Below are 60,948 nucleotides of genomic sequence, written 5' to 3' on the forward strand. Positions count from 1 at the left end.
AATCCAGCGCGCCTTATGTATGATTACTTGTTGTGCTTACTGACCGATTTTATGTGGTACAATGCGCTCAAAAATTTGTCGAAATGTGTAAGTACGACTTTGGTAAGCAACGAAGCCGCTCCACTCAATGGATATTCAGAGCATTACGGTACGCTGTGTCAGTACCTGATCGGCCTCATAACAGGACCCCTGAGCAGTCTACAAGACTGCCTCACTGTAATGTATAAAAAAGAAATGCATTCATGTAAGGCAGCCCGGGCCCGGAGTACACGCTAGCAACAATAAACCAATCAGAGAACAGTATTTAGTATGCTTACCCCCGCCACTTTTTATACGTAATACGTACTGTGCTTCAACATTATATTACAGTACATTTGTGTGTACGTAAAAGGACCCCCAAAATGGCACCTGTTAAGAGGCATGCTTACGAAGTGTGTTTCAAGCGGGTTGGAAGAGGAATGAATCAATAAGTGAGTGTATTTTTCTGTACCGGTATTTGTTGTTACAACTGAGTGGAATAAAGTTTGATTTACCAGACTGTGTTGTTTTGCTTAATGTGCCTTACAATCTGGCGCGCCTTATGTGTGAACATAGACACGTTAATTCACAGTGCGCCATATAATCCGGTGCGCCTTATCGCCCGAAAAATACGGTATTTAAAAAGCGTTCTGCATCTGAATTTGTACCACATAAAACTTGTAGTGTGCACTTGCTCTTATTCCGCCTCTTGTCTCTAGGCAACAGTCACCTCACAAATCTCTGCCTCACAGGCAAACAGGGAGGTAGACCTGAAAACAAGCAAACGAAAATTCTCAACATATAATAGGCTAATCCTAACTAGCTCGTGTTCATGGCGATTTTTTTAATTTACTGAAAGTGAAACAACAAGGATGGAGAAGTGGCTGACAGGTTCAGTTAGTATGCATCAGCACCATTCCTCCCATTAAGAAAAAAGAGTCAGTTTTGAGCAGAAGACAAGTAAGTGTAATCTGTTAAATCTAAAATTTGTTTTGTTCATTTCAGTTCATTCATGTTCCTCCTAATTTTGAACAATTTTGAACTATTGATATGAAATGTTCTGATTAACTGTTTGCTGAATTTTAAACCTCCATACTTTTGCCTTTAAAAGCCACAGAGGATATGGAATGGATAGGACTTTAATGTATTTAGTTAACCATAATTTTTTCAGCAAGAAATAGAGTTAACAAGCGTTTACTTGAAGAATGTTGAAAAAAAATAATTTGTCTTTCCAGTGGTGTTTATAAATCGGATACTTGGGTTTATCTTTATTTAACTATTAAGAAAAACGTCATAAATTATCATGAAATCACAATTTATTATGATACATTGGCTTGTATAAGTATTCATTGTCTTTGAACCTTTCCTCATTTTGTTGCACTGCAACCTGGAACTGAAATGGAATTGACATGAAACTACACAAAATATGATTCAATATTCATGTGCATCCTGTTTATGTTAAACAGTACCCTCTCTCTGAAGCTAAGGCTCAGGGAATTGATGGCATCCTACAGTCTCTTCTCGAGCAAGGCGTGGTGAGACCGTGTACCAGCTCGTACAATACACCTGTCAATCCAGTACCTAAACCTGATGGTACCTGGCATTTTATGCAGGATTTATGTAAGATTAATGAACTGATTGTACCTGTTGCACCCATTGTACCTGACGTTTCTTCTGTAATGTCACAGGTTCCTGCTCATCATTGCTGTTTTTCCGTTATTGATCTCTGTTCTGCCTTTTTCAGTGTTCCTGTTGAAGAGCAGATACAGCCTTTGTTTGCCTTCACGCACAGGGGGAGACAGTATACTTGGACACATTTGCCTCAAGGTTTCATTGACTCTCCTGCTGTTTTCTCAGCCTTAGTTCAGGACGCACTCCGTGACCTCTCCCTCCCCCAGGGTTCTGTGGTCCTGCAGTACGCAGACGATCTTCTGGTATCTGCTGAATCACCAGAAATCTGCCAAGACGCCTCCTTACGCCTGCTCCAACATCTGGCGCACAAGGGCTTTAAGGTTTCCAGGACCAAGCTGCAATATTGCATGGACACTGTTATGTATTTGGGGTTTGAACTTTCACAAGGATGTCATAAGCTGTCATCTGACCAGGTGCGGGTGATTCTAGACACAAAGCGCCCTGCAACTAAACATGCACTGATGGCTTTCCTAGGTCTTAAGATTATCCGTTCTGCAATCTCTCATCATGATCCACTGCAGCACCCTTTGACCTGGACTGCCGCTATGGTGGACGCTTACCACTTCCTCAAAAGTGCCCTTTGTTCAGCCCTGGCCCTAGGTCTACCCGACTACTCCAAGCCCTTCCACCTCTATGCCTGTGAACACCAAGGCACAGCCTCTGCAGTGTTGGCCCAGGAGCATGGGGGGGATGCATCCTTGTGCATTTTTATCCAAAACATTAGACACTGTTGCTCAAGGCTTACCTGCGTGTCTAAGGGCTGTCGCTGCATGTGCTCTGATGGTTTTAGACACGGAAAAATTGGTTTTGTCTCACCCACTGATCTTGCACTCATCACATCAAGTTAAACAGGTGTTGCAAAATTTACAGACCCAACATATGACTGCGCAGCGCCGCTCCGGATACGAAACCATGCTCTGTTCTATTAACAATCTCGAAATTCATGCCACATCCTCTTTCAATACTGTAGGTCACGCTCTCACATGCCTCCTTAATTCTCAGGATGACACTCTGGATGACATTGATTATGATTGTCTGTCTGAAATCGTACATACTACAAATTCTCTAAATGGGTAGAAGCCTTTCCCTGTTCTCAAGAGAACACAAAGGTAGTTACTCGTATTCTGGCAAAAGAAATAATACCTTGTTATGGGGTTCCAGATGCCATAGACTCAGACAAAGGTACCCCTTTTACCTCAAAAGTCACACAAAACCTTTGCAAGTATCTCTCACTAAACTGGCTTTTTCACATTCCGTACCACCCTCAATCCTCTGGTATCATAGAACGTACTAATTGGACATTGAAAGACAAACTAACTAAGGCCATGCAGGCCACAGGTTCGAAGAATTGGGTAGACTTATTGCCAGCCACTCTGGCTGAAATTCGTATGACACCAAGACCTAGCCTAGGGGGATACTCCCCCTATGAAATTATTTTTGGAAGACCTTTCCCTCTCCCCTGGAAGAAGGGAACTCCATCTCTGGGTACCTCTGATTTGAAAACACATATGGACGAGTATTCTGCAGCCCTTATAGATAAGTTGCATAAAATTTGTACCAAGGTCAATAGTACAATATCATCTCCACCAGCAGCACCCATACACCCCTTTTCACGTGGGAGACAAGGTGCTGGTGCAACTTTTTAAACGATTTGGGCAATTGGGAGAACCTAGATATAGTGGGCCTGCAGAAATAGTTGCCATTACTCTTACTGCTGTTCTAACTGATCTTTTTCCACAGTGGATCCATGCCACACGATTGAAGAAAGCCCCATAACAAAGCTGTGTTAGAATGATATGTTTGCCACTAACGTTTTCTCTGTGTCCCTCTCTAGTCTCTCTCCTCTCTAAACACTGTACAGGGACAAAGTAGGAGCTGAGGATCTTCAGATCACTTCCTGCAAGAAGCCGTGAACAAAGAGGGGAAGAAATCTCGCGCCCCGTCTGGGACCAATCACCCTCACTACAACCATGAAAGTCCTCATCACGAGCTTCGTGGCCACTCTACTGCTGCTTGGAGCAGGGTTACCCGCTTGAGCTGGACCTCGAGACAACATCTTTTGGCAATTCGCTAACTGGACTGCATGAGTGCACACGAATGAAAGTTGTTATGTCTGTCATCTGATGCCACCTTCTACTATTATTACATGTCCACCTTTGCCTCTATGCTCTGAAGCTCTGTATTATGCATTCTCGGAGAATCACAATCCAATTTTTACCGTTTAGGGCCCCTTCTGTAATTACTCTCCACACCCCTCTGTGGTAGCAATGTTAAACCAGACCTCTTCAGTCTCTAGCACAGAAACCCCTGCCATTGTCTTACAGGACTCTGTTCTCACTACTCTGCAGGTCGATATGCCCTCTAATTTCATTTTTCCTCACTGTTTTAGAACAAATTACTCTGAAGGAAGTAGCGTGTATTTGGGACAAATTCCTAATTCTCGATGTAATCACATATATGATCAGAATACTGGGGTGTGATACTAGTTGTAATCTAGTATCAAAGAGGGTAATTGTAAGGATTGTAAGGATTTATTAATTTATTTATTATTTATTATTATTATTAATTTATTATTTATTAATTTATTAATTGTAAGGATTTATTCTTGACCAAGAAGACATTAATCTATTTTGTGACCCTCTGTTCTTCTAGAAACAGTGTTTTGCTTGGAATTCCATTGCTATCATAAGAACATATTGCCCTGTGCTATCATATCATATCATCAGAACATTCTGCTTATTATTGATCAGAATTGTGTCTGAACATTTTGCTTATTATTGATGTAGATCAGTGGTCACCAACCTTTTTATGCCCGAGATCCCTAACCTCTGCCTAGATGGCAAGCAAGATCTACCCCTTGAAGCGTTGACAGAAAAAGAAATCCAGACTAGACTGTTTCAAGTTGAGGCTTTTTATTTGGCCTAATTTTAACTGAATAAGATTTAAGACCGTGATCCAACTTTTTAATTTCTTGTGAGAGCTGACGAAATTACTTAATTTCAGTACAACATACAATGGAAATTAACTATACACAAAAAATATATAGGCCTATATCTGTAGTGAGCAGAATGAATGAACCACCAATGACTCAGATTGTTATTAATATCAACTAATAATATTGTAATGAGAAAGCTGAACTGTTAAAATCAGTTGCACTGTCTTGTTTGTATTGTAACACTAAATTAATTAATTTCACAGCAACATAAAATGGAAATTGTCAACTGAAATTACAACACAACAGTGATGATATATCACAAATTGTAACTTAAGTGACAAAATGACAACTTCAATTCAACATGAACTGATTTTCTTTAACCATACCTACACAATAAAGACAAATATGAACTTACAGTGATGCTACTACCAATGACTGCTGTCATGCTATGAGGTTACAGTTCATCACGCAACTCAAGTCAATGTGATGGCTGTGACTGAACACGGTCAGTGAGTGCCTTATAGTTAGGTTCATATCACGTATCATATTACGGCAGGAACAAGCAGTAGGAACATCCATGACCTTACGCTTAAAGCTCGACAAAGGAAAAACTTGACAGCAAGCTAATTAGCATGTTAGCGGCTACAGTCGGTACTCGGCACGTTAAAAGTGGGTCAGCGTTGTAACGACATAACGTTACTGTACAAGCAATGCTTATTTAACGGTAACAAATTTAAGCCCTATATGTTGAAATTCCTCTCTTATTCGTTCGTTAATTTATCACACAGTCTTACCTCAGTCAACTTCTTCCCTCCTTCTGTGAAAATTCAACGTCTCAGACGCGGACACAAGTGGGCGGGGGATGCGTTTGATTAAGTCTCCTGATTGGCTGGTGATAGATTGGTGGGCGGGAGATGCGTTTGATTAAGTCTCCTTTATTGGCTGGTGATAGATTGGTGTCATTATAGCGCGTCGGAGCGGTTCATGCCAGGCTCGAGTCCGATCCACCACTCCGCGGAAACACTTCAAGAGCTACAGTAACACTGACAGCCAGGTTATATCCTCACAGTTTTATAGGCAATATCATGCTTCCTTTTGTAAAGGGGCGGCAGAAATTAAACTGGGGCGGGAATCACAGAAAGGGGGGTGGCCCGCACCTCTAAAACCCCTCGTGGAGAACCCTGTACTGTATTGCGAGGCTATCACCATGGTGACGACGCTCAGAGACGTAAGACGTAAGCAGCAGGAGTTAAAAAAAAAAGAACCCTGTGACACAGAGGGGGAAAGCTGTAGTGGGCCTATCGGAAGACATGTAATATGAACGCCAATCAGATATACTGCAGTGTATTTCTGTATAATTTTCCAATTTCTTTCCTCATCCCCCAAGATCGACTGGGAAAGCCTCCGAGATCGACCAGTTGATCGCGATCGACGGGTTGGTGACCTCTGATGTAGATAATTTGACCTGCCCAGACCAAGGTCTCCTCACTTGCATGTAGTCTTTCTTCCCCCCTCCCCCCCCACACACTCACTCACACACACACACACACACACACACACACACACACACACACACACACTCACTCACTCACTCACTCACACACACACACACACACACACACACACACATAAATTCTGCTGTAGTCTTTGTCTTTTTGGGGACCTGTAAATAAAGACTGTGAAACTATTGATAGTTCCTGTCTTTCTTTGTGATTCGCCCCAGAGCTCTGGGTGACACGAGGGGACCGATCTGCGAGAGGGTAATCGCTCCTGTTGGAGCAAGAGGAAGAGATGGTGAATCGCTGACCTAACAATAGAATAGAACAGAACACAATATGATAGAATAACTGATAAACAGAAATAGAATATAACATGAGAACAGAACACAATAAAATAGAACAGTGTCAGGTACAGTAAGTGATGGTAGATGAATGTAAGTGCAGGAAGAATGTGTTTATTATAAAACACCAGTCAGGCATACAAATCCGAATAGTCAGGTGTGGCAGCATGGGCATGGTCAAGCGTCGGTTTCCGAATTCAGGGTGGGGCCAGGGAAGGTGAATGGCAAAGTCATTACACCTGTTGTCAATTAATGTTGTGTGCATGTCTGTTGCAGTGATGACGGAGTAGAGAAAAGGAGGGAGAAAGTGAAGAGGCAAGGTCTCTCCCAACCAGAGCACATGCATGTGTGTATGTGTGTGTAAAAGCAAACAAATGAGTTTAGTGAAGCTGAAAAGCAAGAAAATAAAGTCTGTGTTGACTTCATCCTCTGACTGTCCATGCTTCAGTATTTAACCCACCCAGGGTCGTACCACAGTGGTGCCAAAAGCCGGGATACTGAAGGGAACCACCCATGGAGTCCTCCCCACTCAAGGACCTCATCCATGCCCTCACTGCTGCCCAACAGAGCCAGCACCAAGCTCTGATCACCCTCTGAAAGGAGCAAGAACAACATTTTGAAGCCTTGCTGCTGGCCTAGCAGGAAGATCGGCAGGCATTCTGGTACCTGCTCGCACTGGCGGGGTCCTTGACTGCCACCGCTGCGGACCCACCCCACGTTACACTCATAAAGATGGGGCTGCACAATGACCCAGAAGCCTTCATTGCGCTCTTTGAGCAAGTGTCTGAAGTAGAGGTCTGTGCGGGTCGGATTTTTCAGTCCCGCTCCCGCCTGCGCCCGCATTGTGCAGTCATGCTCCCGCCACGCCCGCAAAGAATCATGATTTTCAGTCCCGCTCCCGCCCGCGCCTGCCAAATTTTGTCCCGCTCCCGCCCACAAATCCCGCATGATGCAGACGTTCGCGTTATTTCTCCAGAAAGTTCTTGTCTTGACACAGCGTGATGGTGCCCCGCCCCCTACTTTGAGTGGATTTGAGTATAAATATCGAAAGCTCACGTTCACGTTTGTTATTATTTACCTTGTTTCTGAATTCAGCATGTAGTGTCTCTAATAATAATAATTAGTGCTGTCAAGCAATTAAAATATTTAATCGCGAATCGCACGTTTTCATCACATGAGAAACCATTGTAATTCCCTGATCAGCATAAAAAAGTGAATGGGCTTGCTTTGTACCAATGGTGTTTTTTTTTATTGCAAAGCAGAGCTAGCAAGAGGAGTGAACTTCACTCTTCTTCCACTTCACTCAGTGAAGTGATTTACTGCTTGAGTTAGTCTATAACTTTAATCAGAGAGACAGGTTACACAGTAATGGTAGGCTTGACATGCTTGATTATAATATAAAGTACACTATTATATTAACTTTAAGTTGTTCGTTGATAAATATTGCATTGAATCTGATCTTTACTGTTTCATCTCACTTAACACATTTCGTACTTTTACACTTTTTCTGCCTGTTGATGCGTTGCGCTGTCCAATCAGAGGTGGCCAAATTTGCATATTACAGGAAGGATTTCTGGGATAGCATTGAGTTTACAGACGCTGTCTTCTTAAAACTGAATAAATATTTAAAAAGAGCCAAATGAGCCAGTCTTTTGAATGGCTCTTTTCAAAGAACGGATCACAAAGCTGCGGATCCCATCAAAGAGCCATAAATCCCATCTCTACTAGTTTCAAAAGCTTATGAAAAACCTACATCATGTCACAGAGTGTTAATCTCGCAATAAAAAAAATTATCGCCGTTAAAATTGAGTCAAGTTAATGCAATAATAATGCGACATTTTTTACAGCACTAATAAAAATAATAATAATAATAATAATAATAATAATAATAATAATAATAATAATAATAAGACAGGCGAGCACGTAATTCCAAGTGGAAATTTGGTATATTTATTGTTCAGCCATACAAAACATTGGGCTAACCCAGTTTACATTTGTTAAGCATTTCTAACTAGAATATCCTATAGAATACCCTATAAGCATAGCATATATAAATGTTATAACAAAACACAGTCCTAGCCTACAACAACAAAAAATCGACAGTATAGGCTACTGTAGACATTATAGGGCTATGGTTGCACATTTCTAAAACTATTTGGGCTTGAGCCTCCGTGCAAGTGTTAAACTCAATATAACATAGCTGACCTTGTTTGAATATGAATAAGAAAAACGAGAAAATCAAACGCAGGTAAACGAAACAACTAAGCCTATTGCTTAGGATATCGGGTTCTTTGAACAGCTATGGAGAAACAGCAAATTGTTCACTGTTGAGGGCTTCAACATACTGCGCCTTTCCTCCAGTATGCGACCACATATGCTGAACGCGCGCTTGGATGGTGCGCTGGAACCTGGAATGGCCAGTACATGCCGTGCCAGTTTGGCAAGTGTGGGAAAGTCATAGCAGTTATTTTTCCACCACAGCAGGATATCTTTAGATTGGTGTGATTCGGATCCAATGAGTTTCACTTTCAGATAATCATCAATCTCTGAGTTTACAGACTTCGATTCAGCACCCGTAGCACCGACATCCTCCCATTCCTCAAACTCATGAAAAGTGACCTTTTTAGGTGGAGGTGGCTCCGCGCTTTCATCAGTTTGGACATCAAACCCCAACTCCTCGGTCATCTCTTTCACAGCTTCCGTCACGTATTGTCTTTCATTTGCATTGATCATCCTAAGATGATGCAGCTTTGGAGTAAGGAAAGTTGCTACTTTATACAGCATGTCAATTCCATTTGGGACAAGGTGACTTGGTGACAGCAGTGCGTCTAGGCGTTGCGCACACTCAGATGCGATGACAGGTCTGATGTACCTGATTTATGGCCGTTGTATGCAGGGGCGCAGATACGTTTTTTGAACTGGGGGGGACAAAAAACTGGGGGGGGGGGGGGGATAAAGCTGCCAGCAAACCAACCCCAACCCCGATATGCCTGTCAAACTTGTTGTGGGTTACCATAGCAACCAAGCTCGAGCTCGCAACCTGTGCAGTCTGCGCAGCTCAACCAACCGAGTATCAGTCTTTGTTTTATGTGAGTTGTTGCAACTATGTATACACTGCCGTGCACCTCAATAAACCGAATGGTAATTAGTCTTTTGATTTTTCCGTGAGGTTTGCAGAAAGACAGCATAGACGTTTTTTCCTCCCTATAAGTGGGGGGGGGACCGAACGAAGTGAATTTAAATCTGGGTGGGACGAATCCCCCCCGTCCCCCCCTCTATCTGCGCCCATGGTTGTATGTCAGAACCTTTTGGCACTTATCACAGCAAGCAAAGGGCAGCTGATTTCCATCCGCGTCGTACACGAGTGAGAATGACTTCCAAATGTCCGATTTCAGGACTCTTGACTTTTTAACGGTAAATGTACCTCTTTTTAAACCAGCACTTACTTTTGAAGCACTGTGAGATTCAATAAAGGATCTCTGCTCTTCTGCCATGATCGGAGATCTCAAACACGGAAGAGGAAAAGAATCGAGAAACGAACGAGAGATATTTATCCTCTCCTGAATCAGAATCAGAATCAGAATTCTGATGACCAGCTCATCTAAGGTGTCATTGAGGCATCATGTTAGTGTGGGTCACTGGAGGCTAGAGGTCTGCGCGGGTCGGATTTTTCAGTCCCGCTCCCGCCCGCAAAGAATTATGATTTTCAGTCCCGCCCGCGCCCACAAAAAAATTATGATTTTCAGTCCCGCTCCCGCCCCCGCCTGCAAATCCCGCATGATGCAGACGTTCGCGTTATTTCTCAGGAAAGTTCTTGTCTTGACACAGCGTGATGGTGCCCCGCCCCCTACTTTGAGTGGATTTCAGCATAAATACCTACAGCTCACATTGTTATTATTTACCTTGTTTGGGAATTCAGCATGTACTGTTTCTAATAATAATTAGTGCTGTCAAACAATTAAAATATTTAATCACAAATCACACATTTTTATCATATGAAAAGCCATTGTAATTCTCTGATCAGTATAAAAAAGTAAATGGCCTTGCTTTGTACCAATGGTGGTGGGTGTTTTTTTTTTTTTAACTGCAAAGCAGAGCTAGTAAGAGAAGTGAATTGATTTACTGCTTGAGTTAGTCTACAACTTTAGTCAGAGAGACATGTTACACAGTGACGGTAGGCTTGACTCAAATGGCCCTTTTCCACTACCCTTTTTCAGCTCACTTCAGCTCGCTTCAGCTCACTTCAGCCCGACACGGCTCGCGTTTTGACTACCAAAAACCAGCACTACTCAGCTCGCTTCAGCCCTGCTTAGCCCCTAAAACTCGCACCGTTTTGGAGTGGGGCTGAAGCGAGCCAAACCAAGCCGAGTGAGGCTGGGGGCGTGAGCAGACACTCCCCTGTGCACTGATTGGTGAGGAGGAGTGTCCTCACATGCCCACACACGCCCCGCGAGCGCGCTGGGGTCTGTAAACACTGCAAACCCGGAAGGAGAAGAATTACGAGAATTTCTGAAGCCTTATGCGCCTCGCCTCATCTATACGCTCTTGCCAGTATCTGTCCGCATTGTCGGTGACAACAAGCCACAGCACCAAGACCAGCAACACTAACGACTCCATGTCCTCCATGTTTATTGTTTACTATTCGGGTCGTGAGACTACCGCTTAAAAGCTCACTGATGTCACTGTTTGCACTGCTTAACGACATCACCTGACGTCCACCCACTTTCGCTAACTCCACCCAATGTGTCCACCCACTTCCAGCCAGCACGGTTCAGCGCGGTTGTAGTCGAAATGCAACTCCAACAGCCCCGCTCAGCCCGACTCAGCACGGCACGGCTCAGCCCGACTCAGCCACGTTTGTAGTGGAAAAGCGGCAAATGCTATCCCAGAAATCCTTCCTGTAATATGCAAATTTGGCCGCCTCTGATTGGACAGCCAAATTTGCATATTACAGGAAGGATTTCTGGGATAGCATTGAGTCAAGCTTACCGTCACTGTGTAACATGTCTCTCTGACTAAAGTTGTAGACTAACGCAAGCCGTGAATCACTTCACTCATGGTTCTCTTGCTAGCTGGGTGTGAGCTGCGAGTCATTAGAGTGATCAATGGCAACCTAACTCTCTCTGCAAATTTAGGTATCTTAAAATGTTTTTATTAATGCCAAATAAAATATCCAGCACAAATTATATATGATAGACATAAATTAATAATCTATACATTTTATTTCAAACACATTTTTAGTTAGTGGTACTGGTACTGCAGCTTATCCCCGCCCGCGCGCGCATATGTGCACTTCCGGTCCCGCCTGCGCCTGCAATGAGCTTTCAAAATTTGTCCCGTGCCGCACTGCTTTGCGGCGGGTCCCGCGAGTCCCGTGGGACTCCCGTGGGAGTGCAGGGCTCTACTGGAGGCTGGGTGTGAACGGCGAGTCATTAGAGTAATCAAAGGATTTCCTGTTAGGGTGATCAGTGGCAAATTTAAGATGCCATTCCTCACTCAATCTGGCAATCTGACTCTCTCTGCAAATTTAGGCATCTTAAAATGTTTTTATTAATGCCAAATAAAATATCCAGCACAAATTATATATGATAGACATAAATTAATAATTTATAAATTTTATTTCAAACACGTTTTTAGTTAGCGGGACTGCAGCTTATCACCGCTCCTGCCTGCGCCGCATATGTGCACTCCCGCTCCCGCCCGCGTGCGCATATGTGCACTTCCGGTCCCGCCCGCACCTGCAATGAGCTTTCAAAATTTGCCCCGCGCCGCACTGCTTTGCGGTGGGTCCCGCGAGTCCCGCGGGACTCCTGTGGGAGTGCAGAGCTCTAGTCTGAAGCATGGGGGTGGCTGGTCGAGCAATGTGCGGCTTGTCTACTACCTCTGCTGTCCGGAGAAGTCCAACTCACCATGTAACAGCTCCCCACTGACAGCCAGCTTGATTATGCTGACTTGAAGTGAGCCATCCTGCAGTGTGTCAGCCACTCCCCAGAACAACACTGTCAGCGCTTCCACATGCTGACACTGGAGGAAGTTGGCTGGCTTTTTGCTTTCGGTCAACAGGTCCAGGACGCCTGCCAGCAGTGACTGAGGGCAGAAGACCGCAACCCTGAGGGGATCATCATTAATGTAGTGGCGCTGGAGCAGTTCATCACGCGGCTGCCAGAGAGGGACAGCGGAGTGGGTTCAGTGCCACCACCCAGCGTCACTGGATTGAGCAGTTGAGTTGGTGGAGGACCATTTGGGGACAGTTCTAGCATCAGGTGGACATCCTGCCTCTTCTTTCTCTCTCTCCCTTTCTCCCTTTCCCCCTCTCACCTCTCCCTGTCCCCGCCCTGTTCCCCCACCATGGAATGGGGGCTGGCCCCCCTGCAGCTGGCGAGCTGTGCCCATGGTGTCCCCTTTCCTCCTGTCTCTTCTGTGTCTGTGTCTTCTCCCCTTCAGGTGAGTGATCCCCAAAACACTGGTGCAGAGGTGAAGCCTGGGCCAGTATGCTGGCGCTGCAGGGAACTTGGGCATCTCTGAGGCCAGTGCTCTGAAATGGAGGTAGGAGCTGTGGTCTGGATCCCTGACATGCCAGAGACTGCCCTTGATCGGGCCAGAGTGTATCACATACTGGTGAGTATTCAAGGGGATACATATCACATGTTGGTGGATTCCGGGTGTAATCAGACCTCAATCCACCAAAGCCTGGTTTAAGGTGATGCACTGGGGAGAGCACAAGTGGTGAAGGTTTTGTGTGTGAACGGGGATGTTCATGAATATCCACTAGTGTCCATCCACATTCTATTTCAGGAAAAAAAATAATCGTATAGAGGTGGCAGTTAGGCCACACCTCACCCACCCACTAATTCTGTGGACAGACTGGCCAGGGTTTAGAGCTTTAATGGAGCATGTAGTAGTGGGCGGCGCCTGCGGTAACACGCAATGTTGCCAGATACTGCTGACGTTTCCCAGCCCAAAATTTGTTCAAAACCCGCCAAAATGCACTTAAAATCGCCCAATTAGGCGGGAAACCACCCAATCTGGCAACACTGGTAACACGTCACAAGAAATATTCCAGTATGGCACTGGGGAAGCTGTCTCAGAGCCTTCCATGTCAGCACCACGTCAGGGCGATATGAGAAATGGGGAGTGGCCCACCCCTCCTCTCTCCCTCAGGGATTCCCTCGAGGATTTCCCTTTAGAACAAACATGAAACTAGACTCTGTGTCATGCTTTTGACCAAATGAGAGTAGTGGATGATCAGCCTCTCCAGCCCAATGCAACACCCTCCTTCCCGTACTTTGCAATCATTAAAGATAGATTATACTGAGTGACACAGGACATGCAAACCCGTGAGCAAATAACCCAACTGTTAATCCCAAAGAGCCATAGGGAACTCGTATTCCACATGGCTCATTTTAACCGGCTAGCCGGACACTTTGGTCAGGATAAGACACTAGCCCGGATAATGGCCTGGTTCTATTGGCCAGGAATTCACAGGGATGTCCAAAGGTAGTGTGTGGCATGCTGCAAATGCCAACTGTTGAATCCAGCGGCCACTCCAAAAGCGCCCTTGCACCCTCTCCCTCTGATCGAGACCCCCTTTGAAAGAATTGGTATGGATCTTGTCGGGCCATTAGATCAGTCAGCATGAGGATATGACTCTATTTTAGTCCTAGTGGACTATGCAGCACAATATCCAAAAGCAGTCCCTCTGTGTAACATTTCCATGTGCAATGTGGCAGAGGCATTGTTTAAAATGATCTCCCAAGTTAGGATTTGGGAATTGTGGTGGAAAAGCGTAATAATTCAACACCTCAAGACTGTTAGGAAAAAGCAGACAGAAATATGTGTTTATTATACTCTTGCAAAAGTAGGCTTCCCAGTGAATCACAAAGTGTTTCACCCAGAGAAGCACCTTCTGTTATCAATATGCTTTTTTATACAGTTTAGCATGACTGACATATCAGATGTTCCCCTGTTATCTCCTTTCACGGTCAGGGGCATCTTCTCTTCTATCTTTGCATATACTTATGATAACCTTGCAGGATAGAACTCTCTTCATCTCTTGATATGGCCATCAAGGTTGATGATGCCGACTCCATCTGGCATGCCGTCTTTCGTGTCTTGCCCTAGCTGCCTGAGCCAGGGTGATCACCACGATCGTTTTTCCATTATGGAGGAGGGCCCTCCAACCGCTTCTGTTCTGGGAGGATTTATACCAATCTTCTCCCATGTTGAACAGCTTTAGGTCCTCCTTGATACAATCCTTCCACCGTTTGTGAGGCCTGCCTCTCTTCCTTTTTCCCATGCTCAGTTCACTGAACAGCACCTGCTTGGGAAGCCTGTCCTCAGACATTCTACAAACATGGCCAAGCCAGCGCAGCCTGTTGCCTCAAATAAGGACCTCAGTAGGTTGAGACTTTGCCCTCACGTGCACGTCAACATTTGGGACTTTATCCCACCAGTGGATTCCCAACAGCTGGCGTAGGCAGCGCTGGTTGAAGTTCTTGAGCCTGCAGAGGTGCCTTACAAGAGTGGTCCATGTTTCGCTGCCATAAAGTAGAGTTGGAAGGATAACAGCATTATACACAAGGAGCTTTGTCTTGAGGGAAATTCCTCTGCGGTCCCAGATCTTAGGTTTAAGGGAGTAAAAAGTATGGCTGGCTTTGGTGAGCCTTTCCTCTATTTCCTTATCTAACTGGCAGTCATTGGACACAGTGCCACCGAGGTAGCAGAACTTTGAAGAGACAGTGAGTGTTTTATCCTCTAGCAAGGTAGGGGGTGGATCTAGTAACTGTTGATGGAAAACCTCAGTTTTCTCCTTGCTGATGGTCAGGCCCCACTGTCTGCAAGTGCTGTCCAGGTGGTTGATGAGGAGTTGGAGTGCTTTGTGCTCATGTCTGCAGAAGCCTGCATCGTCAGTGTACAGGAGTTCGCTGACTGTAGTTGTTTTTGCCAGCTTGATACGTGGACGTCTTAGGTTAAATAGATCACCATTTGTGCAGTGCCTGATGTTTACACCATCGTCAGGTGGCAGGGTCTCAGTAGCATGACGTATGATGAAGGTGAAGAACAGGACAAACAAGGATGGTGCCAGGATGCAACCTTGGTGTAGGCCTGTTGTGACTTGAAACTCATCGGTGGATTCACCACCAACCGACACTTTAACCTTCATGCCTTTGTGTACTCTCTGTATGATATTGGCCACTTTGGGAGGTAGACAAGGAGTCTCCACATGAGAGGTCTACTGACAGTGTCGAAGGCTTTGACAAGGTCAATGAACACAAGGTGCAGCTCTTGATTTTGCTCTCTGGATTTCTCCTGTAGTTATCTGAGCACAAACATCATATCCACTGTTGATCTGCCTGCACGGAAACTACATTGTGCTTCTGGTAAATAAGCTTCAACTGTAGGCCAGATGCGATTGAGGACCACCTTGGCAAATAGCTTTCCCACGATTGAGAGCAGTTGATGCTGCGATAGTTTCCGCAGTTGAACTTGTTCTTCCTTTTGTACAACTTCACTATGGTGCCATCCTTAAAATCTTGTAGAACTGTCTCAGAATCCCAGATTGTCAAGAAAAGTTTGTGGAGATTCAACAGGAAGGATGGACTGCCATGCTTCAGTACTTCAGCTGGGATGGCATCAGGCCCAGGGGCTTTACCTGAGGATAGCTGTTTCAGGGCCTGGTAGATCTCTTCAATGGTTGGATCTGCTTCGAGATCCTCTACTATGTCAGCCTGTGGAATGCTGTCAAGCACACTAAGATTGGCATTACTAAGCTGATTGAGGAGGGTGGAAAAGTGTTCCTTCCACCTGTTTAAGATATCCTCCTTTTGTGTTAATCGAACACCGTCAGCGGAATCAGTGGGGTCTAGGCCAGTTGACCTACGGCCAGAGACTAGTTTGATGTAATCAAACACCTTCCTGGTATTGTGTTGTTTGGCAGCTTCTTCAATTTCCAGGGCTCTGTCAGTCCACCAAGCATTTTTCAGTCGCCGTATGACACGCTGGCATTTGTTCCATGCCTGTCTGTAGCGTGCTCTGTTTGCTGGAGTCTCAACCTGCATGACGGCTTTAAAAGCAGTATACTTGTCTGTGAGGAGGGTCTGGATTAGTGTTGTTTTTGTTAACGATGACGATGATGAAATGATTTCGTTAACGCACCTTTTTTTCATGACTAAAATGAGACAGTGACGAGCTAAACATAACTCTTTGATCACGAAAATATGACGAGACATATCTGTTGTTTTCATTGACGAGACGAGACAAAAATGTTAGTGGGTTGGCTATAGGACTATCAAAATGCATGGTGTTTCCTCTAACGGCGCGTGTAACGGCGCGTGCGCAAGAAAGAGCGTGCACGCAAAACATTAATGTCTGCATCGCGCATTTGACGGAGTGCATGAGGGAGATCGAGAGTCTGCGTGTGTGCCTGTTCATGTAGCACATGCTAGACAAAGAGCATCCTGATTGGTTTACAGACATCCAAACTCATTTCAAGGTGTTGTGACGCATGACTTTTTTCCCATCAGCGAGGGGGTGTCACGACACCTCCCTGAAATGAGTTTGGATGTCTGTAAACCAATCAGGATGCTCTTTGTCTAGCATGCGCAACATGAACAGACACATGCGCAGACTCTCTTGCTCTCCCTCGCACACTCCGTCATATACGTGATGCAGACATTAAAGTGCCATTCCACCATTGGATGTATTCTTTGGCATAAAATACAATATATTTTATGACAACATGACTAGACAGAGAAATCTTTTAGCTTCAAAATGATATATCAAACATAATTTTTTGACAACAACAAGTATATTAATTTTGCGACCAAAGTCACCTACCCTTTTAATTTCCACGCGGTAGTGAAATGTGATGTCATCGGCAGGTTCCCCTTCTTGTGTACCACGTCACGTGTGACGTGGCACAGATTATCAGCAATGGCGGATAGAACGCAATTTCCACTTGTCGATTGCTGTGCCGATATTCACCATCGACCGTCTCCTTTGGGCATCACTTGCTATTTTCCTTCGCTTCTTTTCCGAAGCTGACAATCGCGTTCTATCCGCCATTGCTGATAATCTGTGCCACGTCACATGTGATGTGGTACACAAGAAGGGGAACCTGCCGATGACATCACGTTTCACTACCGTGCGGAAATTAAAAGGGTAGGTGACTTTGGTCGCAAAATTAATATACTTGTCATTGTCAAAAAATTATGTTTGATATATCATTTTGAAGCTAAAAGATTTCTCTGTCTAGTCATGTTGTCATAAAATATATTGTATTTTATGCCAAAAAAAATACATCCAATGGTGGAATGGCACTTTAATGTTTCGCGTGCACGCTCTTGCTTGCTTGCTCTAGATTCCGGGAGATATTCTCCAATTTGCGGGCATCAGGGAGCCACTATTAATATGCGGGAAACTCCCGGAACTTCCGGGAGACTTGGGATGTCTGCACTAGACAGTGTTTATGTAGAGAGCATGCGCACTGGACAGTGTTTATGTAGAGCGCATACACACTTCAATCAATCAATCAATCAATCAATCAATCAATCAATCAATCAATCAATCTTTTATTTCAATTACATATAAACATATAATAGACTACACAAGTCTGCAAATAGCGCACTGCTAATCAAAGCAGACTCATGTTTACAAAGAAAAAAATATTTTATATGAATTGATATAATACTTAAATATGTATGAAAAAGATAAAACATACTTGACAAATTAACAACTATTTGGTAACAAAAAGAAAAAGAGGAGACAATACTTGTTATTCGATATAAAGGTACAGTAATATATCATTCAATAACATTGAATATATATATATATATATATATATATATATATATATATATATATATATATATACAGAGAGAGAGAGAGAGAGAGAGAGAGGTATACTTGTCATACTGATAATAATAATTCATGCATGGTATTAAATAATATTTCAAGTTAAAACTAAGACAAATAAATAAATAAATAAATAAATAAATACATATAGCTCTTAATTATATATAGAAATAAAGTTATGTAGAAAGAAAGAGTTTGGAGATGTCAACATCATATCCATATCTACTTAAGTCAGAAAAAAGTGGTGTCTGACTTTTTTCTTGAACGACAATTTAGATGAAGATCTTATAGAAGTTGGAGTCTGGTTCCGTACCCTAACACCAACACAGGAAAATGAGTTCTTTTGTAGATTTGTACGAGAATACTGAGTATGTAAGTTCTTGGAGTAAGATGACCTAGTGTTATAAGAATGGATACTAGAAATAGAAGAAAATAATTTACAAATGTTTGAGGGTGCACTTTGATTAACAATGTCATACATTACTTTAGAAATACATTCATAGAAAAGATTTACTAGTAAAATATTGGTTTTAGAAAACAATGGAAAGGCACTTTCTCTATTATCAACAAAATGGATTAATCTTAAAGCTCGTTTTTGTAGGATTAATACTTTATTTATGAGTTTTACAAGCCTGTCCCCAAGAACTAAGACCATATGTTAAATAAGGTTGAATCAGAGAGCGATATAATGTCATAAGGGTATGTAGTGGAATAAAATGTCTAAGCTTGGCCAAAAGGCCGACAACCTTGCTTATTTTGTTGCAAATAAAATCAATATGAGGCTTCCAAGAAAGATTGTCATCGATTATTAAACCCAAATATTTGACATACTTTTTACGTTCAAGTGAAACAAGTTTGTTTTGAGACACTGTTTTGAGAGTATGTTATGCACAACCTGTCAACCTCGATTACAATTTCCTATCTCTGTATTGGCCTAATTTAATGTTTTAAAGTAATTATTTTTTCAACTAAAATGAATGACTAAAACTGGACTAAAACCCTTTTAGTTTTTGTCGACTAAAACTAGACCAAAACTATCAAGGATGGAATTGACTAAAATGTGACTAAAACTAATAAGCATTTCATCCAAAAGACTAAGACTAAAACTAAATCAAAAATGGCTGCCAAAAACAACACTGGTCTGGATCTCGTCATCATTTTCATCAAACCAGTCTCTGTGTTATATTTCCAAGATGGCGCCGTGGACGGTTGCCTCGGTACTTCGCTCTCTTGTACTTTCTATATTTTTGTGTATTTGTTGTGTTTCTTGCGTTTCTTCACTTGTCACATACTCTAGAGAAGAACTCATAAACGTTGGATTAACCACCAGTAAAGTTCTTTCATCGGCTTTCATCAATCCGGAAATTTTTTCAGAGTTACTTGTTGGAGGAGCAGCAGCTCTCTATGGATTACGCCGGGGACGCCGGACACACCGAGGGAAGTGAGCCGGCGCGCTCGTCAGACTGAGGCAGCGGGGTTTTTGCACTGCGCTTCCGTCTATTCACCTGGCTAACGTCCGCTCTTTGGCCAATAAGATGGACGAACTGCTGCTCCTCAACAAAATTAACACAGATTTTAACAGATCTGCTGCCTTGTGCTTCACCGAAACCTGGCTCGGTGAGCACATCCCGGACTCTTCTCTCCACCTGCCTGGATTTCACCTTCACCGAGCAGACCGTGAAACGGAGCTCACGGGGAAAACGAGGGGAGACAGAGTCTGTTTTTATATTAACGAAGGTTGGTGTCCTGATGTCACAGTTCTAAATAAATCATGCAGTCCTCACCTGGAGACATTATTCATAAACTGCAAACCGTTTTATGCTCTGCGAGAGTTTTCCTCATTTATTCTGGTTGGAGTTTACATCCCCCCTCAGGCGTGTGTTAATGAGGCGTTACAACACCTGGCTGACCAGATAAACAATGTGGAGAAAAAACACCCGGACTCTCTGCTCATTGTTTTGGGGGACTTTAACAGAGCAAACCTCAGCCACGAACTGCCAAAATATAAACAGCACATTAAGTGTCCCACCAGGGACACTAACACTCTGGACCACTGTTACGCTGTTTTAAAGGATGCATACCACTCTGTCCCCCGTGCAGCCTTGGGACTATCTGATCACTGTATGGTTCATCTTATCCCGTCCTACAGGCAGAAGCTGAAATCTGCTAAGCCTGCAGTTAAAGGAACAGTCCACCGTACTTCCATAATGAAATATGCTCTTATCTGAATTGAGACGAGCTGCTCCGTACCTCTGCGAGCTTTGCGCGACCTCCCAGTCAGTCAGACGCAGTCAGATGCGCTGTCACTCCTGTTAGCAATGTAGCTAGGCTCAGTATGGCCAATGGTATTTTTTGGGGCTGTAGTTAGATGCGACCAAACTCTTCCGCATTTTTCCTGTTTACATAGGTTTATATGACCAGTGATATGAAACAAGTTCAGTTACACAAATTGAAACGTAGCGATTTTCTATGCTATGGAAAGTCCGCACTATAATGACAGGCGTACTAACACCTTCTGCGCGCTTCAGCAGCACATTGATATCTGAGCTCCGTATCAATGCGCTGCCGAAGCGCGCAGAAGGTGTTAGTACGCCTGTCATTATAGTGCGGACTTTCCATAGCATAGAAAATCGCTACGTTTCAATTTGTGTAACTGAACTTGTTTCATATCACTGGTCATATAAACCTATGTAAACAGGAAAAACGCGGAAGAGTTTGGTCGCATCTAACTACAGCCCCAAAAAATACCATTGGCCATGCTGAGCCAAGCTACATTGCTAACAGGAGTGACAGCGCGTCTGACTGTGTCTGACTGACTGGGAGGTCGCGCAAAGCTCGGAGAGGTACGGAGCAGCTCGTCTCAATTCAGATAAGAGCATATTTCATTATGGAAGTACGGTGGACTGTTCCTTTAAGACAGTGAGGAGATGGTCTGATGAGGCCAAAGCAGAACTACAAGCCTGCTTTGACTGCACTGATTGGAGTGTTTTTGAGGCTGCAGCTTCAGACCTTCATGAACTGACTGATACTGTGACCTCTTACATCAGTTTTTGTGAGGATATGTGTGTGCCCACCAAGACCTTCCGCACATACAATAACAACAAACCCTGGTTCACCGCAAACTCAGACAGCTTCGCCAGGCCAAGGAGGAGGCCTACAGAAGTGGGGACAGAGTCCTGTACAAACAGGCCAGAAACACACTGACGAAAGAAGTGAAATCAGCTAAGAGGAGCTACGCTGAAAGGATTAAAAACAGCCTTTCAGCCAATGATCCAGCATCAGTGTGGACAGGCCTGAAGAATATCACTAACTACAGGAGACCATCCCCCTACACTACAATGAACCATCAACTGGCTGATGAGTTGAATGTGTTCTACTCCAGATTCGACAAATTCACACCTCTCCCCCCCTCAGACATTAAAGACCCATTTACACCCCCTGCTATTCTGCTTCCTCTCGCCTCTGACCCCACACCAGCACTCAAGATCTATGAAGAGGATGTTTGTCAGCTTTTTTGCAGACAGAAGATCAGGAAGGCACCTGGCCCAGATGGTATATCACCCTCCTGTCTGAAGGTCTGTGCTGATCAGCTGGCTCCCATCTTTACCCAGATCTTCAATAGATCCCTGGAGCTGTGTGAAGTCCCCTCATGCTTCAAACGCTCCACAATAATCCTGGTTCCCAAGAAAACCACCATCACAGGACTGAATTACTACAGGCCTGTAGCTCTCACATCTGTAGTCATGAAATCCTTCTAGAGACTGGTGTTGTCACACCTGAAGGACATCACAGACCCCCTGCAGTTTGCCTACCGGGCAAACAGGTCAGCGGATGATGCAATCAATATGGGACTGCACTACATCCTGCAACACCTTGACTCTGCAGGGACGTACGCCAGGATTCGGTTCGTGGACTTCAGTTCGGCATTCAACACCATTATTCCAGACATCCTCCACACCAAGCTCACCCTGCTCACTGTGCCCTCCTTCACCTGTCAGTGGATTACAAACTTCCTGACTGACAGGAAGCAGCAGGTGAGGATGGGGAGCTTCACATCCAGCACTCAGACTGTCAGCACTGGTGCCCCACAAGGGTGTGTGCTCTCCCCACTGCTCTTCTCCCTTTATACCAACGACTGCACCTCAAGAGACCCGTCCGTTAAACTCCTGAAATTTGCAGATGATACAACGGTCATCGGCCTCATCCGGGATGGTGACGAGTCTGCATACAGACGGGAGGTTGAACGGCTGGTCTGGTGGTGCAGTCAGAACAATCTGGAGCTGAACATGCTCAAAACTGTGGAGATGACAGTGGACTTTAGGAGGAGCCCCCCCACTCTGCTGCCCATCACCATCAACAACAACACAGTGACTGCTGTTGAAAGCTTCAGGTTTCTGGGTTCCACAATCTCTCAAGACTTGAAGTGGGAGACCAACACAGTCACTATCATCAAAAAGGCTCAGCAGAGGTTGTACTTTCTGCGCCAGCTCAGGAAGCTCAACCTGTCTAAGGTGCTGCTGACACAATTCTACTCTGCCATCATTCAGTCTGTTCTTTGCTCTTCCATCACTGTTTGGTTTGGATCGGTCACCAAACAGGAGAAGAACAGACTGCAACGGACAATAAGGTCTGCAGAGAAAATTATTGGTGTCAACCTGCCCTCCATTCAAGACTTATACTTGTCCAGAGTCAGGAAACGGGCAGGTAACATCTCTGCGGACCCATCACACCCTGGTCACAATCTGTTTAACCTTCTCCCCTCAGGGAAGCGATATAGATCTCTGTATGCAAAAACAACCAGACACAAGAACAGTTTCTTCCCTCAGGCTGTCTCTGTGATGAACTGCTAAAATACAGATTCATATATCAGTAATATCACTTGCAAAAGATCTGCACACTCATACTGTCATTCTGTGCTCACTGTTACTTATATTTATACTTATTTAAATTTACTATTCATCTTTGCACTATGCACCATATTGCACCAAAAGGGAAATCCTTTCTGTGATAAACAGCTAAAATCCAGATTCATATATCAGTAATATCACTTGTAAAATATCTGAACACTTATACCGTCATTCTGTGCACACTGTATACTTTATATTTATTTAACTATTCCATACTTGACTTACCAGGATTACTTTGCACTATGCACCTATTTTTGTTGTTGTTGTTTGCTTGTTTGTTTGATTTTGTGTCTACGCTTTTTTATCTGTTTTGTACTATGAGAGCTAAGTGAACCGGAGTCAAATTCCTCGTGTGTGTCCACATACCTGGCAATTAAAGTATTTAAAGTATTAAAGTATTACAGTTTTTCTCGATTGTTAACACACAATTTCTGGTACTTGTGACAAAATTTTGACAACATGTCACTCATGCACCAATACCCTGAACCAATTCAGCTGAACTACAAGCACAATTCTTGCTTTACACTCCAATTATAATTCTGAAACACACCTTTTTCTAAACTCTACACACAATTCTCTGCATTTGGCACAATTTTCATCAAGGAAAACCACTGTTTTCACATGTAACACTGTCATTCAAAATTCTAACCTCAACTGACATACAATGTGCACTTCCTCGTCACCTGGGAAAACTCCTTTCACACCTCTTTACAATTAGCAATCAGAACTATATAAGAAAGGGCAACAGGTGAGTTTTTCTGCTTTGTGAACATGGATGGAAACATTGGAGTTAGAGCCAGAGGTAGAGGAGTAAGAATGAGAGGAGGGCGAGGAGGACGAGGAGGACATGGAAGAGGACGAAAATGACAAAGGACTGTAATTTCTGATGAGATCAGAGCCACTGTGGTTGACCACGTAGTCAACCATGGCCTAACAATGAGAGAGGCTGGGCTACGTGTTCAACCTAATTTGAGTAGGTTCACTGTTGCAGCCATTGTTCAGACATTTCGGAATGACAATAGGTAAGAAATCTCAGATCCAGTAATGTCAGTACTGCAGTACATCATTACATATGGACTGTTACTGTATGTAGGACTGTAAAAATTCTGAGAGGAATGTTTGAAATATTTGGTAAACATATCTACTAGTGTATTCCCAGACACAATGTGTACACTATTTTTCTATTTATATTGCAGAACTGAAAGACTACCAGTGAGAGGTGGTCGGGAGCATCTCCTTTCTCCTGAACAGGAGACAGAAATTATCAATATGGTTCAACAAAATAATGCCATAACTCTAAAGCAGTTACAAAGGCACATCATTGCCAACAATGATGTGTTTCACAATGTTCAAACAGTGAGCCTATCAACAGTGGACAGGGTGTTGCGCAAAAACCTGATGACAATGAAACAGGTCTATAAGGTGTCATTCTCTCGCAACACAGAGAGAGTTAAGGACTTGAGACACGACTATGTGCAAGTAAGTGATGTACAATTCCACAATTTATGCATACTCTCAATAATGCAAAATATGGTCTGCTTACTTTACAGTATTTCATTACTGCATTGTATTGCCATCATAAGGATCATGTTTCATGATGTAACACATTTCTTACAGTATATTGTCATGTATGTTTCAGAGATTTCTTGAGCTAGAGGTGGCTGCACAGGAACACCGCTTCATTTTTATTGATGAGGCGGGTTTCAACCTTGCAAAACACCGCAGGAGAGGAAGAAACATCATCGGCCAGCGTGCCATTCTTGACATCCCAGGGCAGTGTGGTGGGAACATGACCATGTGTGCAGTCATCACTAGCAATGGCATCATCCATCACCATGCTACCCTGGGACCCTACAATACAGCACATCTAATTACATTTTTAGACACTTTGCACAACAGACTAATTCCACTTGATCAGGTAGATGGACCAGAACAGCCCAGGTATGTAGTCATTTGGGACAATGTAAGTTTTCACAGGGCTGCTCTGGTCCATAATTGGTTCACTGACCACCCTCATTTTCTAGTAGTCTACTTGCCTCCATATTCACCCTTCCTTGATCCCATAGAGGAATTTTTCTCCTCTTGGAGGTGGAAGGTGTATGAACGCCATCCACAGGCACGTGCTCCTCTCCTCCAAGCTATGGAGGAGGCATGTGGGGACATTGCCATTGATGCATACAATGGATGGATGCGCCATGCCAGGCGATATTTCCCACGCTGCCTGGCCAGAGAAAATATTGCATGCGATGTTGATGAGGTCCTGTGGCCAAATCATAATAGACAACAGGACGAAGTAGACTAGCTTTTGTTTTTTTTTTCTTGTTGTTGAATCAACATACTACAGTGTTTTGTTTTGTATACAGCTCTGATGAGGATTTTGTGTTGTTTCAGTTGTACAGTATGTACATTTCTTGTGGGAAAAATAAAGTGTACTTGTGACTGTTTGTGTATTCTGTGAATAAAAAATAAGCAAACATAATTATTGTACAACACAGCTTAGAGTACATATGTACTATTTGATGTGCCACACTGAAAAAGAAGGCCTACGCCATTCTCATCAATGGAGAAATGTGTTTTACCATATGCACAATGTGTTCAACTGGTTGTTATGAATGTTTATTCATGTGACTGTCTGTGTATGTCATTTGATAACAAAATAGCATTTTGAGAAGGAAGTGTATTATTTTGAGTGAAAAGTGTTATTTTGCAGGATAAGTGAGGGGTTTTGCCAATTGTGTGAGACTTTTTGGATTTATGTGAAGAGTTCTGAGAATGTGAGACATGTTTTCAGAAAATGTGTGCTAGCAATTGAGAAAAACTGTAAAGTGTGTTCTTTTCCTAGTGCCAAGCACAGCTTTGGCAATGTCGTAGACTGTTGACTTAATGGATGACCACTTCTGCTCAACGTTACCTTCAGGTGGTGTGAGGCTATCAGTCAGAGCTTGTGCTAGTTGTTGTTGAACAGCTTCTATGAGGAGGCTTGCCATGTTGAGTTGCTTCTGGGTGTTATGATGTCGCTTTTGATGGGAGGTATGTATTCTCAGATTCAGACAAGCGCACATCAGCTTGTGGTCTGTCCAACAGTCGGCACTTCTGCGTACTCACGAGTCGAGGACATCCGAGATGTGATGTTGGTTCACAATTGTGTAGTCGATCATGTGCCACTGCTTTGAACGAGGGTGCTGCCACGTGCCTTTGTGGATGTCTTTGTGCTGGAACAGGTTATTGGTGATAGTCAACCCAAATCTTGCATACAGCTGTAAGAGCAATAGGCCCTGCTCATTCTGAGCTCCAAAGCCATAGTTTCCAGGTGCTAGGGTCACTGCCAACTCGGGCATTAAAGTTGCCCACAAGTAGTACCCGGTCGCCACGGGGAACCTGGTCAAGTGTTTCAGCCAGCAGATCATAAAATTGGTTCTTTTCTTCTGATGGTCTCTTAAACGTGGGTACATAGACGCTGATGACAGTTGCGTGGCACTTATTTGTGAGGACAAGCCTTGCTGTCATAACACGAGAAGAGAGTCCCTTCCAACTGATAACACATGAATGCAGTAAGGATTTAATTGCGATAGCTACACCTTCAAGCTTAGGTTGATCTTGAAGGCGTCCAGAATGAATGAAAGTATAGTCACCATCAATGAAGTCGCCAGTGCTAGGGATCCTGCATTCACTGAGGCCAGTGATGTCAATGTTGAGATGCTTAAGTTCTTTTGCCACCAGTGCTGAATGTCTTTCTGGAGCTTGCCTGCTAGTGTTAGAATCTAAAAGTGTCCTTACATTCCAAGAGGCTAGCCTGATCTGTGAAAAGATATTCTTTGTCTGAGTGTGTCTAGACTTTTCAGGCCCAGGAGGTCTGGTTGGCTTTACTCAGGGGCCATCATGGATGTGGTGTCGCTGTCCGTTTACATGCCGGAAATGATGTAGTGTTTTATTCCTGGAGTCTTTAGCAGGATATAGATACCACGTGGTTCCAGGTTGCTGGCCTGGACACCAGTGGGCAAGCAGGCTGCCCACTTCCGTGCTTGCGTCCTAGGGCTGGACATGGTGAAGAGTGGACACACATAGTGACAAATCATCTCCACCAAAACCAGTACCAGCTGGTCAATTGATGACTGGTAGGGTCAGGGGCTGACCTTGACAAGGCTGACCCAGGCATACAGGCTGTTGAGATGTCAAACTGACATTCTCTTCCACCCCAGATGTGGTATGCCCATCACAAAATTGCCAGAACAGCTGCTGAATTGATGAACTGAGCTGCCATACCGGAAATGCCACCGAGTTGATGACATGACCGCCACCACCATAACCCTGGCAAGGGAGGCATGGGGTGAGCTAGCACTTGCCCAAGGTGCGCACCCAAGGCTAGTGGAGGGAAGGAGGCACCTTACTGCTCCATTCTAGACTGGCTCCAAACTCCAAGCAAAGTCTCGCCACTGCCCAGGCTAGAACAGTGTGACACAAAAACAACATTTTTCATCTTATATAAACATGAGACACAGTGTCTCTGACTTTCCCTTCTAAGGATCACTACTTTCTAAAAATCATAAATTCTCTAAAAATTATATTTTCCTCTACACATTCCCCCTTTTATCACTTCTTTGATAACTATAATAAAGCAAAAGACTTTCCCTAATACAGGGGTATCCAAACTGATCCATAAAGGGCCATATGGCTGCAGGTTTTCATTCCAGCCATGCAGCAGCACACCTGACTTGGCTCATTCAATCAACTGAACTGCCTTCACACAGTCAAATACTTGCAGCCACACCCACCCTTTAATCAAGGGTGGGTGTGGCTGCAAGTATTTGACTGTGTGAAGACAGTTCAGTTGATTGAATGAGCCAAGTCAGGTGTGCTGCTGCATGGCTGGAATGAAAACCTGCAGCCACACGGCCCTTTATGGATCAGTTTGGACACCCCTGCCCTAATACATCATCTTTGTCTCTGTCACTCCTATACAGGTTTTCAACAGGCACTTCATTAGCAGGGAAATGGAAACAATTATACTGCTGTTTTTTGTGAGACATAGGCATCTCTGCATAAATGGCAAATGAACAAATAGAAAAATATGCAGATTCACGTTATATGCATCAAACATAACTATTGTGTTATTTTCTTCAGCCAGCAATAAGCATAAGCAAAAATATCTATAGTTCTATATATAGCAAAAAATGTATCTATAGTTCATAATCATTCACATTTGAGAAAGGGGGGTTATAACGCTCATATAGTCCTCTGGATCCACCTTCACCATCTGCTAATTTTCCATGACAGCATGCATCATCTTCATCATCATATCTCTCAAGCATCATCAGATGGAGAAACACTGATAAGTGCTGCTAGGGGGTGACACCACCATTCTTGACATATTTTGGGGCTCCGAGTGCAGGCATACCCTTTCGCACTCTTCCCACCTCACTGAAACTCTGTGACACCCCACTAGCTTCACCTACTTACTGCTCTCTTTCTCCTTCATCTCTGATGGTTCCTCTTTGTCCTCCTCTGTTCCTCCTGGCAGTGGTGCGTGTTTGCAGTGTGAGGCTGAAAGTACATCCTTCACCTGTCTTTGAGTGATAGAGAGAGTGGAGAAGAGATCCATACAATAACGCAATATTTCATCTTCACACAACACAGTTAGGGTTTGTGGCTTAGGCCCTAAGCTCATGCCAGTATTGGGTGGCCTGCCAAACAGAATTTCAAAGGGGCCAAGATTTTTTTTGTTTGCCCTCATGTGTGTTCTCATATTAAACAGCACAATAGAGAAGGCTTTTACCCAATTCAGGCCCATATCTTCACAGTATTTGGCCAATTTGTTTTTCAATGTGCCATTCTATCTTTCTACTGCACCAGCACCTACCGGATGATAAGCACAGTGATGTCTTATTTTTTTCCACAAAATTTTTGTGAGAAAATTAAAAACCCCTTTGTGAACTAATACTTCGCCATAGAGCTCATCATTCCCCCTTTTGATACATAGTCCCACTCATGATGTCATGGTCCTACCTGTGGGCTTCTCTCTTCAGGTAACATCTCCACTCAGCATTACTGGCCACGCCCGCTCTCACTTCCTCTTATTAACTTTCAGTGACTGTCATTGGCTGTTGCCGATCACCTGCTTCCCCCTGTGTGTATTTAAGCTGCAGTTCTCCCAAGCCTCAGTGTCAGATCGTCTGCAACTTCCAGCGTGATAACCTGCTCTGTGTACCTACTACTCTGACTCCTGACGATATTCTGTTCTGTCTGACTCTGTCTGCTCTCCAGCCCCGGTAACCTGATCTGCCTTTTGTCCTGTCGACTCTGCCTCTTGCCTGCCTCTCCTGTACCTTCGCCTGATCTCCAGCTTGCCCAGTCCTGCTGCTCGCCTGCCTCTCCATCAGCCCGGTGTAAGCAGCCCTGCCTGGAGCCCTACTCTTCAGCCCCGGTAACCTGACCCTGCATTTCTGTCCCCTATCTTGCTATCTGATCTGTGACTCTGTGTTCCAGCCTGCTCACTAACTCCAGCCTGCTGAGGGACTACTGCTGGGAGATTGCCTGAAACCCTAGTGCTGTCAGCCTACAGCCACACCTCTCTGACAATGCCTGATCCCATCTGATCTCAGAAGCTAAGTAGGGTCAGGCCTGGTCAATACTTGGATGGGAGACATCAGACGTCACCACCATGCTCCCACCAGCCATCCCTGCCTCTCAGTCTTCCTGCCACTGAACTTCACACACACACATATTCTCCCAACTCCCTTTTCCCCTGTTATTATTAAACTGTGGTTTGAGTGCATTTGATCTCCTCTCCTGTCTGGTCCTTGACAGAACGATCTGACCAAGACATGGAGTCAGCGCCTGAACCCTCTGCCCTAGACCGGCTGCAGCGCACTGAAGGAGATGTCAGTCGGATGTCTGCCGACGTTGCAGCCCTGATCCAGCTTGGTCATCAGCAGCAGCAACAGCAACAATGACTGGACCAAGCACTCCAGCTGCTCACCGCCCTAGCACCCCCTGCTCCTCCGAGACAACCATCGCCGCCCCTCGTTGCATCAGTCCCTGTCATACCCGCCGCTGACTGGCCAGCTCTGGGAGGTGCTCCTGCTGCACTCGATGCCCCGGAACCCAAGGTCAGCAGTCCGGAGCATTTTGACAGTGACCCCTCTCAAGTCCGTGCTTTCCTGACCAGCTGCCAGTTGCTGTTCGACCTGCAGCCCAGAACCTTCGCGTCAGAGGCAGCAAAGGTGGCCTTCGTCATCACTCATCTGACTGGCCTGTGGGGGACTGCTGAGTATGAACGCCGGACACCGGCGTGTGCCTCCTTCTCCCTGTTTGCAGCGGAGATGATTAAGGTCTTCGACCTGGGCTCGTCGGCGGTAGAGGCATCCAGAGGACTGATGAGTATTCGCCAAGGCAGACGAACAGTGGCTGACTACTCAATCGATTTCCTGACCTTGGCCAGGTGCAGCAAGTGGAACATGCAGGCGCTGGTGGCTGCCTTTCTGCACAGCCTGGACGACTACATGAAGGACGAATTGGTCTCGTACGAACAACCGTCAACACTCGATGAGGCCATTGCCCTGGCCATCCGCATTGACCACCGGGTCCAGACCCATCGATGAGAGAGGGCCCGCCAGACTCAGTCAGTCATCAGAGCACGGAGAAGCCCAAGCTCACCGGACATAGGAGGGGCCCGGCTGAGCTCAATGATCATCCAATCCTCCACCAGCCAGAAACCTATGCTCCAAGTTTGCCTTCGTCTGTCGGATTCCACCCACACCCTGGCCGCCCTGGTTGACTCTGGCGCCGAGGCTAACATCATGGACACTGAGCTTGCGTGCCAGTTGGGTCTGCAAAGCCATCGTTTATCCTCTCCCGTTCCAGCCAGGGCGCTGGATGGCCATCTCCTTGGCACCGTCACCCGCCTCACTGCCCCTGTCCCAATGACTCTGTCAGGCAACCACCACGAAACCATCCAGTTTCACCTGCTCCGTTCCCCCGGCCAACCTCTCATCCTGGGCTATCCATGGCTCCGCCAGCACAGTCCTCACCTCGACTGGGCCACTGGAGTGATAAGAGAATGGGGCAAGGACTGCCACCAGACCTGCTTACGAGCCTCCACTCTAACCCCTCGTACTCCACCTGCCAGCTCTGCCCCCGACCTCACTAATGTCCCAGTGTGTTATCACAGCCTTCGGGAGGTATTCAGCAAAGCCAAGGCCACTTCCTTGCCTCCTCACCGGCCCTACGACTGCGCCATTGATCTCCTCCCAGGCACTGCACCACCCAAGGGCCGTCTCTACTCTCTGTCCACCCTGGAAAGGAAGGCGATGGAGGCCTACATCAGTGACTCTCTGGCTGCCGGCCTCATCCGTCCATCCTCTTCTCCCGCCGGCGCTGGGTTCTTCTTCGTGGGAAAGAAGGATGGATCCCTGCGCCCCTGCATCGATTACAAGGGTCTCAATGACATCACCGTCAAGAACCGATACCCTCTCCCACTGCTTACCTCCGCCTTCGAGCTGCTCTAGAGAGCCACGATCTTCACCAAACTCGATCTCCGGAATGCCTACCACCTGGTTCGGATAAGGGAGGGAGACGAGTGGAAGACCGCGTTCAACACCCCCACCGGTCACTATGAATACCGGGTGATGCTGTTTGGCCTTACCAACGCGCCAGCGGTATTCCAGGCTCTGGTGAATGATGTCCTGCAAGATATGTTGAACAAGTTCGTGTTCGTTTTCCTCAACGACATCCTGATCTTCTCAAAAACCCTGTCCGAACACACCCAGCATGTCCAGCAAGTGCTCCATCGTCTCCTTGAAAACTCCCTCTTCGTCAAGGCAGAGAAGTGTGAGTTTCACGCCAAGTCTGTGATGTTCCTGGGGTACATTGTGGCAGAGGGGAGCATCCAGATGGACCCTGCCAAAGTCTCAGCAGTGACTTCATGGCCAGTACCAGAGAACAGGAAGAAGCTTCAGCAGTTCCTGGGCTTTGCAAATTTCTACAGGAAATTCATTTGTAATTACAGCACTGTTGTGTCACCCCTCACCGCCTTGACCAGCACCAAACAGCCCTTCACCTGGACTCCAGCTGCCAACGAAGCCTTTGCCACCCTCAAGGCTAGGTTCACCACTGCTCCCATCCTCCAGATGCCAGATGTGGAGTAGCAATTCATCATTGAGGTGGATGCCTTGGATGTGGGAGTTGGGGCAGTGCTCTCACAGAGGTCAGCGGATGACAACAAACTCCACCCCTGTGCGTTCTTCTCCCGCCGGCTATCACCGGCCGAACGCAATTACGACATAGGCAATCGGGAACTGCTGGCGGTCAAGCTCACCCTGGAGGAATGGCTTCACTGGCTGGAGGGGTGCGTAGTCCCATTCCTGGTCTGGACAGACCATAAGAATCTGGAATACATCCGCACCGCCAAACGACTCAACCCCAGACAGGCCCTCTGGGCTCTCTTTTTCACCAGATTCAATTTCACCCTTTCATACCGGCCCGGATCTCGCAACACCAAGCCTGACACACTCTCCTGCTAGTTCCAGAAGGATGATGCCTCCTCCAAGGATCCGGCTCCCATCCTACCTGACCCCTGTATCATTGCTGCTCTGACCTGGGACATCGAAGAACGAGTGCGGGAAGCCCTCCATGACCAACCCAGCCCGAGTGTATGCCCTGCAAGTCGCCTCTTTGTTCCTGAAGACCTGCGATCCCAGGTTATACAATGGGGACACGACTCCCATCTAGCCTGCCACCCTGGTTCCACTCGCACCTACCACCTGCTCGCCCAACGGTTCTGGTGGCCGTTTATGAGCAGGGATGTGCAAGACTTCGTCCGAGCCTGCCCTACCTGTAATCAGAATAAATCCTCCAGCCGGCCTCCTGCCGGTTTGCTCCAGCCTCTGCCCGTGCCTGTGCGACCCTGGTCCCACATTTCCCTGGATTTTGTTATGGGTCTGCCCCCTTCTAACGGGATGACTGTCATACTCACCATCGTGGACCGTTTTAGCAAGATGGCACACTTTGTTCCCCTCCCAAAACTACCATCGGCCAAAGAGACCGCCCAGATCGTCCTGCAGCAGGTCTTCCGCATCCATGGGTTGCCCAGGGACATTGTTTCGGACCAGGGGCCTCAATTCACCTCCTCTTTCTGGAAGGAATTCTGTCACCTGCTCGGGGCCACCACCAGCCTCACCTCCGGATTCCGACCCCAGTCCAACGGCCAGTCTGAGCGGACTAACCAGGAGTTGGAGAAGGCACTTCGGTGCATGGCATCATGCAACCCTAGGGCCTGGTGTGAGCACCTGCTGTGGGTGGAATACTCTCACAACTCCCTCACCAGCTCAGCCACTGGACTGTCCCCATTCCACTGCATGTATGGCTACCAACCACCCCTGTTCCCCAGCCAGGAGGGAGAGGTCACCTGCCCATCTGCCCTCACCTATGCACGCCAATGCCGCCGCACCTGGTCTCAAGCCTGCGCTGCACTCCTCAAGTCAGTCACCAGCTACTCCATTGGAGCCAACCGACAGAGGACGCCTGCGCCCACCTACCGAGTGGGCCAGAAGGTGTGGTTGTCAGCCAAGGACCTGCCCCTCCAGGTGAAGTCTCGTAAGCTGGTACCTCAGTTCGTCGGACCATTTCCGATCCAGAGGATAATCAGCCAGTCTGCTGTCCGGCTCCGACTGCCCAAGTCTATGAGAGTGCACCCCACCTTCCACGTCTCAAAGATTAAGCCAGTGCATGAGAGCCCTCTGGTCCCAGCTGCACCTTCTCCTCCTCCTCCTCGTCTCATCGATGGTGGCCTGGTCTACTCCGTCCGGCGACTGCTGAAGTCACAGCGCAGGGGCAGGGGCCTCCAATACCTGATGGATTGGGAGGGCTATGGTCCTGAGGAGAGGATGTGGGTTCCTGCTGGGAGAATTTTAGACCATACCCTCATCAGCACCTTTCATCGCCTGCATCCGGACCAGCCGGCCAACCGGAGGGGTCAACCAAGGGGTCCTTGTCGGAATGACGATGCACCAACCGCTACTGTCCCCGAGTCCATTTCTGAACCAGATCCTGAGGCCTTGGACACTGACCGGTCAGAGGAGTTCTGACCCTCCACCGGTATTCCCCCTCCTCCCACCCGTCTTGGTGGATCTGTGGCTAGGGACTTCTGGAGCCGTCCCTTGAGGGGGGGTTCTGTCATGGTCCTACCTGTGGGCTTCTCTCTTCAGGTAACATCTCCACTCAGCATTACTGGCCACGCCCGCTCTCACTTCCTCTTATTAACTTTCAGTGACTGTCATTGGCTGTTGCCGATCACCTGCTTCCCCCCTGTGTGTATTTAAGCTGCAGTTCTCCCAAGCCTCAGTGTCAGATCGTCTGCAACTTCCAGCGTGATAACCTGCTCTGTGTTCCTACTACTCTGACTCCTGATGATATTCTGTTCTGTCTGACTCTGTCTGCTCTCCAGCCCCGGTAACCTGATCTGCCTTCTGTCCTGTCGACTCTGCCTCTTGCCTGCCTCTCCTGTACCTTCGCCTGATCTCCAGCTTGCCCAGTCCTGCTGCTCGCCTGCCTCTCCATCAGCCCGGTGTAAGCAGCCCTGCCTGGAGCCCTACTCTTCAGCCCCGGTAACCTGACCCTGTATTTCTGTCCCCTATCTTGCTATCTGATCTGTGACTCTGTGTTCCAGCCTGCTCACTAAATCCAGCCTGCTGAGGGACTACTGCTGGGAGACTGCCTGAAACCCTAGCACTGCCAGCCTACAGCCCCAACGCCTGATCCTGTCTGATCTCAGAAGCTAAGTAGGGTCGGGCCTGGTCAGTACTTGGATGGGAGACCTCAGATGCTCCCACCAGCCATCCCTGCCTCTCAGTCCTCCTGTCACTGAACTTCACACACACATTCTCCCAACTCTCTTTTCCCCTGTTATTATTAAACTGTGGTTTGAGTGCATTTGATCTCCTCTCCTGTCTGGTCCTTGACACATGAAGGAGGGAACTTTGAGCAGTAAAAACGAAATTCAATATGTTCTCAACCTGTGTGCAAAATTCCACACACTGAGTCACCTAACCCAGGAGAATCTGTGGCAGGCGCAAGAACGTCAGGCCCAGCTGTATAACAGGGTTGCATGCCTCTGGGAGATAAAGTGCTTGTATGATTATGTCAAGCTCAAAATTCCTCGGTAAGTGGAAAGGGCCCAGCAGCTGACAAGGGCCTTTCTGTGCAGAGTTTGCATGTTGTCCCCGTGTCTGCATGGGTTTCCTCCGGGTGCTCTGGTTTCCCCCACAGTCCATAGACATGCAGGTTAGGCTAATTGGTGGCTCTAAATTGACCGTAGGTGTGAATGTGAGTGTGAATGGTTGTTTGTCTCTATGTGTCAGCCCTGTGATGATCTGGCGACTTGTCCAGGGTGTACCCCGCCTCTCGCCCATAGTCAGCTGGGAAGTTCAGCATTGTCAGCTCCAGCCTGCCTGCGACCCTGTACAGGATAAGTGGGTACAGATGATGATGGATGGAGAATAGAATAGAACAGAATAGAATAGGTCTGAAAAACCCCAGAAATGGAATATTACAAAAGAACAGATGAGAATTGAGTCATGCATAATAGAAATGAGAAACAGAAGCAGAACAGAATAGAACACAGTAGACTAGAACAGAATAGAGTCAAATAGAATGTCACAAACAGAACACAATAGAATTGAACTGACAAACAGCAATAGAACATAACACAAATGAATAGAATAGAATCTCTTCAGACAGAATATTAATAGATATGCATATTTCAGAACTGATATTAGAATCCAAATCTTGCACAGACAACACAAACCATAAGTGGAAACGTATTTTATTGAAATTATTTATTTTTAAGTATTATATTCAGGAAGGAAAATGTAAAAAAATGTTAATGATAGTTTGAATTTTATTTACACTATCAATATCACAACACATTCTATTTTTATGCTCTTTTAGCCATTTTTATTACTTGTGATAATGAAGTAATAGCTACTGATGGAGCCTAACACAATATAGTTTTCATCATCTAGTGCTCAGGGTTTGCAAATCTGTGCATTCTGTTGTATGACCTCGATGGTATAAAAGTTTAAAATTGTAGTAGCTCAACACAGAAATGACCACACAGATCAGTCGTCAAGGTGAAGCTGAGAAAAATATGTACAACTACAGTTTCACTTCTACTTTCGATCCCAGGTTCACAAAGTGTGATGCAGAGACACGCAGGGGACTGAGAATCATTACATCCCCCCCCCCTCCCCCAGGCTCTATAGTTTAAGACGCTGTAGTTGACTGGGTTTTGTAAACAGAACAATCAGGGCTAAAAAGCTTTTATGACATCCATAAAGAAATATGAAAAGGTTACCCAAAGGTTCTTTGGATGGTTAAGCTTCCTAAATGGGTTCCACTTGGAAGGTTCTGTGATAGGCAAGCATGTTGTAGGATTCTACATATAATAATTAGAGAGAGAGAGATGAACCATAGAATTCCTAAAGGTTCTAGATTTGTATACATTTCCCAAATACTTAAAGCACATTTATAAAATAAATCTGTGCTGAAAACAGTGGAGTCTGGCTGCAAAAATGTGATGTCAGGCAGCAGAGGGCAGCACATTCACTGGCATAAATTCAAATCTACTGAAAGACAAATGCAGAACCATGGCACAATAGATGGTATGAGGTGATAGGTGATAGCCTGAAACCCTTATGAATGTGCTGTCCATTGAAGATGGTCTGTAAAGGATACAAGAATGCAATATTTACAAAAAAAAAGTAGCATTTCAGTCAAATCATAATTTATGTATGGTTATTCTTCCATAGACAGCTGCATATTGTCAAGAGTCACTGTGTCCAATTCTGGTGTATTCGCCTCTATCTGCATATTTAATAGATCAGGTGAAGTATCACCATTTAGCCCTAAACCAAGATTGGGATCACACTGCACTCTGCAGAATGTAGGAATAAGACCAATGGCTGTGTTAGTTAAAGTGCAGTAATTCTGAACAAAACACTCAGGGTTTGGCGTGCTACTTAATGTTTCAGAGGACTTGCAAATCTCAAGGCTGGGTTCGAGATCATCCAAAGACAAAAAAACTTCAATATCTTGGGCCATGTTCAAACAAAGAAGGGTTTCTTTGACATCACAGTTGTCATGCAGAAAATCGAGATCATTACAAGGCTTGTTAGTAGTGATTCGTGAATCAGGTGTCAGACAAGGTACCCAAATTTCCATTAAAGGACCCACATAAGGTGTGTGATTTTGGGGATATATGTCCAAGGTATGTTCTTGAAGCTGCTCTTTGGGTGTGATCTCTATTATCATGTCAATGGTTGAAATTTCCTCACTGTAATCTTTGGACAGTGAAAACTGAAAAACAAAATAAAAAGTTATTTATGTGCATATACTGAAACCATACATTTGTCTGTTTAAAGAGAGTCATCCTACCTGGAAATCGCCCTGAGCTGTTTGGTTCAGTGGTATGATGTATGGAACTGGAGTTTTTACACATCTTATCTTTTTAATCTTCATTCTGTAATTAAAAATGGCATATCATAAAGTAGCACACCATGGTTGTAAAGCATTGCTATATCCTTCCTGGCAGCTCGAACTAATCTGTGCTGAGTTTCCCAGAAGCATCGGAGCACAAAGATCATCGTTAAATGGTAGTGCGAGCAGCACAATGAAAACTCTCTCTTCTAGTTAAGATGTTCTTAGCATTAAGAGGCTTTTGGGAAATCCACCACTGGCCATTTTCCTCTGACCTCTCTTATCAACAAGGTGTTTCCACCCACAGAACTGTCGCTCACCCAATGTTTTTTGTTTTTCGCACCATTCTGTATAAACTCTAGAGACTGTTTTGTGTGAAAACCCCAGGAGATCGGCAGTTTCTGAAATACTCAAACCAGTCCATCTGGCTCAAACCAACACCCATGCCACAGTGAAAGAAAGTCACACTTTGAGATCACAATTTTTCCCATTCTGATGTTTGAAGTGAACATTAACTGAAGCTCTTGATTTGTAGCTGCATGGTTTTATGCATTGTGCTGCTGTCAAGGGATCGGCTGATTAGAGAACTGCATCAAACAGCAGGTGGATGTAGGGGTGCTCCTAATAAAGTGGCCGGCGAGTGTAGACACACATTCTGGGGCCATTTTATCAGGTACACCTACTATTTCAGTGCTTTCTAGGTATAATGAGTAAGTAAATATAGTGCAAATTGTCTGTACTTGACTAGCATATTATCATCATACTGATTATCTCCAACAGACTCTAAAATTTGAACACACACACAAAAAAAAAAAACCTGGGTGGAAATTACGAGAGGTTAGAGGAGAATAGCCAGACTGGTTCCAGCTAACCAGAAGTCTATAGCAACTCAATAGTCACTCTTTACAACAGTGGTGAGCAGAGAACCATCCCAGAATACACAATACATCCAAGCTTAAAGTGCATATTCTGGACCAATTTCGTGTTTTTTTTTATATGAAAGAATGTCCCTTTACACACTCATCCAGAAGGGTAATTTTGCACAAGGCTAATGTGAACATTAACTAAACCTCTTGAGCTGTATCTGCATGATTTTATACTGCTAACATTTTAGACAAAAGCCCTTCATCAACTGAGTAAGAAAAGTGCGTCTGAGAGTATAAGAGGTGAAACACAGGGGTTACCTTGCAACAGGGAATAACAACAGACACATTAATCCTACTGCCAAACAAATCACAGTGACAGTTCTCTCCGCAGTTATTGCTGTCAGAAAAAACAACAACAACAATAAAAAGATAATAAATATAAAGACAATATGGTTCACTTCCATAAAATTGTATTAAACTACAAAATCAACAGCAATAATTAGTACAAACAAGCTATCGAAGGGTTATTTTTATTGAATAAAATGATTGCATAATTATTCCTATCTCCAGCTATTACACCGACTACAGAATTACCTCTTTGTGGGGTCTTCCATCTGATTTCAGTGCTCCAGTGACTTATATTCCCCTTATAGGACTCAGACCGACCAACTTTGGTACACACCTTAGCGATGTATTCAGTCCCTGGTCCAAAATGACTCTCTGAGATATTGTACGTTGTTCCACTTATTTCCAGCTTCTTCTGAAGAAGCACAACAGGTGAAAGAGATGATATTAGAAGTTATGGAAAACAGCTTACAGAAATTATGGAAAACAAGTTATTTAGTGTGTTAGGTTTCATATATGATCACAAATAATATAAATTATTCTGTCCACATTCACTGGATATGAGAAATCACATGCTCTGATTGGCTACTCTACTACTAGGATATCAGCTCATATACCATGAGTAGAGAAAAACAAAATGGTGGAGCGCATCAAGTCAGATATATCACTTTGTTATCAAGTATTTAAAAGAAACAGAAATACCTAAAAGAATATAGTTTTCCCCCCAATATCTCCTGTTCCACACTCTAGCCCAGTCTATGGAAGTAATGTACCTTTAAGTTGGTTTACCAATCACCAAAAAAATAAAAAACCCTAAGGAAGATTTCTACTCAAAAACAAAATCCCAAAAAATAAAAAACAACAACAACAACAACAACAAAAAATGCAACAAAATATGGAATTAAAGTATTTGATGGTAAGAATGCATCTTTTTTATTTTTAAGAATTATTATTATAGCATTTTTCACAAATTTCTACTGTCATTTTGCTAGTTTGTTTACATTCTAAGCAGAAATTATTTTGTCAGACATTTTGTATAAAGTTTTTATTTAACAAATTCGCAAAAATAAAAAATAAAAAGGATCCATTTCTCAAAATCCAGTGAAAGTAGATAGAATAAACCAATTATTCCATTCAGTCTTGTCGTACATGGCTTATAGCCAACTCGGCACTATGTGCCTTGTTGGCTATCACCTCATGTACAACTTGATTTCATGGAATAACTGTTAATTCTCAGACAGTATATATTAAGCTATTAAGATATGCTATTAAACAAAATGAAACCAGTTTGAATCCCCTTTTTCTGAAAGGAAAGATGAACTGAAAGGTGGTGGCAATTTATTTTCTATTGATTTGGCCTTGTGTTAGATTGTTGCTCCACATTTGAGGTTTAACATTTGTGTGCCTTCACATGGTCAAATCCTGGTATTTTCTATGATATGTTTCTGAAAATTATATGATTTCCTGAACTTAAATATGCTTCTTTTTTGCACATAACTCAACCCCAAGTACAATCATAACATCTGAAAGGCTGCTTTTGCCCATAAGTGGAACCTAATATTTTAAGGGCATATTTGGGTATATTTAGGAGCAAGATCAATGTAATTCTCTTATTTTATATTAAACTTTGGTCAAATATCTGTCACATTTTGCATTTTGTGCAATTTTTTACCTTGCACAATACCAGAAAAATTCAGTTGAAATCAAGCCATTTGAGGCGAATTGGTCCGTCTCTGAAAAAACTTGGCATTTGGATTTCCTGGCAAACACTGATTTTCATGATGTCACGTGCGGGACGCCTCCCTCTGAATCCTATGTCAGCGCTGGTTTGTTTATGAGAAAACGACCTGGTGGTTTTCTGCAAATTTCTTTAATGTTATCACGTAATTATTAAAATGGTTAACAGATGTATCGTAGGAGGGTGTAGCAACATCAATCTTGATGGGATTAGTACTCATCGTTTTCCAAAAGACCGGACAATGAGAGAGAAATGGGAGCACTTCGTGCGAGGCACCCGGAAAAACTGGCAACATGCAACAGACCACAGCATCATATGCAGGGCTCATTTCATAAAGCCCGATGACTTTGAGAACTATTTGCAGTGGGAAATGGGCTTCAAGAAGCAACTTGATCTGAAAAAAGACACAATTTCATCTGTTAGAATGCCCAAAGCAACACCGTCTCCATTTGTGTCAGCGTCACCAAAGGAGGCAGCCGTGTTTGTCTCCCCTGACAGAAGGCAAAGTGTCACATCTACTGAGGCTCTCGAAGCTGAGGACCAAGCAGAGCCGAGAAAAAGACCAAGAAAATCGGTAACTTACAATTTGACTGTTGCCAGGGTAAGAAATAAGAGAGACTATACTCTAAATTAGGTGATCCTGTGTTTGTCTCTCAGTCTGCTGGCGGATCCACATGTGACGTCACGAATCTGGATCAATATTCTAGGGATTTTTCCAGACGTGTTTTGTTATTTTATTTTTTTCTGCTGTAGACAGATGGCCTTGTGCAAAATTACCCTTCTGGATGAGTGTGTAAAGGGACATACTTTCATATAAAAAAACACTAATTTGGTCCAGGATATGCACTTTAAAACTACACTGAATAAAGATTTTACTGAGACACACCAACACATTGGTTGATTGTCCATTTTGTTAAAAGCACATAACTATCTGACAAACAGTCTGACCTTCAATGTGGCAAAATTATGAAGAAATTAAAAATATTTCCACATCGTTTTGGTAAAATACTGTGCATTTATGATTTTAAATAGAGCTGGACAGCATGGTGATGCAGTTTCCGCCCACTTCCCAGAAACAGTAAGATAAATTGCCCCTTGGTGTGAATGAGTGTGTGTGTGCATGGTGCTCTGGGGTGTACTGTATTCCCGCCTCAGGCTCAGTGTCTCGGGATAGATATTGGATCTACCAGGACCTGGCCAAGATAAAGTGGTTACTGAAAGTGAGTGAGTGTTTCAAGTAGAACTGTCAAAGTACATATACATGTATGTTATAGACAGAGAAACCCAATTTTGTTCAAAACCCTCAAAATCTTTCTATAATTCTGCCGCAATGATGTCTTTATGGGTTTTTCCAGGCTGCCACAAATTTATCTGCAGATAAATTGCAAAATATAGGTGTGTTTTTCTTATTTTATTTTTGTTTTTTTGAGCTGTGCTGGCAAGAAGGTCCTGGGTTCGAGCCCCGGGGCCGGCGAGGGCCTTTCTGTGCGGAGTTTGCATGTTCTCCCCGTGTCCGCGTGGGTTTCCTCCGGGTGCTCCGGTTTCCCCCACAGTCCAAAGACATGCAGGTTAGGTTAACTGGTGACTCTAAATTGACCGTAGGTGTGAATGTGAGTGTGAATGGTTGTCTGTGTCTATGTGTCAGCCCTGTGATGACCTGGCGACTTGTCCAGGGTGTACCCCGCCTTTCGCCCATAGTCAGCTGGGATAGGCTCCAGCTTGCCTGCGACCCTGTAGAAGGATAAAGCGGCTAGAGATAATGAGATGAGATGAGATGAGATGAGATGAGATGAGCTGTGCTGAGACTTACCTTCATAGGCTGTCCCACTTGCTGGTATGCCAAAATGGACCGAAAAGGCAAAACTGAATGATATCTGTGATTCTCATATCCACTCTTCCATTCAAAGATATAGATCCCATTTTCATACTCCACTGTCAGGTTATATGGAGTGATTGGTTTTACTGTGAAAGGAAAAATGTTATTTAGACTGTTAATCTGCTGTATAAACAAATATATTTACAATTAAAATGGGTCTGTGGCCTTATCGATACTTGTTCTGCATTCGACTAAATGTTGTAACTTGTAAACCTCCAACTAGAAAAAAAACCCTATCTAGTCAGAATTCCTCCTCGGGAACTTGGGACAGTCTTCTCAACCCCCATTTTCGGTGGCCCTGAAGGCCAAATCCCAACCACAAATGGGAAAACACAACAACAAACCACAAAACACAACTACAAAGCAGAAAACACAATGGCATTAACTTAAGATAAGATAAAATAAACTTTATTCATCCCTCGGTGGGGAAATTTACATGTTCCAGCAGCTCACAGATAGAAAGAGTCAGGAATAGACAGTAACAAAATATAGTGCAATAAAAGTATAAAAAAATAACAAAATCAAATAAAATAAATAAAAAGTAAAAATACAGGCCATGTATGTAATGTACACAACAAAAATAAGAATGGAACTTAAGTTCCAACTTCTACCAGAAACAGTAGGAACCTGCTATTGACAATGATCATTGCTGATTGGACTAATTATTATGCACCTGTTCCGTATTAGAGCATGATCGCAGCGCATGCTTATAAGAACTATCTAAACACATAGACTTGGTGAAGTATACACGCTGTACCGAGTGTCTCACATTACCAAGCCTTGTATCTGTGTATTGCCTTTCTGGTTTTGTGTATTTGGACTCTGTCTTTTGTCTTTGCCTCTGCCATTCTGTTTGCACCTCACATGACCGTTGCCCATTTCACGACCCTGCCTTTGTCTTATATTTTTGAACCGTTTCCCTGCCTGCTTGTAAATAAACATTCTTCCTGCAATTACATCCATCATTCGCCTGCTTACATGACACACTGAGCCATGTGCTCCTCTTCCCACCAGAGACAAACAATAAGTAATCAAGTCCTCAGTCAAGTTAACAATACGTGTTAATGCCGTAAAACAAAGGCTTAACAAGCCTCACTTTGAGTGTCGATCACTAAGAATTATCAAGAATGATGATCAAAGCATCGATAAAAGGATGAAATGACTGCTAATACCGCTAAATTTAATGCCTAGTTAAAGTGTCCCAGCAGGGTTTTTATACCCCCCCACCCCCACCCAGCCCCGCAGCATGACATAAATGACATAATTGGTGATTTGCAACACATGAGTGAACTGAATAGTGAAGATTTAGAGAAGATAGCGAGTCAGTGGGTGGACAATGACAACGATAAACCGGTAACCTCCATCATTTCCATAACAGATGAAGAAATCATCGCCTTTGTTCATGATCCTTTAACTCAGTCAATGAACTGCAATAGTGACTTAGAAAGAAAAATTCTTGATAAGGAGAATGTGCCTAAAATTCTGCATATATTGTGAGTGTTCGATGTGACAAGTGGGTCCATTTCCGTATAGCAAACTTTTCAGTATAATGAACTATTTGGACGTCCTTTAAGGAATTCTTTATAGCTGGGTTGCAGTGTATTCTTTGTCAATATTCCTTCATCTTGTGTCCTGGTTGCTTTACTGTTGGTGGGGACTGGGATCAAATGGTGCGTGCGGCGCATTTCCTTCCAGTTAAAAAGACGGACAGTGCATTCTTCCAGTGACGATCATTGTCGATATCATGTTCCTATGGTTTCGGGTAGAAGTTAATGTTGTTGTGTTTTCTTCTTTGCAGTTGTGTTTTTGGTTTTGCTGTTGTGTTTTGCGATTTGCCATTGCAATTAACTATTTGTCATTGTCTTTTGTGATTTGTTGCTGTATTTTCCCATTTGGGGCGGCACGGTGGTGTAGTGGTTAGCGCTGTCGCCTCACAATAAGAAGGTCCGGGTTCGAGCCCTGTGGCCGGCGAGGGCCTTTCTGTGTGGAGTTTGCATGTTCTCCCCATGTTCGCGTGGGTTTCCTCCGGGTGCTCCGGTTTCCCCCACAGTCCAAAGACATGCAGGTTAGGTTAACTGGTGACTCTAAATTGACCGTAGGTGTGAATGTGAATGGTTGTGTGTGTCTATGTGTCAGCCCTGTGATGACCTGGCGACTTGTCCAGGGTGTACCCTGCCTCTCGCCCGTAGTCAGCTGGGATAGGCTCCAGCTTGCCTGCGACCCTGTAGAAGGATAAAGCGGCTAGAGATAATGAGATGAGATGAGATGATTTTCCCATTTGTGGTTGTGATTTGCCCTTTGGGGCCACCGTACCCATTTCACCATGTGATGTCAAATCAACATGGCTGCTCACAGCATGAACAGTAAACAAATCAGCACTTCTTATCTTTAAATGAGTTGTACTGTATGTACAAGTCTGAGCTTTAGATCAGTCAACATACAGACGTACAGTGCTCAGCGTAAATGAGTACACCCCCTTTGAAAAGGAACATTTTAAACAATATCTCAATGAACACAATCAATTTCCAAAATGTTGACAAGACAAAGTTTAATATAACATCTGTTTAACTTATAACGTGAAAGTAAGGTTAATAATATAACTTAGTGTGGCAGCGGGGGCGTGGTCAAGAGTCGGTCTGTGAATGGAGGGCGGAGTCAGGGAAGGTAAGTGGTGGAATCATTGCACCTGATGGGAATTAACCTGTGTTTGTGTGTCTTCCCCAGTGACCGCGCCCTTTAAAAGGAGAGGAGAGCAGAGAAAGGGAGCTCTCTCCCCAACCAGAACACTTGTGTGTGTGTGTGTGTGTGTGTGTGTGCGTGCGTGCGTGCGTGCGCGCATGGCTGGGAATTGGAGAAAGGCTGAAAAGCTAAAAAATAAAAAGTTTGTTGAGAACTCAGTTCTGGCCTGCCGTGCTTCTGTGCTCCACCCACCTGGTCGAATACTACACTTAGATTACAACTCAAATTAGGGTGGTGCAAAAATGAGTACACCCCACTGACAATCTGTGGAGCAAAGCTAAATTGTAGACTGCAAATGTCTAATTTAACAAGAATACAATCACAGGTGGGCAGCACGGTGGTGTAGTGGTTAGCGCTGTCACCTCACAGCAAGAAGGTACAGGTTCGAGCCCCGTGGCCGGCAAGGGCCTTTCTGTGTGGAGTTTGCATGTTCTCCCTGTGTCTGCGTGGGTTTTCTCCGGGTGCTCCGGTTTCCCCCACAGTCCAAAGACATGCAGGTTAGGTTAACTGGTGACTCTAAATTGACCGTAGGTGTGAATGTGAGTGTGAATGGCTGTCTGTCTCTGTGTGTCAGCCCTGCAATGATCTGGTGACTTGTCCAGGGTGTACCCTGCCTTTCGCCCGTAGTCAGCTGGGATAGGCTCCAGCTTGCCTGTGACCCTGTAGAACAGGATAAAGCGGCTAGAGATAATGAGATGAGATGAGACAATCACAGGCAAGTCTAATTAGTCATTACACAGGTGCCCAGCAGACAGTTGACTATAAAAGGGTGTTACTTAAAGAAAACCCTTCCCCATTTCATGCTCTCAGCAATGGCACCACATGGAAGAGAAATGACACTTCAGAAAGAAAATAATTTCTTTACACCACAAAGGTGAAAGCTACAAGAAGGTCAGCAAAGCTTTACTTATCAGTCAGAATAGTGTAGCAAAAGCGGTACAAAAATTTAAGAAAGATGGAACTGCAACCATCTCACAGAGACATCCAGGTCATCCACGGAAGTTAACACCTCGACAGGAGCGTCTTCTGATGAGAAGGGTTGAAGAAAATCGGCATGCAAGTTCACTGCAGTTATCTAAAGAAGTAGAAAGCCAGACTGGGGTGACTACTTCCCGTGACACAATATGGCGTACACTGCAGAGGAATGGCATGCATGGATGCCGTCCACGAAAGAAGCCTCTCCTAAAGCCCAGGCACAAAAAAGCCCGCCTAGAGTTTGCCAGGGCCCATGCTGACAAAAATGAAGGCTACTGGGACTCTATACTCTGGAGTGATGAGATCAAGATAAATGTTTTTGGAACTGATGGCTTCAAAACTGTATGGCGTCGCAAAGGTGAGGAATACAAAGATAAATGCATGGTGCCTACAGTGAAACATGGTGGTGGCAGCGTCTTTATGTGTGGCTGCATGAGTGCTGCTGGTGTCAGGGAGCTGCATTTCATTGATGGCATCATGAATTCACAGATGTATTGCTCTATACTGAAAGAGAAGATGCTACCATCACTCCGTGCCCTTGGTCGTTGTGCACTTTTCCAACATGACTAAACACACATCTAAGGCCACTGTTGGATTTCTGAAGAAGAACAGGGTGAAAGTGATTCAGTGGCCAAGTATGTCTCCTGATCTGAACCCAATCGAACACCTATGGGGAATTCTGAAGAGACAAGTTGAGCATCACTCTCCATCCAGCATCCAGTCACTAAAAGAGGTCATTGTTGAAGAATGGAAAAAGATTGATGTTGCAAAATGTCACCAACTTGTTCATTCCATGCCTAGAAGACTTGGTGCTGTCATTAAAAATCATGGAGGTGATACAAAGTACTAGATGTAGTAGTTTTTGTTGTGGGGTGTACTCATTTTTGCACCACCGTAATTTGAGTAAAACTGAAAAATGTGTAATCTAAGTTATATTATTAACCGTACTTTCACATTATAAGTTAAACAGATGTTCTATTAAACTTTGTCTTGTCAACATTTTGGAAATTGTTTGTGTTCATTGAGATATTGTTTAAAATGTTTCTTTTCAAAGGGGGTGGACTCATTTACGCTGAGCACTGTATTCACTTGTTAAATCTAACACTGACTCTACAGTTCACTGTTTTGAAGAGGTAAATATACATCACCCATCACAGTTAGCTGGCTAATATGTTGTTAACAATAGATGAACATTGAGGGGTCTCTGGTTTGTTCCCACTTTTGGTTGGTTTGGTTTGTTGAAGTACTTTCCCAGGCAAGTCGAATGCAGCATTGTTTACCATATTACACATCATATACTATGAAAATGAGCATATTTCAATGTCCACTCACTGTGGTGTGCTGGCTTGTAATTGGACTTCAAAAGTATGCACTGTTTAGATGCACACAGGCTTATTGTAAAGTTATGGAAATTTGCAAATGTGGGGTACATTGCAAAGTCTGCTCTGAATTTGCACCTGTAGCCATCCTTTTCCACCAAAAGTGAACAGATGCATTTTCTGTTTGGAAAAGAAAGAAATGATTGTAGGTTACATCTTTGAACATGGCTAACCATTGTGTAGAAACAAATAATCAGATAGTTTGTGAAAATGGTATATTTGTAAATAAGTCAATACTTTTCCTTGGAAGCTGTGAGAACAAACTCCAGGTTGTAGGTAACATTTTCCATCCTGTTGGGAATGGCTCTGGAATCTACAAAGCAGCTGATGCTCAACCAGTAATCCGTTTCACAGGTGAGCAAATCAGAGCTGAGCTGAACTGAAAAATGAAAATGGCAGGGTTTGATCTCTGATCACTGAAATAACACCTTATATGTTACATTGGAGCGTATTAACTTTAAGAGCCCAATTCAGTGCTGCACAGTTCAGTGCTTTCCACAGTATAACACAACATTCACAGTAAAGAACCTGTAACAGTTGCTTTTACTTTTAGTCAGCTTATGCATATCAATTCATGTATAGATTCCAAATGCAACTTTTAGAGAAAACCCACAACCACTTCCTTAAAACTCATCAACTAATTCTAAAAAAATGAAGAAAAGAAAGACCCCTAATGAATGACAAACCTTGCTCTTGGGCTTTACATAGTTGTGTAAAGCTCAATAACGCACAGAGAAATCCAAGTTGGAGCACCATTATCATATGACGCTGTGTGTCCAATAAATACTAGCCTGGGGAAGGACACCCCACTCTTCAGAGTCAGTAAACCTGTGATATAGCAAATACATAAACACATGTCGACATGAGGACATAGGAGCGTTGTATATGTAAGTGAAGATCCAAAGAGGCAGCTATAAGCAACCATTTCATAAGTCCATTAAATCTTAAAAGTGGAGGGTTTTTTTGTTTCCTCCCAAATTATTGAATGAGTTTATTCAAAAACAAAGATAAACGACACAATTGTACATTCTGTACTGTTCCAGGCACATGTTTAATCATAATTGTAACGTTTAAATTTAAAGACAAAACTGACAAGATAAAACATGTAGCCGAAGTAAAACATGAAACTTTTGCACTACTAATAAAAAAGCTTTCCTTTTACAATGAATGTACATAAATACATGACAAAGCTGTCACACTGTCAGGTAACTTAGACAAATTTCAGCTCAAGCAGGTTCACTGAAAAACATGATAGAAATAAAGATGGTAGTTACCTTTTGAGGTAAAGCATTTGAAGGTGAATAAGCTCTCAGCTTCTGCTAACCGTGCGTGGCTTTATATATACAGACAGTTCTTGCCAAACCACAATATTATCTTAATCTATGATCAGTTAATGAAGGAGGTATCTTGATGGTGGGGTGTTTTGCACTCTTTGACATTTCGGAGTATTCAGTCATTTTGTTCTGTGCCTACACTGAATTAAGCATCCTCTTAGTCAGAAAAACCAAAGTTAGCTTTTTATTTTTTTATGACACAGTAACTGACACTGCAGACATAATGGATGTTGGACCAATAATGGATGTTGGACCAATTAAATAAATTTCAAAACCATTATCACATGTATAATGGTACATGTAACACATAATTTGCAAAGACACTGAAACTATCATGAAAAAGTTAATTTCTTCTCCCTGATATAATATAAACAACAGGTTTATTTCTATACAGCTGCCATCTATAGAGTTTATCACATTTGATTGCACGTTAAAGACTGGACTGGATTTGAAGGAATTGACTGCATTGATTTTAGCCAAAGAAATCAGTTTCAGGGAAGGAAATCTCTTATTTATTTATTTATTTATTTATTTTTAATGTAAGGAAACAACAACAACAACAACAACATATCTGATAGTACATGAGAGTAAGCAATATACTCCTGATGTGTGTTTTGCATAATTCTTATTTTCATTTTGTTTTCCACTTAGTCCTTTTATTTTGTAATATGCTCCACATTCCCCTTTAGTGTCCCCTTTCTTTTAGTTATTCTTGCACAGGGCCCATTAGAAATGAGATTACGTTGTCAAGAACTTCTGTATACATGAGCAAAATAGAGTTTGTTTATATAAAATCTATTTTCGTGAAGTCAGCAATAATTATGAATTGAAAACAATTTTTGTGTCCATTCCACTGTAAATACGTATTCATTTTCTGGTAGGTTTTTTTTTATAAAGGCATATACTGTATTAAATAGAAGGGCACTCAGTCGAGTGCAAGCCACATATGATCAATATCAAAATCAAATGACTTGAACCTAGGATAATACTAAAGCTGTCCACTAAGTTTCATCCAAATCTGTTCACTACATTTTGAGTTACATTGGGAACAGACAAAAAAAAAAAAAATCCTGGATCCACATACATATCTGGGTCCTGTTTCCACATGCATATGGGTTTGCATCAAAATCTAATGAATTGTTCCTTGGCCCATGGATCACCTTTCCACCAAATTTCATCCAATTCTGTTCACTACTTTTTGAGTTACATTGGGAACAAACAAACAAATAAACAAACAGCAGTGAAAGCGTGACCTCCTCCAACAATAAAGTTGGCAGAGGTAAAAATAAAGAAGGGGCTTTTAAACGAGGTTTTCTAATGTGATGAGTGAAAGCTAATATTTAACTAACATTCTTGTCAGTTTGATTCAGGGAAATAAAGTGCTACTACATTGGTAGGCAAAAGGAAAACAAGGACTGACACTTCTATCGTGATGTAAAAGTGCATGCCCAGTGCACTTCATGGACATGGAAGTTCATGAACTGAGCTTAATACATATAAATCAACAACAATCTGTCCATCTGAGCTTTGGTTCTGTCTGATTACTGCAAATAAGTCAACTTTAAAGGCAAACTTGCTCCCATACTTCACAATTAAGTGCTGCTAATACCAGTCTGACTCATCTTCGAAAAACAGCATCAAATCAGCTGCCAAAAGTAATCAAGATATGACATTTATACTTTGCCTGAGTGTTAAACAAAGATGGAAAAAAGTCAGTAGCTGAGATCAGCAATTATAGCATGCACATAAATGATCTGATATACTAGTATATGCATTTCAGTGTCTATCAGATTAAGCCCTCCTCAGAAGAATGCCCATGTTGCCTTATCTCCACGTGCTCAGTTTCCTTTTCACTCAGAAATCTTGATAACAAGTGCAAAACTATGGAGCGTTGTCACGTGATTGTCACAAGTAATCTTCACCACCTCCTGTTCTACAACTATCATTTTGTTTTGTTAAAAAAAAATCTGCAGTAAGTGATAACATCAAAGTCTCTTTTCATAGATTTACACAGAGGCAAAATACCCAGAATTAAGTCCAAGAATCATGTCTCTAAGACTATTGTTTCTGCATGGTAGAGACGTCACTGTAGATAATCTGTAACCATATATGGCTAATAAACATGCAATAAAGACTTTTTGGACAATTCCAAAACCTTTTGCATGATAGTCTGTCAGTGTAGCAGTTCATGGAAACAGAAGTTTCCTACAAAGAGTTGCTATTTTCTCCTTCACAATTACTTGCTGGCATAAAAGCCATCCACTGCTTGACATAGTTTGAATGGGTCCCCACAGTGCCACCCAATAAACCAGTGTCCATTCGTTCTCCTCCTTCGCATTCAGAGCTCACCGGGCTCGAGCAGTCTGATTCCAAGAATCCACTGTCAATAGTGTCTAAGTCAAGGCCAATTTGAGGATAACCATAATCAGAGTGTTCGTTGGAACTAAATGAATCCAGTGAGAGCTCTTCACCATTCTCTGCGTCATTGGCTTGCAGCTGCCACTCATTGAAACCCTGTACTTCTGAACTCTCCCTGTTGCCCGGCTCCGGATCTTCGATCTCATCAGGAACCTCAACTGCATTCCGATTAGTCTCTTCAAAATTTGACATGGCCCCCTCCTGTCCAGACACGGTCACGGTATCCATGGAGATGTGGCCACTGGAGTGGCCAAAGCCAAGGCTGCTGCCTCCAAGGAAATAACGCTTGGACAAGTCTGGGTTCATCAAGCTGAGAAGACTCCAGTCTCCTAGACTACTGCCTCCACTTCCTTGATTGGGGAGAAGAGGCGTTTGCAGCGGCACAGCAGCTTGCTGTTTCTCACTCAGCACCTGCAGTGGAGCACTCTTTTCCAGCACGTCAAAGCTGCTGAAGGTAAACACTGGTCCAACCCATTTCTGTAAAAATAAAACACGAGATGTTTAGGATGAGGACAGACCCAAGCTATTTTTGCAGTTAAATTGGATATGTTTTGATCTTTGCTAACATACACTATATGTCCAAAAGTATGTGGACACCTGACCATCACACCCATGTGGGATGTGCTTGTTCAACATCCCATTCCTGATTTATTTCCCCTTTGCTCTTATAATAACTTCCATTCTTCTGGAATATAATAACCTCCACTCTTAATGAGATCAGACATTGATGTGTTGTGAGGAGGTCTGGGGTGCAGTCAGTGTTCCAGTTCATCTCAAAGGTGTTCAGTGGGGTTGAGTTCAGTCAGGGTTCTGTACAGGACACTCAGGTTCTTCTGTTCCAACCTTAACACAGCATGCCTCAATGGAGCTCACTTTATACACAGGGGCATTGTGATGCAGGAACAGGTTTGGGCCTCTTAGTTCCAGTGAAGGGAAATTGTAATACTACAGTGTATAAAGACATTATAGACAATTATGTGAGTCTAACTTTGTGGTGACACTTTGGAGAAGAAGCACATGGGTATGAGGGTCAGGTTTTCACATACTTAATGTACTTAATGTAATAATATGATTTCATGTACAGGTGTGCATCAGAACTGGAACCCCATGGGACCCAACAAAAGGTCTCGGGAGGTGGTGTTTTTTACTCTTATGCAGATATGAAGAAAAGCCACTTTGATGGACATGGAAGCATATTTGCATTGGTGTTGCACAACACATTTACTGTATTTCTTTATTCACCTTTGGTATAACTGCTTGATCCTTCTCAGGCAAGCAGGACTTTAAATGACTAATATCTGTATCTTAGAATTAGTTTTGGCCAATTCCCACCCACCAGTTAGGCCTCCCCTATCATATCACAGCAACTTACTCGGGTGAAAACTATCACAGGCTTCTTCAGAGACATGTGAACCCAGCCAACTGCATGTTTTTCGAACTGCTGCTCATGCTGCACCACACTCTGGTTTATCACACTTGGAGGAAAGTGTATCCACCCCCTTCTGCAGGCATGAGCTAATAGACGCCTGTGATTGGCCAGTGTCATGGTGATTGACAGGGGAAAGAGAACATGCCCCTCCTGGACAAACAGCATGGCCAGTTTCCCTTCTTTGACTCCTGGCCAGGCGGCACGGTGGTGTAGTGGTTAGCGCTGTCGCCTCACAGCAAGAAGGTCCTGGGTTCAAGCCCCGTGGCCGGCGAGGGCCTTTCTGTGTGGAGTTTGCATGTTCTCCCCGTGTCCGCGTGGGTTTCCTCCGGGTGCTCCGGTTTCCCCCACAGTCCAAAGACATGCAGGTTAGGTTAACTGGTGACTCTAAATTGACCGTAGGTGTGAATGTGAGTGTGAATGGTTGTCTGTGTCTATGTGTCAGCCCTGTGATGACCTGGCGACTTGTCCAGGGTGTACCCCACCTTTCGCCCATAGTCAGCTGGGATAGGCTCCAGCTTGCCTGCGACCCTGTAGAACAGGATAAAGCGGCTAGAGATAATGAGATGAGATGAGACTCCTGGCCATCATCAAGAATTGAACTCATAGTCTCCAAATATTGTAAACTGACAAAAATTTGTGTATATTTCAGAAAAAAAGAACCAACTAAGATCCAACGAAATATTAGGCAAATGCAAACAAAAATAATAACTGCAGAAGCGGTAGGGAATTGGTCAGAATTTCTTCAAGAAGAGATTAAAAAAAAAAAACAGTCCTGATGTAACCTCTAATTCAATCCATGTTGAAAAAGTGCTCACAAGTACTATGTGTGTTTGGATGTGCTTGGGTGTTCACACGCCCATGTTTATGAACAGACTTTATCTTGGTGTTAAAACTCATTTTCAGCCTTCAACTCATTTTAGTAAAATGAATAGTGACTATCTAAACCTAAATCAGTACTCCAATTATAAAACTAGTACATGGTTTCATCACTTCGGAAAAAAAAAGTGCTCACATGTGTCTCTGCTATTTGTTTTAGCTCGAATATTGCAAGGGTTACGAGAAATGGGAACGTTGTGTGTGGTGTTTAACATAACACAATGGATTTAATATTGCTTAGGACACAAATTAAAACAGACAGTGTTAAGACTGATCTTAAAACAATTTAATTCTTAAGATAAACTCATGGGTCGTATCAGGTTGAATGTCATAAATGTCATCTTTCTGACTCAGAAGGACAACATGAATGACTCATTCTCAAAGTAAGATAGAGTGCACTAGAGCTGAGTTGGAAGTTCAGATCACTGAGATATAGAACAGGTTTCACTCGTTGCATTCATTTTATCTCCCAACAAGGCTAAAATACAGAATTAATACATTTATTCTCTTTCTCTTGTGCTAACCTGTCATCATCACCATTTCCATTGGAATTAGTTCACTTTCAATGTATAATTTAGCTGCATGGAAGAACCTCCAACACAGTTAGACAGTGTTTCTCAGGGGAGAATTTTTTTTTTTTTTAACAGCCGCAAACCGCTGCTACGTACCAACATGACATCAAAACATAACCCAAGGGTTGAAATCTTCTAGATTCTGTGAGCTCAAGACTGAGGGCTCCCCTGTCTTAATCCAGTGGAAACTTCATAAAATTTCCCTTTGAGATACAAACATCTATATATAACTACCCACCTAATCTGAGTTTAGGGTTGAGATCAGAGTACTTTCCATTAGAGGGGAGAAGTGCTACTTTCATTTTACACATGTAACTCAGGTCCACCCAGATGTCAGTGCCGCAGACCTCCCAGTGTTTTTGAAGCCCCTGGAGACTGACTCATTTGAGTCCCCTTTTGCATGTGGCTAGAACTGTTGTATAGATATGCTATATTTCACACATAAAATTCCCTCTGACACACACTGTCTCTCACTCTTTCTCTGGTTAACATTTGCTGCTGGATGAGACCTCAATATGTTCAAAACAACACAGCCACTGTGCTCTCTTACCTTGAAGTCTCCTTGGTATGTGTGATAAAGGGGTTTGAAGAAATCATGGGGGTCCGGGATATACTGAACCAGACACGGCTTCTTAAGCAAGCCCTTGTAGCTAGGGGACACAGGTAGAGAAGCCAGTCTTATTATTTCAACATAGTGTCAAGTGATACATAGTACAAGACCAGGATTTGAAAGACACACATGAGAACTGTGTCGATTGTTAATGAAGTGAAAACAGCAGCCTTCTTGATTTGAAGAGAACTGATGCACTGAAACGGGTGAAAGAGTTGATGCAGCAGCAGCAGCAGCACTGCATGTCTGACTTCCTCTACTTTCTTGCCTATATGAATCGAAGGCCGCCTTGCAAGCAGAACTTTGCTGCCTTTGTGGTTTGTGAGAACGTAGGAGGCACAGTGCGTGTACGGTAAAACGAGTGATATTGATTACTGGAAAAGGAGGAGGCACTATTGATATTTAAAATCAGCCAAAATGTCTATTAAGACCTCAGTTAATCATGAGAAAAGATGAAAGATATCTTGCAGAGAATCACCAGAATAAAGGTAATGATATGATAAGCATGCGGTTCAGTGTGTTCTGACTGTCTCAATAATAATAATAATAATAATAATAATAATAATAATAATAATAAAATAATAATAATAAAAGTCACCAGTGCACTAATAGTGTTTGTTCATATGTTTTATAAATGTCACTAAGGATGAAAGATACTCACCGCATTGCAAAGAACCCAAAGAGTCCAAAAACAAGAGGCAGCATCAAGAAGTACCATAAACGATCAAAAGGCTCTGGAAAGATTGTGAAATAAAAGGGGTTCAAATAAGATGGGACAAACTGGATTCATAATTTATTGCTTTGCACTTTACAAAGGGGCAGTGGATTAAATTTACAGCAAGTCTTAATTAGACTAATCCATATGAACCCATACCACAAACTATTTAAAAAATATATAAAAAGTCCCAAATTTCTAATATTCTTCAGCTTTTGTGCTTTAAACACTTAATCAGTACCAAAGTAGAATAACACTGTAAAATAATGAGCATTTTTGCAGACTGATACACGAAAGAGGAACAATTACTGTAGTTCAGTTACGTAGTGAACATTATTGGGTCCTGTGAAACTGGCGTTTAGTCCAAAGTGGTTGTGAACATGTCACGTTATAGTTATAGAAAGTTATAGTAATCTGTAATATATGCCTAAGTAACAAACAAAATCTTCAAGTACAACAATTATTTTTATTGCTTGGTTAATAATAATAATAATAATAATAATAATAATAATAATAATAATAATTATTATTATTTATTTATTTATTTATTTGCAAGTTTGATGTTATTCTTGTAGAAATAGTTTGGAGCAGAATAACTTCAGAGTTAGGTCTCAATGCTAAATAGCATTGAAAAACTAAAACAAAACAAAACAAAACCCCACTCCTGTATTTATGGGTTAATCAGTTAGTAGTGCAGGTCTGCTGTTTAGACAATAAGATGAAGCACATATGTTTCCATTCAACCTTCCACAAGCAGAGATTTGTTCCACAACACGCACTGACGTTCGACAAGTTCAATCCAAACAGCCTGATTTTTTTTTATGAAACTAAAAATGAAATTCCCTTATTAAAGTGTTGCATGTTATTCCACGAAAGTTTGAATGTTTATTTTAAAATATACGTACCAGGGTCGGCGTGGGGGCAGGTGCACTCCACGCTGTCGCTCCATTTGCTCCATTCGGTTTGGTCAAGGTTCTTCAGTTGGGGGTTGACTGAGGCCTGAACATCAACCACATACACTTTTCCTGGAGAGAGCAGGTCACACTGGATTTCCTGATACCTGCGGTCCTCTCCGACATTGTACACCCTCGAGTGCTCCTGTGAGGTGGGGGGAATGAAAAAGATTATTTTGCTTTGTTTTGTTTTGTGCAAATGAAGCAACGAAAAATTGAGATGTCGCATACAGTTCATGGTGTTCAACATATTGCAATTTTTATTTTTTTACACTTTACAGACCATTTTTTACATTTTCCACCTGGTTTGCTTGTTTAAATCTTGTTGCATAGTCTATACAGATGTTAACACTGGGATTTATTTGGATTTTTTTTTTATTTGCAACGTAGACTTATCCATGACATGTAATGTGCAGCATAACACTAATGGTGCAATGTTATAAACTGGTGTACCATCACAGACTTCAGTTAATTCTAATAACAATGCAGTGTAATGTTTTACCTTGTTCATGATGCCTTTTGGCCTTAAACGCACTCGATATATCAATTCACCAAACAGCTCGACATTTTCATCCTCTTTATAAGCCATCTCCCAGGTGATGTTGAATTCTTTATTATTTTTAGTAAGAGTTAGATTCACAGGTTGCTGTGGCTTAACTTCAAACAAAAGAGAAGGAAGAAATACACGAATGATTAAGAGGATACAGTTGGATATGATTTGATTTGCATTATGAAAAGCTCATTTGAGTGGAATCATGAGTCAGGAACAAAATAACTCCAGACACGTACTCATCTGGTTCAGAAGCACAACCTTTGAAGCGCACTCTTCCCTGTTGGTTTGTTGGTTGATGTGTTTTCCTTTGAGTTCACAAGAGGTATCAGGGTTTACTATCATGAAAAAGTTGTCTGGCTGCATGGTACACCACTGATTTGGTGATCTGATGACACATTTCCCAACTGTGTAGCCCATCATATCGCTGAAAAGACGAAAGGACAATGTGATGAGAAATAACCAGGCAAGGCAAACAATTAGCACTTTCATCACAAGCTGGAATGCATTTGGAAAGGACAAGGCGTGAAAGAAAAAAGTTCATTGGCATTAAGAGCATCATAGTAGCATAATAAACAGTGTTAACAGTTTGTAGAGAATTTATATATGTATATAGTCAAAGGACAAAAAGGACACGATGAAAAAACAAAATTAACTGATACCTGCAGTTTGCCTGAATCTCATAAGACAGTGCTTTTTCTGAACCCGAATAGGAACAGTTCAGCGTTGCGATGTAGTCTGTGGTACAGCTTACATGACACGCAGCATCTGCTGCAAAAGCACAACATGGTCAAAGTTCTTTCCTTTCCCTTACCACTGAATTGCACAGCCTGCATATTCTCTACTGACTGGAGGTACAACAATAATCCATAACCACGAGAAGAGCTTAGACTTACTTTGCCGAACAGTTCCATAGAACACGAGCAGGACAATGACCAGGTATAACACAGCCATTATAAAGAGGAACACACAATCCCAGTGTTCGGCTGAACTCAGTCCCTTGTTACACAGCACATTAACAAAATCTGCAAGTAGGAAAAAAACACCCCCCCAATCATCAACACCTCATGATAACTCTGTACAGTAAACACACAAAAAATGGAAGTGATTTTTTCGTTTTAATCATAAACACAGAAGACAGAGACAGAAAATGAACAAGAAGCAGAATTTACTTTTAGTTAATTTTCACTTTCATCTATCTCACTTCTGTTAAAAAAGAGGAAAACATGACGTGGGAAAGGAGAAGAAGAATGAGAAAAACACAAAACAACAGTCTCTAGAATGTAGATTTCTCTATAGCTTGTAAACACGTTGAGAAGAAGGAAAAAGAAGTACTGACTTACTTGACCCGCTCTCCAAGCGATTTTTTTGATACCAAACATATCCAAATCTTCAAAAAAGACTTTGGTCAGGCTGCTGCTCGATTTGTCTTAGCGAACATTGGGTTTTTTTATTTTTATTTTTAAACAGTTTTTACTGCATATACTGAGCTACTAATGCTGTCCTATTCACCGACAAGTTCATTCAACAGATGACGTTTGGGACATCATGACCTGAAGGATGTGGTTTTGTGGTCTGCTGCAAAGAAAGCTGAAATGTCAAGCACCTCCTTCTTTGTGCTACTTTTTTCTTTTCTAAGGTCACAAAAAAATGCAGTCTCATCGGTAACTGGTAAGAAGCCAAACATCCAACATTCAACAGTTTCTTCCTTAAAAAAAATAGAGGAAAATCATGTCAATTATCTTCCCTGAACATGACGATAATGTCTTGAAAGTGCAGGAAGCTTGTAAACCAGGTAGAATTGTATAAATTTAATGATAAAAAAAATGTTGCACACTTGATTATTAAGCTGCTAGGTCATCAATAATTATTTTGAATTTGAAAAACTGCGTGCATGAACAGTTCTGAACTATGCAGTGCACTTTTGCTTATTTTTGTAGACAGGAATAAAGCAAGGGTCACAGTATCTGGAACTACTGTACATAGACATGCTTACAGTGGTGCTTGAAAGTTTGTGAACCCTTTAGAATTTTCTATATTTCTGCATAAATATGACCAAAAACATCGTCAGATTTTCATACAAGTCCTAAAAGTAGATAAAGAGAACCCAGTTAAACAAATGAGACAAAAATATTATACTTGGTCATTTATTTATTGAGGAAAATGATCCAATATTACATATCTGTGAGTGGCAAAAGTATGTGAACCTCTAGGATTAGCAGTTAGTTTGAAGGTGAAATTAGAGTCAGGTGTTTTCAACCAATGGGATGACAATCAGGTGTGAGTGGGCACCCTGTTTTATTTAAAGAACAGGGATCTATCAAAGTCTGATCTTCACAACACATGTTTGTGGAAGTGTATCATGGCACGAACAAAGGAGATTTCTGAGGACCTCAGAAAAAGCGTTGTTGATGCTCATCAGGCTGGAAAAGGTTACAAAACCATCTCTAAAGAGTTTGGACTCCACCAATCCACAGTCAGACAGATTGTGTACAAATGGAGGAAATTCAAGACCATTGTTACCCTCCCCAGGCGTGGTCGACCAACAAAGATCACTCCAAGAGCAAGGCATGTAATAGTCGGCGAGGTCACAAAGGACCCCAGGGTAACTTCTAAGCAACTGAAGGCCTCTCTCACATTGACTAATGTTAATGTTCATGAGTCCACCATCAGGAGAACACTGAACAACAATGGTGTGCATGGCAGGGTTGCAAGGAGAAAGCCACTGCTCTCCAAAAAGAACATTGCTGCTCATCTGCAGTTTGCTAAAGATCACATGGACAAGCCAGAAGGCTATTGGAAAAATGTTTTGTGGATGGATGAGACCAAAATAGAACTTTTTGGTTTAAATGAGAAGCATTATGTTTGGAGAAAGGAAAACACTGCATTCCAGCATAAGAACTTTATCCCATCTGTGAAACATGGTGGTGGTAGTATCATGGTTTGGGCCTGTTTTGATGCATCTGGGCCAGGACGGCTTGCCATCATTGATGGAACAATGAATTCTGAATTATACCAGCGAATTCTAAAGGAAAATGTCAGGACATCTGTCCATGAACTGAATCTCAAGAGAAGGTGGGTCATGCAGCAAGACAACGACCCTAAGCACACAAGTCGTTCTACCAAAGAATGGTTAAAGAAGAATAAAGTTAATGTTTTGGAATGGTCAAGTCAAAGTCCTGACCTTAATCCAATGGAAATGGTGTGGAAGGACCTGAAGTAAGTAGTTCATGTGAGGAAACCCACCAACATCCCAGAGTTGAAGCTGTTCTGTACGGGGGAATGGGCTAAAATTCCTTCAAGCCGGTGTGCAGGACTGATCAACAGTTACCGGAAACGTTTAGTTGCAGTTATTGTTGCACAAGGGGGTCACACCAGATACTGAAAGCAAAGGTTCACATACTTTTGCCACACACAGATATGTAATATTGGATCATTTTCCTCAATAAATAAATGACCAAGTATAATATTTTTGTCTCATTTGTTTAACTGGGTTCAATTTATCTACTTTAAGGACTTGTGTGAAAATCTGATGATGTTTGTAGTCATATTTATGCAGAAATATAGAAAATTCTAAAGGGTTCACAAACTTTCAAGCACCACTGTAATTAACATTAGACAGTATTTAACATGAGGTGAGTGTGTCATGATTTAATGCATGATCAACAATTATCAACAATTACTGAGCAGAAAACTTTGCAGAAATATTCAGGAAGCATTATTAAAATAATGAATGTGCTTTTTGCTGGCAAATTCACACCTACTGCACATATACAGGTTTAGTGGTTAGCCAATAAGGTGGGGTGTCAGAAGCTACTGGGCTTCATCAAAACGGAGAACACAAAGAAAGATAACACAA

At 43.2% G+C, this 60,948-nt stretch overlaps 1 protein-coding gene across 6 annotated transcripts; it reads right to left on the bottom strand.

Annotated features, from left to right (window-relative positions):
- Positions 1-36,867: 36,867 nt before the first annotated feature.
- Positions 36,868-58,621, bottom strand: il21r.1 (interleukin 21 receptor, tandem duplicate 1). 6 transcript variants are annotated; one of them, XR_009656809.1, is made up of 11 exons: positions 58,433-58,621; positions 57,986-58,114; positions 57,752-57,857; positions 57,329-57,516; positions 57,042-57,196; positions 56,492-56,684; positions 55,533-55,605; positions 54,812-54,911; positions 48,907-51,861; positions 48,319-48,460; positions 47,925-48,011 (listed from the first exon to the last, which is right to left on the bottom strand). XR_009656809.1 is itself a non-coding variant. In XM_060943123.1 (9 exons), exons 2-9 carry the CDS (start codon positions 48,392-48,394, stop codon positions 37,034-37,036), a joined length of 1,422 nt encoding a protein of 473 aa, XP_060799106.1. In that variant the 5' UTR covers positions 48,395-48,460; positions 48,907-51,156; the 3' UTR covers positions 36,868-37,033. The 6 variants fall into 6 exon arrangements, 4 of the variants coding, with proteins under 4 accessions (XP_060799106.1, XP_060799105.1, XP_060799104.1 ...); XR_009656808.1 differs by having other exon boundaries at positions 57,752-57,860; XM_060943123.1 differs by lacking the exons at positions 54,812-54,911; positions 55,533-55,605; positions 56,492-56,684; ... (3 more) ...; positions 57,986-58,114; positions 58,433-58,621 and adding exons at positions 36,868-37,594; positions 37,673-37,757; positions 38,899-38,977; ... (1 more) ...; positions 42,474-42,625; positions 47,586-47,752 and having other exon boundaries at positions 47,870-48,011; positions 48,907-51,156.
- Between the last annotated feature and the right edge of the window lie 2,327 nt (positions 58,622-60,948).

The sequence above is a fragment of the Neoarius graeffei genome, chromosome 16 (genome assembly GCF_027579695.1).
Source record: "Neoarius graeffei isolate fNeoGra1 chromosome 16, fNeoGra1.pri, whole genome shotgun sequence".
In the NCBI taxonomy this organism is placed as follows: domain Eukaryota; kingdom Metazoa; phylum Chordata; class Actinopteri; order Siluriformes; family Ariidae; genus Neoarius; species Neoarius graeffei.

Coding starts and splice junctions, on each gene's coding strand:
- il21r.1 (XM_060943120.1), bottom strand. CDS start 58,043: ATGGCTGTGTTATACCTGGTCATTGTCCTGCTCGTGTTCTATGGAACT. Junction 56,685..57,041: donor CAAAAGGCATCATGAACAAG/GTAAAACATTAC, acceptor CCCACCTCACAG/GAGCACTCGAGGGTGTACAA. Junction 51,862..54,811: donor CATACCAAGGAGACTTCAAG/GTAAGAGAGCAC, acceptor TTATTTTTACAG/AAATGGGTTGGACCAGTGTT.